The 72089-nt window shown below is 37.1% G+C and overlaps 1 pseudogene; it reads right to left on the bottom strand.

Annotated features, from left to right (window-relative positions):
• Positions 1-13060: 13060 nt before the first annotated feature.
• LOC111898479 (uncharacterized) lies at positions 13061-41493 on the bottom strand (annotated as a pseudogene).
• Positions 41494-72089: the final 30596 nt, after the last annotated feature.

The following is a 72089-nucleotide window of genomic DNA, read 5'->3' as shown; positions in this document are numbered from 1 at the left end:
ACTTGGTAAGGTACAAAGTGTAATTTCATGGGTTAGCAATTATTTCAAATTTTCCTATAGTAACTAAGAATGGGAATTTATAAAGGTTTAGTTATTTATAATTTCATTATACTTTTAATGAAGATTTAGGTTCTATCCTACCCGTTCGGCTAACGGCCCTCCACCAGTCAACGAAGCGGTGGGTGAGAGTGGACACCCATTAAATTGCCATTTTATAAGAAGTAATCTTATACCCCCCTTATAGACCGGCTTCGTGAATGAGGTTTACTAACGGTAAAACTGACTTGTTCTTATATATATACATAATAATTAAACTTTTAATATTATAGAATGTCACAACAAGAAATTTTGGTGCCTTGTAACTACAACACTTATAACAACTATGAATCAATAAAATGAAAGCATGCATGATGCTCATTCTATAACAACAAAACTTCGTCAAATACTACATTCTAGCCCTACAAATGGTCAACAAAGAATTGGAAACCTTTGAAATCCCAATTTGAGTGCATTTTGGACTAGGATTTCCTTATTGGGCTTAATGGACTAATAAACTTCCAAATTAACCTTCTTGAATCTAGAACTCTCTAATGGGCCCTAATTGGACTCATATACATGAAACCTAATACTTTTGGGTCTTATGAACCCAAAACACACTAGGTTAACTTTAATGGACCTTAATGGGTCGCAACCAATTTAATTTAGCCCTATTAGGTCATAAAAATTACACCTTGGTTTATTTGTGCCAAGCATCATCTAAATTATGTATAATGTAGGCTTAAGGGCAAAAAGCCCAAAAATCTTCTCTTTCCCTCTCCATTATCAGCCCAAGCCCACAAAGAGGAAGAGTTGACTTTGTGTGTGTACCACCTCATTTTTAGATAAAGGTTTTCCATGCAACTTTCATATTTCCATGCAACCATCCTTTCACTCATCTCTCTTCTTCTCTCTTTCTTCCTCTCGACCGAACCCAAACACACACACACACACACACACACACTTCACTCAAACTCTCTCAAAAGAAACTCTCTCCACTCCTCTCCAAATTTTCGAGATCTAGGAAACTTTCAAGGAGATTTTTCCCACAAACACATCATCTAAGGTAAGTTGATGTTAAATCCATGATCTAGCTACTTCATTTCATACAAAAATCTCTTCTAAATCCATTCAATCTTGTGATCTTGCACCTTAGAAGCATCTAAGTTCGAGATCCTCCAAGAAGACTTGCTAGGATCGAAATTTCTTCATCTTTTCCTTCAAAAACCGAAACTACAACTCAAGGTGAGCTTCATACCCCTCTTTTTTCGGTTTTCATATGTTTTATGGGGGATAATACAAGAAAATGTGTAGATCTATGTGTATGTGTATGCTATGTGTGATTTTAAGCATGAATGTGTGTGGTTTTATGTGTTTTTGTGATAAATATGTAACAAAAAAGGGTGTTAATTCGAGATCTATGACTTGAGAATGGAAACAAACATAATATAAGTTATTTTACACTAACAAAAGTCAAGAAAAATAGCTTATAAGGTTATGAGGATCATATTCTAACATAAAACCCATTTTACAGCTTAAATTGTCAAAAATTACAAAATTTGGGTAAAAACTGTCAAGTCACGGTTTCTTAAGGGTCAACGGAGTCAAAACAGTTTTTATAATCATTTTTATGAGTATTAAAATTTTCGAAGGACTTGAAATGCAAAATTTTAACTTATTGGGCTAAATTTGGGCTTTTCGGCCCCATAAGCCCAAAATTGCGAAAATTGAAGTTTTAAGGGGCTGAATTGTAACATTCTGTAAAACAAGGGATATGAAGTGAAATAAAACTATTTCAAAGGTCAAAAATGATTTTAAATTCGAAAAAGGATCGAAAATGTAAACTTTTTATATTTTGGGCCGAAACTGTAAAAGTTACGAAATTTGGGGTTCTAACCGAGAAACACCATTCTGGAAGGGATAAAACTGCTTAAAAAATATAATTTGGGTTAAAAATGTCTTTTCAACAAGTTTATGATACAAAAGTGTCAAGAAAATGTTTTAAGGACTAAAAATGAAATTATTTTATATAAAGGACTAAAAGTGTTATTTTTATAAAAAAAAAAGGTAGTGAAAAGGTCAAAGTCATACTTTTAAACAAATTAATTCGTTACGACAAAATACAAGATATCTGTCTAGCGACAAAACGGAAAACGAATACAACTTCAATACCAAATATCGTTATAAACGAATGGATTCGGTCTCGAATCAATACAAAACAACAATCGTTAAATCAAAACTCTCTGAATAGTTATGTGACAACTAAAATGAATTAACCTACAAGCTTTGGGGTTATGAGTTTCAAATCATGCTTGTTGGGCCTTGCTAGCCCACCAACATGATCTTTGGGCCAAAAGGGATAACGCTTATATGTTATTGAGCATTCAATGACCCAATATTTTATAAAAGGACTTTCAATAGCTTTTATGTGCTAGCGGGCCAAAGTGTCTCGTTAGAAAAGTTAGTAAGGTCACAATAATCAAGTGCTAGTTGGACCATTGTGTCTTTCGCATCCGCGACAGCCTAAGGTACTTACGATAGTGGTGGCGCATAATGCCCCCTTCTCTTCGTTCGCTAAGGCTTACGAGAATTCAAAGTAGACAAAAATTAGGACGATATACAATGTGGATTAATCAATATTCATTCGTTCAGACAATACAAAAATCAGTAATCACGAATACATTTCAATATCGGAAAACATCGGGTTTTCCGGGGAATTCAATACTACTTGCTCGAAATTTGATAACTATGATATAAAATACCCTTCATATATATATATATATATATATATATATATATATATATATATATATATATATATATATATATATATATATATATATATATATATATGTGCATCAACTTATGGATCTAACACTTTGATAAACAAAAGTCTTTTCAGAAAATATCGGATTTTCTGGGTTTTTACAAAACTACACAAATCATTTTATCAGAACATTTCTTATGAACTCACCAACATTTCATATGTTAACGGTTTTTTCCAAAATAACTTGTATTCTCAGGTAACACGTAAGCGGAAGAGTATTATGAAGTAATGTTAGATGTTATGTTGTTAAAAACACTCAAACTATTTATGTTATGAATGTGTAATGTTAAAACAATGTACTTGATGTGAACAATTCCAGTTGTAATATATTGATGCATGGTGACATTTATGTTATGATTCATGTATATTCATTGTGATAGTATTCAATTAAAGTCACGCGAGCCATCAGACGTTTCCGCCGTCTGGTTCGAGGGTGTGACATAGAAGTATAAGGGATGAATTTTAAACTTTTAAAATTCCAAGGATCTATTCGGAATTAAAGTATTAATGTGTGAGACTTTACAAATTCCAAGACTTGAGGGCAAGTTTTGAAGCTATTCAAGACTCTTCAATTCATAGCTTATGAGTTTTAATGGTCCATTAAAATGAAGACTATTCATTTTATGTAACCTCTAATTCTTTAATGACACTTTTCAAGAAGTGACTTTTCGTTATCCATAACTTGAGGACAAGTTATGGACTCCATCATTAGCCATTAAGATCAAAAATTATACTACAAGAAAATAAGACATAATTCCTATGATCTTCTAAAAAGAAAAAACTCATAAGAACATAACCATTCATATCAAAATTTCAAGAACCACATTAACACATATAAAACATGGAATTTTTATATTAGCCATTGTAAATGGATTAGCATAAACATTACACCATCTAAAACAAGTTTTAAAACACCAAAACAGTTTAGGGTAATGTTTCTAGTCCATTTCCAGCAGTAAAACTCAAAAATCTGCACTCAGGGGCTCCTACTCGTCGAGTGCAAGAACCTACTTGACTAGTTGGATGAAATATCACATGGACTCGTCGAGTCGCCCATGGACTCGGCGAGTTCAAGCAGCAGATAGCAGAATTTTGAGCTTTTTCATCAAGTTTGCATCAAGTATCAAGTAAACAAGCCTAGGCTCTGATACCACTGTTGGGTTTTGAGCATACTAACAATCCTATGATGTACATGCAACCCTAGAAATTTTCGATCTATGTTTTTTATAAAATACATGCAAATTTGATTTCCAAGGTTTACAACCTAACTAGCATTTTATGGGGTACTTGTAATACAAAAATGCAAGTAGAATAACATACATTTCTTTTGTAGTTAGAAGCTCTTGAGAGAATAAGAACACTATATAAATCGGCTCACACTTATGCTAACACACACTAGTGCCAATTCTAGAACCAAGGACTCCTTTATATAGTGTGGAGGATTAGAGTTAAACCCTAGTACCCATGAATCTTCATTTACCTTGGATCCATGGATTAAAAACTCCATGGACTATCGATGGACTCCATATACTCTTAACCTATCCTAAATAAATCTTAGCCTAATCCATATATATAAACAAGAGTCCATATTTAATTAGCTCCATTTGGAACACTAAATTAATTCCAAATTGATTCTTGATCAATTCTAATTAAATAATTACGATATCATATTAACATATTATAACTAATAATATATTAATATACCATAAACATCTTATTCTCAAAAGTATATCCATACAAGTTGTTAGGTGAAGTGCAACCCAAATGAACCATGCCGGGTCGGGTCAAGTTGATACCAAATATAGTTATGGACTTAGACACCTTATCCAACAAGCTTTCCTATCGAATACCATGGGAGAGACCATGGAACTTGGATGTAAGGCCATGTGGAGAGCCTGTGGCTTTCCTATCAAAGTGTGACAACCCGAAATTATTCCATCATTGTAACCCGTTCCGTTAACAAAACTCATCTTTATCAAATTGTTTCGTTTATATTTTGAATTAAGTCATTAAATATGAGTCATTTATTATGACTTAATGGGTGTCCAAACACGTTAGAAACTCAAGAAAACACTTCAAATTGGTAATTAGAAAAAAAAATAGTTTCGACCAAGTCGGGTTACGACAACTTAATCGGGTGCGACCAAAAGCCTCGTTTAACATCAGTATCGGGTAAAATTCCACCGTGTCTGAAACTCGAACCATATATAAAGTTCAAAGAACTTCATTTCAAGCTTTTTCATCCTCTCTCATTACTCTCTCTCTCTATTTGCAAACTCAATTCTTGGTCCAAAATCATCCAATTCAAGCCTCAAATCGTTAAAGTAACTATCCTAGCTCATAGTATAACCTTTTTAGCTTTCAAATTCGTGATTAAATCATGTATTAGGACCATAAACATGTTTGTACGGCCTTGGAACACCCCTAGGCCGCAAACACACCTAAAAGGGTTTTGGAGCCCAAAAACCCTCCCAAATCACTTTTGGAGCTTGGAAATGACTTAAGGGCTTATTTGAATGGACTAGGAACACCAAAAACTCATCACATAAGGGGTAAACATGAGTTTACGGCCCAAGAACATGCTTGGACCGTAAACCCCTTTTCATAGACCGTAAACACCTTCTAAGGTGTTAAGATGCCCCTTAAACACCTCCTAAGCCTTGGAATAATGTCTAGAAGCAACCACAATTGTGTTAGGGACCTTAATAGTCAAGAAAACTACCCCCTTAGGAGTTCACGGCCGTCAACCCCCCAAGGAAAGGTTCATGGGCTGTAAACTCCTATAACTTGGTCAATTGGTGCATTAACTTCATCCTATGACTTGTAAAATGAGTTAGAATCACATGTGGTTAATCTAGGACCAATAAAGCACATAAGGATTGGGTATGAGAGAGTTTATGACCGTAAACTCGTAGTTTACATCCGTAAACTCCATTAAATGGTCCCTTTGATAGTTAAATCACTTCCTATGCCCTAGAATTGATCCTAGCATCACCCCACAAGTGTTATAAGGCCATTTAACAACCAAGAACCCATCACCCATGGGTTTACGGCCGTAAACTCATGGGGATATGGTCCATGGAACGTAATCTCCTCTAGGAGTTTACTCTTGAAGAGAAAACTCCATATCCAAGTCTTACACACCCTTAGATGCTACCCGGGTCAGTCCTAACACTTGAATTGAAGTGTTTTCGTCCCTCAAAGTGTTATTCATGTCATTTAGTAAATCAAAGTCTAATTAGATACAAATGTGTATCTATTCATATTACATAGGAACCTTGCGTGTAATCAAGCCCCGAACTGACGTTTAGCATCCAAAACGACATGTTTCTTGACTGGTGAGTTCATACCCCTACGCCTTTTTTCGTGTTTTTCAATGTTTTCAGGGGGGAGAATACAAGCAAATTATAAATGATTTCGAAACTTAAAACTGATGTAATTCTATAAATATCTGGAAAACTTTTAGATATCTTTACCCCTTATGTATTATGAGGAGCATAAGGGATGTTTTATCGAATATAACTACATGGATTTCAATTACAATAAAGGAAACAATCAAACTAGTCAAATTATTATGGGAATAATTTGGGATCTTCAATTCTCGTTTTATGAGTTCGGATTTCATGCAATGTCAATAGATAAACTATGTCTGATTCAGTTTATCTCTGTTTAATGTAAAGTATTATGCCAGATAGTTTCCATGTATTCAATTATTTATACTCTATTATGTTTCGAACCGATTATGATATTCGATAAAGACTGACTACACCGTGAATAATTTAATACTTTCTTGTGAGATTAGTCTTCATTATACCCTTCGGGTTATTAGTAAATCCTCACCGAAAGTATAATCAGAGTCTCTTGGAGGGAGAGCGTGGAATTTGTGAATAGATCTATTCGGGAATGACAATCCCACACCTTAACTGTTAGCTACAGATAGGCGGGCACGCCTAGGGTGACCAATTATGGTTATCGTCTGACGCCTGAAGAACGTCAAGGAGGTCTCGGGTCACATTAGCATGGTTATACGACTCACAATACATATTTAAATATAAGTTTATTCATGGATTTTATATCTTCCTTTAATCTATAGTTTTATGTATTAAAACTACCTATTGTTATACTGGATGGTATTCCCAGGGGTTTTCAATCTATAGTTTTACGTATTAAACTATCAACTGTTGTATCAAACGACAATTCAGATGTTCTAGCTAAATTGTCTTTATAAGAACATATGGGATTTTCTTGGGTAACAACTTTTCAGAAAACTAAAGGAAAAATGTTCTTCTAACATAAAGAAATAACTTATGAACTCACCAGCTTTATGCTGTTTTTCAAACCGCTTGTATTCTTAGGTCCACATTAGACAGGTACCTGTGATCTTTTGGAGAAGACGGAGCATATAGAAGACTCGTCTTAGCTTTTTCTTATATGACGTATATGTATAACACTTGTAACACTTTACTTTCAAACAAATGTAAATAATTTTATGTAATGTAATGGTTATGTTTACTTCGCTTACTATGTACATTGGTTGTGATACTTAACATGAAGTCACCTCCGCCCCGGAACGTTTCCGCCCTGGGTTTTGGGGTGTGACAGATTGGTATCAGAGCCCTTCTTTATAGTGAACTAAGTATACCAAACCTTACATGGTATAAGACTATAAACATTAAAGGGCCTAAGTGCTCTGAACTAAAAGTATACTTTAAAATATAAGTATTTTCAAAAGTATACAAGTATACCTAACCGCCAGAATCCGTAACTACAAGTAGAACAAAACATAAGTAAATGGGTGTTGTACGTTGCGGTTAAACCTGGGCAGTTATGTAGTCATGTCTAGAATCAATATAGCCTGATCAACCATATTCATTCGAGACACGGCCAACATGTGTTTAGGAGTGACTGTAGTGTTCAGCATGCCTAAAACTTTCCCAGTACCCAAACAACGAGCCATTGTCGCAACGAATCATAAAATACTATGGGAGTATTTCTAGAGCCAACTTCGTTATAGAAATCCTCATTCCAGCGTTGATCCTTAATCATCCTTTTAGCAATAGTTTATCTGCTTTGATAACTCATTCCTGCTTTATCGCTTAATAGAATTCCATATCTGTCATATCTCTTAATTCAATTCAGAGGACTTACCATCCTCTCTTTCCTGATCTTTATAGATCATGATACCTCCAAGAAAGGGACCCAGCTCAAAGAACAACAACCCTCCACCACCACCTCCTCCTCAATTTGATCCTGTGATGTTCTAGGCAGCTGTTACTGCCACAGTAGCAGCCGCCATGTCTCAAATGGACCGCGGTGGCCCCGGTGGTCTAGGAGGTGGTACCCAATCTCAAAACCAGGAAAGTAGCCAGGGACACCGGAAGGAGTGTTCCTACAAAGATTTCATGAACGTGAAACCGACGTCCTTCGATGGCACTGGAGGTGTTGTTACCCTCACCCGATGGTTCGATAAAATCTAATCTTTTTTCGAAATTTGTGCCTGCTCTGAATCCGATAAGGTGAAGTTCGCCACCTACACTTTCACCGATAATGCACTGACTTGGTGCAACGGCCGAGTCAAATCCTTAACCATACCTTTAGCCAACGCTATGGGTTGGGCCATAAAGGATCTTCTACTTGCTGAATACTACCCGCGGGGCGAGATGCAGAAATTAGAGCATGAACTATGGAATCTAAAGATGAAGGGTTCCGACATCGTCGCTTACACCTCTAGATTCGAAGACTTGTCGCTTCTCTGTCCGGAGATGGTTACCCCGGAGAGTAAAAAGATTGAATGATTTATCTGGGGGCTGACCCAGCCAACCAAAGGGAATGTTTTGGCTGCAAAGCCAGATAGTTTCAACAGCGCTAAATGTCTGGCGCAAACCCTGATTGATCACGGAGACAACCCCGATGAGCAGGCTACCACTCCCGAGCCGGTTAAAGGTAGTGGTAGAAGTAAAAAGAAATTCTGGAACAAATGGAAGACCCAAGGATCACAAGGATCCTCTAAGAAACAGCAAACGGTAGCATTCCACGCTGCTACTGCCCCTGTTGTTGTTTCTGCCGTCAGATCCACAACTTAGACTCCTACCAGCAGATATACCGGTACCCTTCCTTGGTGCAGCAAGTGCAGCTACCATCACCGTACTCCCGGGCCGTGTCATGAAATACTCTACAATAACTGTGGCAAGAAGGGCCACCTTGCTTGAAACTGCAGAAAACTAGCCCAATCAACCAATCAATCTTCCGGAGCAGGTGTCGGTCAGGCCTGCTACGGTTGTGGCGATGTAGGGCATTTCAAGAGAAATTGCCCCAAGGCGGCATCAGCTGGTAACACTAGGAGAGTCCTAGATATGGGACGAGAGGAGGCTGTCGCCGACGCCACTGTTGTCTCGGGTACGTTCCTTCTCGAAAACTCTTATGCTAGTATCCTTTCCGATTCTGGTTCTGAATGTAGTTTTGTTAGCCATTCATTCAAACGCCTTCTTAAACATAATTCCCAACCATTAACCGAAACATTTACCATCGAGATGGCTAACGGTAAGAAAGAAAACGCTAGCGATATATTCATAGGCTGTACCCTTACCCTGAACGACCATTCTTTTCCCATCGATCTTATGCTAGTCTCCATAAAAAGCTTTGATGTTATCATTGGCATGGATTGGTTGAGTCCCAATCATGCTGATATCATTTGTTACGAAAAATCCATCCGTCTCAATCTCCCCTCTGGCCAGACTCTCATGATCTATGGCGATAAGCTTAGCTCCAACCTTCGTTTCATTACCTATATCAAAGCTCAAAAGTTTCTGCGAAAGCAGTGCCATGCATTCCTAGCCCATGTAATCAATGAGAAACAGGAAGTTAAAGACCTCAAGAGCATCCCCGAAGTCTGTAATTTTCCCAATGTCTTTCCCTAGGAGCTCCCTGGAATTCCTCCCGAACGTCAAGTTAAGTTTCGTATCGACCTAATCCCTGGAGCTACCCCTATAGCTAAGTCTCCATATCGCTTAGCTCCAGCAAAAATGCAGGAGTTATCCAGCCAACTCAACGAGCTACTCAGCAAAGGGTTCATCGGACCGATTTCCTCACCCTGGGGAGCTCCGGTATTGTTTGTGAAAAAGAAAGATGGATCCTTCCAGATGTGTATCGACTACCGTGAGCTGAAGAAGTTGACCGTCAAAAACCGATATCCTCTTCCTCGAATAGATTACCTATTCGATCAACTTCAAGGAGCCAGCTACTTCTTAAAGATAGACCTTAGGTCAGGGTACCATCAGCTACGAGTTCATGAGAGTGATGTTTCCAAAACAGCTTTCAGGACTCGGTATGGACACTACGAGTTTGTAGTGATGCCCATCGGTCTAACCAATGCACCAATAGTGTTCATGGACCTGATAAACCAGGTGTGTCATCCTTTTCTGGACAAGTTCATCTTTGTGTTCATTTATGACATACTTGTCTACTCCAGAAGCGAAGAAAATCACAAACAACACTTGAGGTCAGTGTTGGAAACCCTTAGATCCGAAAAGTTGTATGTGAAATTCTCCATGTGTGAATTCTGGATTCGGAAGGTAACTTTCCTTGGTCACATGGTTAGCGAGGAAGGAATACATGTGGACCCTTCCAAGATCAAAGCAATAGAGAATTGGTCGGCACTGAAAACACCCACAGAAATTCATCAATTCTTGGGTCTCGCCGGCTATTATCGGAGATTCATCCAAAAATTTTCCAGAATCGCCACCATTCTTTTCCCATCGATCTTATGCTAGTCTCCATAAAGAGCTTTGATGTTATCATTGGCATGGATTGGTTGAGTCCCAATCATGCTGATATCCTTTGTTACAAAAAAGCCATCCGTCTTAATCTCCCCTCTGGCCAGACACTCATGATCTATGGCGATAAGCTTAGCTCCAATCTTCGTATCATTTCCTATATCAACCTCAAAAGCTTCTGCGAAAGCAGTGCCATGCATTCCTAGCCCATGTAATCAACAAGAAACAGGAAGTTAAAGACCTCAAGAGCATCCTCGAAGTCTGTAATTTTCCCGATGTCTTTCCCGAAGAGCTCCCTGGAATTCCTCCCGAACGTCAAGTTGACACTACTAGAAAAACAGCCTTTTACGACGCTCATTGCGCGTCGTAAAAGGCTCAGACGACGCGCAAATGCGTGTCAAGGAAGGCCCTGTCATAAAGAGAGACGACGCGCTTTTGCGCGTCGTCTATAGACGACGCTCATTTACGACGCGCAATTACGACGCGCGTTTACGACACGCAATGCGTATCAAGGAAGGCCCTGTCATAAAGGAAGATGACACGCATTCGCGTGTCGTAACCTTACGACGCGCGTGTTAATGACACGCAATGCGTATCAAGAAAGCCCCTGTCAAGAAAGGCCATGTCATAAATGAAGATGACACACATTTTTGCGTATCGTAAATTTAAATGTTTAAAAAAAATAAATTTATATATTTATTAATTTTCAAATTAAATTTGCATTTAATTTCTCATAATAGAAATAAAATAGCATATACAAAAAATACAATCCATTGCATAATATAAAATAAAATTTCATACTCAAATCATAAAAGGTAAGATGAAAAACAAAATCAAAGATATAGTTACACCAAATTCAGAAAACAATTACCCTAGCTACATTTGTTCTATTTTCTATCCCACTCCAATCCACTTCCCTAGCTGCATGTGCTATCAAACTCCATCTAATTGTCCTTGCACAACCGAACAAACAAACATGACTATCAAAGATATAGTTATGTGAATTTCAGAAAAAAATACCCACCTGAACATTTGTAGAGTCTATATCTATTCGTAGTCGTCTGGTACTTCAGCAAACATGTATTACCTTTGAGGATGAAAAACATTAAGGTTGGATCCATGGAAACTAGAAATCAAATTTTCAACTTATGAGAGAAATTAAAAGGTAGAAATTGAAGCTTACCTACCTGTTGTAGCATCCACATAATACTCCCACATCCATTTCATATAACATTTTTTACACAACTTCATTTGACCACCATATGTACATATATTAAATTCTCAAAGCTCTGTTTTAATTTGCTTTTTAAATTGCATGAAACATTGAAACCCATGTTAAGCCTTTATATCATATAAAAATTAAATAACAGATTGTAGTTGAAACCCATGAAAAATGCTAATTCTTGAAAATTCATTACTCCAAACCTGTTTAGACTGATCATTACAACCACCTAGAATGCTCCACACAGCTCCAAAAGGTGGCAGCAAGCTCCACACAGCTCCAAAAGCATGGGAAAAAATTTGAGACCAACAAACACAACAACTAAGCAAAACACAGAGCAGGGGTAAAATGGTCAAAAAGGCAGAAAACACTTCAAAGTTCAAATAGCAACCGTAGCAGGTTAATGATGTAGCTATAAAATTAGCAATTAGATACCTAAGAAAGAAATCACAAGTTTCCCCAAGTTTCCCCTGTTCCAACAATTAATAAAATCAATAATTCACAAATTAGGTTAATGATGTAGCTAATTTTTTATACTCACAAGAGAATAAGGGAATAAGTGATGCAATCGATTTCTACATGACAGAGTCAGAAAGAAGACCGGGTGTGTTGTTGTTCTTATAACATGCCTTGCTTCAGAACCCACACCATGTACTATCTCTGGTTCACTTTCCTGCAATATAAATCCAACATGAACAGATTATCAATAACAACTGATGATATATAAGAATTTTATGAATGATATATAAGAAAAGTTATGATAAGGGAAAAGGAACTTGCACTCACTCTTTCATCATCATGTTCTACCTTGTCGCATCTCAAGCATCTCTCTCCCGAGCCAGTCAACTGAACTAGATAAATAATTCAAGCTGGTAACAACTCTGGAACTGCCAACTCCGCCATGTCCAAGGTTGGTAGAAGCCATTTAACACCTGATGAATAGCACAAAGGTGGCAACGACTGTTTCTTTAGTAACTTCCAGGAAGTTTTTTTATAAATGTCAACCAAGGGTATAATGGACCAAACTTGAAATAAATTTATATTTATCCCTGACATGACGTTGAAGTTTTCAACCTCGAGTGTCAATACCAAGCATATCCCTGGAACTTTGTGCTGTTGGATCGATGTATATCAGGAGCTGTAAAATCAAAAATAAAAAACATTAAATATGAGTAAATGCAAATTGTAACTTACCAATAGACATTAAATATGAGTAAATAAAAAATCAAGAACATCATCAACCAATAGTTTGATACCAATAAATTCATCACGATTAGCAAGGCTTCTAGCAAGGCTAATTGCTCATTCACTATAATCTATTCCAGTGAGATCAGAGAACCTATTTATACTAACATCAAAAGTAATAAAGAATGATTTATCAATTATCATCGTACCAAAAGTAGGAATAAGTGTTATTATGTATAATACTATACCCCTGTTTAGCAAGCTCTTGAAGAAGTAGCCCATTGCCTGTTCCAACATCAAGAACACTCCATCTTGCTAAATCTTTATCCTCTTGACTAACAGACTCAGAGTCATCAATTTTATGTTGAATTTGTAAATGTCTTTGTGAAATGTCAGCACATAGTCCTTTTTTCCATGAAGCAACCATTTCCATGACATCTGCCCCAAACCTTTAGAAAGAATTTAAAAAGTCATACAAAAAAGCATCTTGTCAAAGAAGGTATATGTCATAGTCAATTAGATATGCATACCAAACTTCACCAGCATCCCCATGTTCACGAAAATTTGTCAATTCATGTGCATATGTTGCATCCCAGTAACTTTGATACCCCAGATGATTACCTTGGTTAAAGCTTTAATTTACTAAACCTTCAATTGGAACTGAAGAAGCATAGGGCACTACCCTTGCTGTTGTAATTGATGATTGGGACCCATTTTGCCTAGCAATAACAGATCACAGATGTGACCATTATTGCAACTAAATGAGCTTCAATTCCATTCCATATCTTCAATTCCAACTCTCAAACGCTAAATGGTAATTTTCTCCAGCACTAGCAACTTCAGGGTAAGATTGACAAGTTGATTTAGTTAATGAAGAATCATGATCTTGAAACTGAATTTCAACTAAACAACACATGGGTGTCTTCAAAGTCAAGATCAAGAACTAAAGACGATGGAATTTTCTAAAAAAGAAAAACATTAAGAACAAGAACAAAGGCAAAAGGATTGGATGTTTAAGAATCATAACCCTAATTTGTTTACTAATCACAGATAAAAATGCCCAGATTGGGAAGGAAAATAAACATGCAGGTTCCAAAAATCAAGAAACCCGAACAATTTATGAAGATCTTATAAAATCAAAGAGCTAAATCCAGATAAATTCTAACACTGAAAGAAGAACAAGAAAGGGGTTTGAAAGATTAAAGATGAAAAAACATGAAAGCAGAAATTATACTCTATGGAGGAGAGACTTACCTAAAGTCGCAGGAGAAGAAGTGTTTATGCAATCAGAGTAGTTTTAGGGTTTCCTTCGGTTACTCCCTTCATGTCTCCGACAATCTCCATCTATGGAGGTGAGAGATGAGAGAAAACAAAGTGGAGGGGGAGAGACGAGAAGGTGGATGCAAGCGCTTTCCAGAACCAGAATCCAATGTTGGAGAAGATGCAGCAGATGCAAGCGCTGTTGTGGTGCGATGTTGGAATGGTGGAGTCCGAGAGAAAAAACAAATTATGATGGGTAGCTATCATTGTTGGTGATGTTCGATTCATCAGAAGCCCTAGTTCTTCGCTCAATCGTCTATTTTGTGAAAGAAGACATTACCATTGCAAATGCGTTATGTTTGATTAGGGTTTACACAGAGAAGGAAGTGAAAGTCGATCGCAGAGGAAGGGGTTGCAGAGAGAAGGAAGCGAGAGAATGAAATCGATTTGGCGGGTGTAGAGAGTACACAGGGAGGATGGCGGGTGTTCAAAATTTTGGGGGATTTCATTTTCCCTCGGACACGCGCGTTTCTTAAAAAAATATAAAACGACATTCACAGATGACGCACAAGTGCCTTCCGTGTTTTTAATATTTTTACATCAGACACTAATTTAAAGGCACTCAGAAATGCGCGACATAAATCCTTAAAATTTTTGAAGAGATGACACTTTTTTAATGTCACTCTCTAATGCGTAACATAAATCAAAGAGCGTCGTGTTTTGCGCGTCGTAAAAGGCTGTTTTTCTAGTAGTGTGAGTTTCGTATCGACCTAATCCCTGGACCTACCCCCGTAGCCAAGTCTCCATATCGCTTAGCTCCAGCAGAAATGCAGGAGTTATCAAGCCAACTTAACGAGCTACTCAGCAAAGGGTTCATCAGACTGAGTTCCTCACCCTGGGGAGCTCCAGTATTGTTTGTGAAGAAGAAAGATGGATCCTTCCGCATGTGTATCGACTACCGTGAGCTGATGAAGTTGACCGTAAAAAACCGATATCCTCTTCCTCGAATAGATGATATATTCGATCAACTTCAGGGAGCCAGCTACTTCTTAAAGATAGACCTTAGGTCAGGGTACCATCAGCTACGAGTTCATGAGAGTGATGTTTCCAAAACAGCTTTCAGGACTCGGTATGGACACTACGAGTTTGTAGTGATGCCCATCGGTCTAACTAATGCATCGGCAGTGTTCGTGGACCTGATGAACCAGGTGTGTCGTCCTTTTCTGGACAAGTTCATCTTTGTGTTCATTGATGACATACTTGTCTACTCCAGAAGCGAAGAAGATCACAAACAACACTTGAGGTTAGTGTTGGAAACCCTTAGATCCAAAAAGTTGTACACGAAATTCTCCATGTGTGAATTCTGGATTCAGAAGGTAAATTTCCTTGGTCACGTGGTTAGCGAGGAAGGAACACACGTGGACCCTACCAAGATCAAAGCAATAGAGAATTGGTCGGCACCGAAAACACCCACAAAAATTCGTCAATTCTTGGGTCTCCCCGGCTATTATCGGAGATTCATCCAAAAAATTTCCAGAATCGCCACCATTCTTTTCCCATCGATCTTATGCTAGTCTCCATAAAGAGCTTTGATGTTATCATTGGCATGGATTGGTTGAGTCCCAATCATGCTGATATCCTTTGTTACGAAAAAACCATCCGTCTCAATCTCCCCTCTGGCCAGACTCTCACGATCTATGGCGATAAGCTTAGCTCCAATCTTCGTATCATTTCCTATATCAAACCTCAAAAGCTTCTGCGAAAGCAGTGCTATGCATTCCTAGCCCATGTAATCAACGAGAAACAGGAAGTTAAAGACCTCAAGAGCATCCCCGAAGTCTGTAATTTTGCCGATGTCTTTCTCGAAGAGCTCCCTGGAATTCCTCCCGAACATCAAATTGAGTTTCGTATCGACCTAATCCCTAGACCTACCCCCGTAGCCAAGTCTCCACATCTCTTAGCTCCAGCAGAAATGAAGGAGTTATCCAGCCAACTCAACGAGCTACTCAGCAAAGGGTTCATCAGACCGAGTTCCTCACCCTGGGGAGCTCCGATATTGTTTGTGAAGAAGAAAGATGGATCCTTCCGGATGTGTATCGACTACCGTGAGCTGAAGAAGTTGACCGTCAAAAACCATTGTCCTCTTCCTCGAATAGATGACCTATTCGATCAACTTCAGGGAGCCAGCTACTTCTTAAAGATAGACCTTAGGTCAGGGTAACATCAGCTATGAGTTCATGAGAGTGATGTTTCCAAAACATCTTTCAAGACTCGGTATGGACACTACGAGTTTGTAATGATGCCCTTCGGTCTAACCAATGCACCGGCAGTGTTCATGGACCTGATGAACTGGGTGTGTCTTCCTTTTCTGGACAAGTTCATCTTTGTGTTCATTGATGACATACTTGTCTACTCCAGAAGCGAAGAAGATCATAAACAATAGTTGAGGTCAGTGTTGGAAACCCTTAGATCCGAAAAGTTGTACGCGAAATTCTCCATGTGTGAATTCTAGATTCGGAAGTTAACTTTCCTTGGTCATGTGGTTAGCGAGGAAGGAATACACATGGACCCTTCCAAGATCAATGCAATAGAGAATTGGTCGGCACCGAAAACACCCACAAAAATTCGTCAATTCTTGGGTCTTGCCGGCTATTATCGGAGATTCGTCCAAAAAATTTCCAGAATCGCCAAACCCTTAACGACTCTGACACAGAAAGGACCCTTTTGTTGGAGTGAAAAGCAAGAAACTGCGTTCCAATCGTTAAAGCAAGCCTTGTGCAGCGCACCTATCTTGTCCCTGCCCAAAGGGACGAAGGACTTCTGTGACAACCCGAATCTTCTAACCCATGTAATTGATCTAGCACTACAACTTGAGTTCATTGTCTTTTATTAAATCTTGTGGTTTCATTGAGTGCTCTAGACTTAGTATAATCTAAGATATGAGTCTTAGGAAGGGTTGGAGAGTGTTTAGAATCACAATATCGGGCCAAGCTCACTAAATAAGGTGTGTGCGGCCACACACCTGTGTGTACGGCCACACACCCAACCGCAAACACCCTCAACCTCACAGCCAATTCAATTTATGGATGGATACCCCCTTCATTCATTCATTTAGATGTTTCTCTTCTCTCTCTACTTTCTCTCTCTAAATCATCAACCAAGAACACTTGGAAGGCTTCATAATCGTGATCTACTCCATCTTCAAGCTAAGTATAGTGGTAAACACTTGGATCCCAAGCTTAAAACTCATTATGTTCATCATATTCATCATCCCATGAAGGTGTACGGCCGCACACCTTCATATGGGGCAACACACATTCAAAACTCCCAAGTATGAAGAGGATACACTTCGAAAATAAACATATGGACTCAAATGAGGAGTGTACGGCCGCACACTCCTGTCTACGGCCGCACACACCCTTTGTACGGTCGCACACTCTTGTGTGTTGCCTCACACACACTCCTGGCCGCACTCCCCAGCCGCACACTCATTTTCAAGCCCATACACCCACTCTAACACCCATATTTGGCCCTAAACTTACATAAATAATTAAGTTTGGATATCATTTCAAATTACATAGGAACCTTGCATGTAATCAAGCCCCGAACCAACGTTTAGTGTCCGAAACAGTCACATTTCCTCATCTGGTGAGTTCATACCCCTACCCTTTTTCACTGTTTTCAGGGGGGATATACAAGCATAGTACAAGGGATTACTTGTACTCAAAACTTGTTTTCATGTGTCTGTTTTACATTTTATATGCTTTTAACACTGATTGTTACAACTGATAAGTATTTGAACATACAGATCACGTAAACATATATTAGTGAAATGGAATTTAAACTGTTATGTTTTATATATATTTCACAAATGGTTTTCCACATTTTATCAGTTAAAAGCATGACATTAGAACCTTTGAACATAAAATTTTGTACACTATTTTATCCTCGGTAACACTCCATAGAGATACACGAGTGGAGGACTATCGTATTATTACTAGTAAATTTGTTAGTCCTATATGATTGGAGACATGTCCTCGGTGAACACTCCACAGAGATACGCGAGTGGAGGACTGCACCCGTAACCAGAATCTCTTGGATAGGGAGCGTGACTTGAGTGTATAGATCTATACGGGGTTGACTACCCCACACCTGGCTGCTAGCTATAGCCGAACCGAAATGGTTCAAGGGTGACGAAAGTCATAAGGTGATGTGGACTACTTATTGCCATAGCTAGTCTATTGTATGGTTATGGAACTCACAATTAGGATAACAGAGATTTACTTAATAGTAATAATGAATAACGTAATACATTTCACAAGATAACCAAGTTTCCGTAAACATCTTTCACATTGGTAACCAACAATTCAGGAAAGTATGGGACTTTCCTGGGAATACATTTGGACATAACCAGAACAGTATAACAAACCAGATAACCTAACTGTACATTTCACAAGAGTAAACGTGTTCTCAGTGTACAACCTTATTTTACCTTACATGTTGAGAAACAATAACCAACCTTTTTAAGAAAATATGGGATTTTCTTGGTGTGTGTAACATTTTCAGAAACGGAAAGGAAACTTGTACATTTTCACAAAACAAAACCGCTTATGAACTCACCAGCGTTATGCTGATTTTCAAACCGCTTGTATACTCAGGTCAGCGTTAGAACAGGTACCCGAAGATCCTTTTGTCCGAAGACGGAATGCGCAGAAGACTCGTCTCATTTTGTTCATATATACTATGTATCACAACTGAATAACTTTACTTTTGAAACAAATGTAAACCTTTCTATATGTAATGTAATGGTTCTTTACTTTACTTACTATGTGCATTGGATTTGATACTCAACATGGAGTCAACCCCGGAAATGTTTCCGCCTTCGGTTTTCGGGGTTTGACAACTTTGTTGTCTATTATGATGCGTCCAACCAGGGTTTAGGCTGTGTGCTTATGCAGAGAGGAAAATTTATCGCTTATGCCTCGAGACAGCTGAAGGCACACGAAGTTAACTACACGACCCATGACTTGGAGTTAGGAGCAGTGGTTTTCGCATTGAAGATTTGGAGACATTATCTGTACGAAACTAAGTGCACGATCTTCACTCACCATAAGAGTCTGTAGCACATCTTCAATCAGAAAGAATTAAACATGAGGCAACGGCAATGGGTAGAGCTGCTCGGCGAATATGAGTGTGAAATCTGCTACCATCCCGGCAAGGCCAATGTGGTGACAGATGCCCTTAGCTGAAAGGAAAGTTCAAGCCGTAAGGTGAAGGCATTGACGGTGACTATCCACTCTAACTTATCCATGCAAATCCGAGAAGCCCAGTTAGAAGCCCTCAAACCAGAAAACATGTCGAAGGAGTCCTTGAGGGGAATGGATAAGAAACTTGAGATTAGAGGTGACGGAGTTTACTATTTCATGGACCAATTTTGGACTCCAAAGTTCGGAGGATTCAGGGAAGTTGTCATGGAGGAAGCACACAAGACTAGATGCTCTGTTCACCCGGGTTCAGATAAGATGTACCTGGATCTCAAGAAACAATATTGGTGGCCAAACATGAAAGTCGAGATCGCTACTTTCGTGGGCAAGTGCCTGACTTGCGCCAAGGTAAAGGTTGAATACCAGAAACCTTCGGGTCTACTCCAGCAGACCGAGATACCTGAATGGAAATGGGAGATGATTACCATGGATTTCATCACCAAGTTACCCAAATCTCCGAGTGGGTACGATACCATTTGGGTAATTGTCGATCGTTTGACAAAATCCGCTCACTTCATTCCGATCGAAGAATCATTCAAGATGGAAAGACTCACACGAATCTACATCCAAAAGGTAGTTCGACTGCATGGTGTGCCTGTTTCCATTATCTCCGACAGAGATAGCAGGTTTACCTCAAGGTTTTAGCAGTCCCTTCAGAAGGCTCTTGGGATTAAGCTATATATGAGTACAGCTTATCACCCTTAGACAGATGGACAAAGTGAGAGAACTATCCAAACCCAGGAAGACTTGCTTAGAGCATGCGTCATCGATTTCAGAAAGTCGTGGGACACACATTTGCCTTTGATCGAGTTCTCGTATAACAACAGTTACCACACCAGCATCGAGGCTGCCCCGTTTGAAGCCCTGTACGGTCGTAAGTGCAGATCACCTCTGTGCTAGGCCGGGGTAGGGGACACGCAGCTAGCTAAGAGTCAAGTCCCCGATAGTGCTCTCACTGGTCCTGAAATCATCCGTGAAACCACAGAGAAGATCATCCAGATCCGAGAACGACTGAAAGCTTCACGAGATCGACAAAAGAGTTACGCCGATATACGATGGAAACCTCTGGAGTTCCAGATTGGAGATCGTGTCCTGTTGAAGGTCTCACCCTGGAAAGGCATGGTACGCTTTGGAAAGCATGGGAAACTTAACCCGAGATACATAGGACCCTTCGAGATCCTCGCCAGGATCGGGCCCATAGCCTATAAACTCTAATTACCTCAAGAACTTAGTAACATCCACCTCGTCTTCGATGTCTCGAATCTTAAGAAGTGCTTATCCAATGAAACCCTAGTAATCCCTCTTGAAGAGATCGAAATCAACGAAAACCTAAACTTCATGGAGGAACCAATCGAAATCATGGATCAAGAGATCAGACATACAAAGCAAAGCCGCATCTCGATAGTGAAGGTTCGCTGGAACGCCAAGCGGGGACCCGAATTCACTTGGGAGCGCGAAGAATCGATGAAGCAGAGGTATCCACATCTCTTTCCAAATCCATGATTTGTATCTTAATGTTGAATTTCGGGACGAAATTCCCTCTAACGGGGGGATAATGTGATAACCCGAAGTTATTCCATCATTGTAACCCGTTCCGTCAATAAAACTCGTCTTTATCAAATTGTTTCGTTTATATTTTGAATTAAGTCATTAAATTTGAGTCATTTATTATGACTTAATGGGTGTCCAATCACGTTAGAAACTCAAGAAAACACTTCAAATTGGTAATTAGAAAAAAAAAATTAGTTTCGACCAAGTCGGGTTATGACAACTTAATCGGGTGCGACCAAAAGCCTTGTTTAACATCAGTATCGGGTAAAATTCCACCGTGTCTCAAACTCGACCCATATATAAAATTTAAAGAAATTCATTTGAGGCTTTTTCATCCTCTCTCACTACTCTGTCTCTCTACAAACTCAATTCTTGGTCCAAAATCATCCAATTCAAGCCTCAAACCGTTAAGGTAACTGTCCTAGCTCATTGTATAACATCTTTGGCTTTCAAATTCGTGATTAAATCATGTATCGGGACCATAAACATGTGTTTACGGCCCTGGAACACCCCTAGGCCACAAACACACATAAAAAGGGTTTTGGAGCCAAAAAAATTCTCCCAAATCACTTTTGGAGCTTGGAAATGACTTAAGGGCTTATTTGAATGGACAAGGAACACCAAAAACTCATCATATACGGGGTAAACATGAGTTTACGGCCCAATAACATGCTTGGACCGTAAACCCCTTTTCATAGACCGTAAACACCTTCTAAGGTGTTAAGATGCCCCTTAAACACCTCCTAAGCCTTGGAATAATGTCTAGAAGCAACCACAAGTGTGTTAGGGACCTTAATCATCAAGAAAACTACGCCCTTAGGAGTTCACGGCTGTAAACCTCCAAGGAAAGGTTCTTGGACCGTAAACTCCTATAAGTTGGTCAATTGGTGCCTTAACTTCATCCTATGATTTGTAAAATTAGTTAGAATCACATGTGATTAATCTAGGACCACTAAAGCACATAAGGATTGGGTATGAGAGAGTTTATAGCTGTAAACTCCATTAAATGGTCCCTTTGAAAGTTAAATCACTTTCTATGCCCAAGAATTGATCCTAGCATCACCCCACAAGTGTTATAAGGCCATTTAACAACCAAGAACCCATCACCCATGAGTTTACGGCCGTAAAATCATGGGGATATGGTCTATGGACCATAATCTCCTCTAGTAGTTTACTCTTGAAGAGAAAACTCCATATCCAACCCTTACACACCCTTAGACGCTACCCGGGTCACTCCTAACACTTGAATTGAGGTGTTTTCGCCCCTCGAAGTGTTAATTCATGTCATTTAGTAAATCAAAGTCTAATTAGATACAAATGTGTATCTCTTCATATTACATAGGAACCTCGCGTATAATCAAGCCCCAAACTGACGTTTACCATCCAAAACGACACGTTTCTTGACTGGTGAGTTCATACCCCTACGCCTTTTTCCGTGTTTTTCAATGTTTTCAGAGGGGGGGGGGAATACAAGCAAATTATAAATGTTTTCGAAACTTAAAACTGATGTAATTCTATAAATATCTGGCAAACTTTTAGATATCTTTACCCCTTATGTATTATGCGGAGCATAAGGGATGTTTTATTGAATATAACTACATGGATTTCAATTACAGTAAAGGAAACAATCAAACTAATCAAATTATTATGGGATTAATTTGGGATCTTCAATTCTCATTATATGAGTTCGGATTTCATGCAATGTCAATTGATAAACTATGTATGATTCAGTTTATCTCTGTTTAATGTAAAGTATTATGCCAGATAGTTTCCTTGTATTCAATTATTTATACTTTATTATGTTTCGAAACAATTATGATATTCGATAACGACTGAGTACACCGTGAATAATTTAATACTAGCTTGTGACATTAGTCTTCATTATACCCTTCGGGTTATTAGTAAATCCTCCCCGGAAGTATAAACAGAGTCTCCTGGAGGGAGAGTGTGGAATTTGTGAATAGATCTATTCGGGACTGACAATCCCACACCTTAACTGTTAGCTACAGTTAGGCGGGCACGCCTGGGGTGACAAATTATCGTCCGACGCCTGAAGAACGTCAAGGAGGTCTCGGGTCACATTAGCATGGTTATACATCTCACAATACGTATTAAAATATAAGTTTATTCACAGATTTTATATCTTCCTTTAATCTATAGTTTTATGTATTAAAACTACCTACTATTATACTGGATGGTATTCCCAGGGGTTTTCAATCTATAGTTTTACGCATTAAACTATCGAATGTTGTATCAAACGGCAATTCAGATGTTCTAACTAAACTGTCTTTATAAGAAAATATGGGATTTTCTTGGATAACAACTTTTCAGAAAACTAAAGGAAAAATGTTCTTTTAACACAAACAAACAACTTATGAACTCACCAGCTTTATGCTGATTTTCAAACCGCTTGTATTCTCAGGTCCACATTAGACAAGTACCTGTGATCTTTTGGAGAAGACGGAGCATATAGAAAACTCGTTTTAGCTTTTGTTTATATGACGTATATATATAACACTTGTAACACTTTACTTTCAAACAAATGTAAATACTTTTATGTAATGTAATGGTTATGTTTACTTCGCTTACTATGTACATTAGTTGTGATACTTAACATGAAGTCACCTCCGCCCCGAAACGTTTCCATCCTGGGTTTCGGGGTGTGACACAAAGACCATGGGAGTGCCCATGGCACTTAGGTTTAACACCATGTGGGGAGCCCATGGCATCCTGGAATAAGACCTTGGGGACGAGCCCACCGCATCCTTATCTGTTGTGTGCATGGCTTATGTGATCTGTATATCTATTTAGCTAGTATGATATGTTATATGTGGTTGTGTCTAGGTATGCTCCGGGGAACTCACTAAGCTTTCAACTTACCATTTCTGGATTTGTTTTTAGGTAAATACGAACCTAGGGCACGGGAAAGGCGTGATGGCGCGACATGCACTCTTTGTCTCACTTGTATGTTATGGGACACTCTAATGTTTTTAAATAAGTTATAATGAATGTGGATTTGAAAACAATTTTTTTGGGAATTCCATGATTATTGCAAATTTATTTGACTACATAAAAAAATCTTTTAAAATTTAGGTCGTTACTAAAAGTCAAGCTTGAAAGTCAAAAACTAAAAGTCAAAACTTAGGCTGAAAACGAAAATTTTAAGATCAAAATGAAAGTATCTGACGGAATACGTGGCTTTTTGACTAAATACAAAGCTTTATTATCATAAACGAGGTTATTTAATCGAAAACTAGGTTTTAAAATCGAATATTTTGATTTTCAGACCGAAATCGTGATGCTTCTCAAGCCGACCAAGAAGTCTTGCACCGAGAAGGACTGCTTACCGAAAACGCGAAGACCGAAAATGAGAACCAAACACGTACACCGAAAATGTCCGAATCCGCAAACCCTCGCACACTCCACCGCAAACCTCGCAGACCGCAATCTCGCATTCAGCCATAAACTCCTTGGAAAGCCTAGCTCCTGACCGAAAATCGTCGTTGAGGTCTCGCTGTTAACGACCAAAAACACATTTTTGTTCAACTTTTTAGTGCAAAACTCAATCAAAAAGTCAATTTTATGAAGAACATGAAGAACAAACACCCAATATTTCTTCTAAAACAAATCAAAAATGCGAAAACCTTAAAAAAAATCCAAAAACTTTCAAAGTCTTGCCAAATTAATTGATACGATCCATGCTCTGATACCAGCTATAAGTCCCCAAATCGCTTTGACGTCTCAATCCAATCCACTTGATGGTGCGAAATCCCAATCAAGTAGATGATGCAAGATGAAATAGAGAACAAGAAGAAGAAGAACAACAACAAGATTAATCTTCAATGCTACAATAATATTAAATGATGATCCATGTACACAAGATTCACACACACTTGTTCTCTCTACTTTCTCTCTATAGAACACAATAATATGACAATGGCAGCCCCTAGAACGTTTTCTCCTCTCTAGACACTTTTTCTAAACCCCAAACACTCCAATTAACCAAATATTTATACATAAGGACAACACCCAAGCCCAAAACCCAATAGCTAGACTGAAATCACATGTGATTTCGGTCCAAGCTACAACGAAACCCAAGCATATTATCAGCCCTAGACCGGAAACTATAAATTCCTAGAAATGGAAAGTATAAACTACAAATTTAGATTCAACAAAGGATCTATGGAGATAGATCAAATTGATTCATTAGATTAAGCCAAAGTACATTGACTCTTGAGAAAACTCAACATGCAGAACTTGGAAAGGTTTGTGCTTAATAAAATATGGCATGACATTGAGCGATGCTAATATGCTTGTTATACTACTAAGCTAAAGGAAATGAGTCATGTCCCTAATGCTTCTATTATGAGATCCATGATATATGTCATGACATGTACCTGTCTTGAGACTTGTATGCCTTGAGCATGACAAGTTGGATAAGATCAATTTGGCAAAAGTCAAGAAATCAATATCAAGAATATTCTGAAGTGTCCTAGGAGGATAAAGGAAAAGATCTTGATAGTATGTAAGAGATCACTGTAAAAGCTACATTGATTCTAACTTCCACATCAATAAACATGATTACGTGTGTAGACGAAATTAATTATTTTACTGAATGATGATGTATTCGCAAGGAATAGTACCAAGTAATACACCATACTGGATTCAACAAATTTAGAGTATATTGTTGTTGGTTAAATTGCAAAGAATACAATGTGACTATAAGAGATTCATTAGTGACATCCTTGTTGAAAACTAAATTTTTTGATAGTCCTTTTGGAGGCTCTTGTGAATTTAAGGGTGATCTTACCTCGAGTATGGATCCCAAGTCACACAAGCTCACAGACACACACTCAGTAAGTACCAACACATTTGATAGTGATTCAAATGTAAAGACATCATAGTCAATAGGTAATATCGAAAGATAATATTTTTGATCCATTTCATAAGCCAATGCCGCTAACAAGTCTGAAAGACAAACAAAGTTGAGAGGCATTAGATTTGCCAATTAATTTGCTTAAGCACTCTTAGCTTGGTTTGTTTTAAACTTGAGAACTTAAGTAGTATAAGTGTTAATTTGATATGGTGATAATTAAGCGAAGATCTTAATGTATGATGGAAATTTGTCATTTCAATTAATGTACCATTGGGTTCTCCTTTTGCATGTTTGGGACCCACTTCTCGCGTATTAATTTACTCAAATATCCACAGTCGGTCATACTCTTGGAAGTAAGTAGTGATTCAAGATTGTCATGATTATTAGTGGATTTCCCATAGTGATTGGACATAGCATAGAGATTGCACTAACACTCATGAGTAGTTAATAGAGATTTAAATATTGGACCAACCAGCACTTAGAGATTACTTCATAGATACAATCACGAGTAATTCTAAGACGATAATATCTTCTATTATTCAAACGTAGATACATGTGGGGTTTTGCTCTATGATTCTATTTAGCATTGTTCTACCCCAACGCTATCTGTAACTGGTTGTTGTAAAAGGTATGTCCATGTGTGACATGATGAAGTAGAAAAAACTATGTTGTCGAATATTATTTGTTCCTTCTTCCTTAATAAGAGAAGCGGTATCTACTTCCTCAAAACATGCTACATGCATAATTATAAAATAATACTTTATATTGATCAAGTGATTACAAAAGATTGGATACAAACCGACTAAGTTTTATTACATTACATATCTACCCAGGAATCTGTTATTCATATACATACATGAACATTAAATACAGAGAAATAGTATTAACTATTCTAAATCTTCCAGCAGTATAAAACTATACTGGATACTCATCACCTGTAAATTTGTTAAACATTGAAAGGGTAAGCGGTGATGCTTAGTGAGTTAAATAATAGATACAATATAGCGTTATGCCATATATATACTTCAATATGCTAGAAGCGAAGAGAAACAAGGAACAACAAGGGCATATGTGAATCAAGTGACAAACTTTTCATATCAATCGAGGATTTGATTCAAAGATATACAATCAATAAGACATAAGGATTTCAATACTTGATATGCATCAATAAAGCTTCGGCCCAAATGGCACAGAAGATATATGATTTCTGATTAACATCTTGGTAGATTTCAGGCTTATAGCCCTGTCTAACCATTTGCCAATACCATAGAATAGAGGTCATTCTCTTACGTAGTCTTGCTCTACATGGTCAACGACTACATACAAGTCCTATCTAACCTTCTTCCAATGCCATAGAATAGAAGTCGTTCTCTTACGAGACATGTTCTACATGGCCAGAGGCTACATACCGGTACCACCGTGAATCTAAGTCCTTTCACAGATCACAGGGTCAAAGGTATAATTTTGCTATTAAAAATGGCACGGGAAAATAACCCGAAAGTATAACTCTAAAAAGCACATAGCACATATAACACATAGCATACAATTGTTCCTATATATTGAACTCACCTTAAACTAACCGGGGGTTAAAATAGTAATTTGGACAGCACTTGGCTTTAAATATGACTTTCTATGTTGAAAACCGGGAGTTTAATTGAAAACCAGGCTCTGCGAAGGTAGAGCTTCAAAACCGAAAAGATAAATTTTTCGGGCATCACTGGCACTTTGGGGCGTGTTTCGGATGTTAGAAATGACATCGGGGCTTCAAGGGATGTCAAAATAGTGAAATTATGGATTTAGGGGTGAAAAATGTCAAAATTCCAAAACTACCCGGAAAATCTTGCATGCCTTCTATTTATAGGGGCAAAGATGCGAGGGTCGGATCCGAGGCTTGAGGAGTCAGCAGCTGCGAAGTCCACGCGGCAGCCGGAGCGAGGTTCGGTGGCCAGATGTCGCACATGCAAGGCGGCCAGGTGCGAGGCTTGGAGCAAAGTGTAGAAGGCGCGTCAGCAGCTTGTAGGCGAGATGTGGCTCACCTCGGACACGCCACGTACGCGACACTCAAAAGGCTTCGGTTGGACCTCCCTTTGGTCCTATCACAATCCGACACGCGTCAAGCATGCGAGGCTCGTACGTGGTCAAATCCGAGCCATGCATGCGAAATTTCTCGGATTTTGTGCCCAAACTTGTAAAATCTATAACTTTCGCATACGAGCTCCTTTTGGACATTCTTTATATGTACGCGTAGGCGGGTATGTATTCTACAACTTTTGTTTAGACTTTATCGGCTAATTTTGATTTATTTTTAATATTATTATTTTTAACAGACCGGGACTAGTAAATTCGTTAAAAATTCATAACTTCTTCATACGGCATTCGTTTTCGTCGGACATTTTACCGTTCTACTACAAATGACGAGATCTTCAATTCTTGTTTAGGTTGTATCGGCTAAAAATCACTCGATCTAAAATTCGAGTTTTTAGTTGTCTATTGTTATTCCGAAACTTAGAAAAATCATAACTTCCTCATACGAAGTCAAATTTTGGCGTTCTTTTTATCGAACTTCTCAGTTTAACGAATACTACGACTTTTCATTTAGATCACTAAGACTAAAAAGTAGTTTATCGAAAACTCGCTTTTTACGTCAATCGGCGTCGTGCCGGTTTTGTCGCGCATCTTCGATTGGTCATAACTTCTTTCTTATAACTCAGATTTCGACGAGGTTTTCGCCTACAAGTTTCTAACGAGATTATCTACAATTTTCAAAAATAAAATTTTACTTATCCCAAAATTTATATTTTTGCTAAATTTCACTATTTGACTTTTAATTGGAATCTCATAAGACTTCCAATATTTTCTTAGTGATTCTAAACATAGTTTTACTTTATTTATAGTAAAAACTATCAGTTAGAACTCAACACTCAATTTCACATAATATTATTCTCTTTTATAATTTACAATACACGATTTCAAAATGTGTATGTTACAAATACCTCCTCCTTTTGAGGATTTCGTCCCCGAAATCATAATGATTAAAATAAATGAGGATACTTTGCTCTTATCTCATTCTTATTCTCCAAAGTATAGTTTGGGCCTTAATAGTGTTTCCACTTGACAAGCACCAACTTCACTTCTTTATTACATAAATTAGTCGTTCATTTGTTTATGATCTTTTCATGTTTTTCTACATATCTTAACTTATTATCCAATTTCTCTTAAGATAACGGAATCGTTTCATCATATACGCTCAAGCATTTTCATAGATAGCTTGCATGAAATACATCATGAATACCTGCCAAATCTTCACGGAATTCCAAGCAGTATGCTTGCTTACCAATCGATCTTTCTTCCAAAGTCACACACCGCCTTTCCATGAAATACCTTCAGTATTGCTAAATCATCCACCCAGAATTCTACGGGTCGTCTCCTCTTTTCTGCATAGGACATTTGTCGATCCTGGGCCGCTTTCATTCTTTCTCGGAAAATTTGTATCTTGTCAGTGATGTCTTGAATCATTTCAGAGCCTCCAAAGATCTTCTGTCCTACGTCATTCCAACATATTTAAGTATGACATTTACGCTCATACAATACTTTATATACCTTTAGTATATTTTCTACTGTTTGGATTGCTCTCTTCTTCTGACCATTTGTCTAAGGATGATAAGCTCTACTAAGTGCAACTCGAGATCCTAATTCATGCTTCATTCTTGTCCAAAAGTGAGAAGTGAAACGAGTATCCCAATCGGAAATAATCTTTAGTGGCGCACCATGTCTCGCCACAATTCCGTCCAAGTATACTTGCGCGTATTTCTCTATTGGAGTATCTTTTCATAGCACAAGAGTTATGTGTGGTTCTTTGATAACCAATATATGCCGGGAATAATATCAAAGTTTGGCAAGGAGATAGGAATTAGGTTAGCAAAAAGATTATAACCTTCAATTCCTATGGTACTATCTCTATAGACTTTATCAGCAAGTAATGATAGACTTCCCATGTCATCTATATGAAATGATTGGACAATTGTGTAACAAGCGATTTGAAAAGAATGTGTGAATTTATAAGGCGCGAAAGAATCTAAGGCATCATAATCAAATAAGATGTGAGCAGATCTAGAGTTTACGATAAAATTCCTAGTCACAACATTCGAGTCCTAACTTACTTCTTCCGTGGTAATCTAAAATGTACGATTTTTAACTTTTGGTTTGCCAAATGATTGTCAAACCTTTCAAACTTCTTAGTTACTAGCGGTGCTCAAATCTGCATCCGCTCATCATTCTCTATTGATCCTTTGATCCAAATCTTTGAGTTAAAACTCAATTCTCATTGCAGATCCCTGCTCCTTCTTGGTTTATAGACTAAACCCAAGATAAGTTCTTTACTTTTGCTATAACTTAAATTATCATATTCCAATGACTTTCAATTGCATAACGCAAGAGACACATAACGAACCAAACTCTCGGCTTTAATTGTCAAATACTATTATGTAAGTAACCTTCCTTCATGTTCTAATGTAATATAATCATATTCTAGCATGTAGCACTTCTTGCTACAAAATTCTTTACTATAACGATGATCGCGATACTTCTATTGATCGCTTCGATTATCTTTCATTTCAATCTTCTGGATTAAGTCGGATGTTACATCGATCTTGGTTCTCTGAACCATGTAACATACTTGTCTATTTCAGACTCGGTTTGATATGACCACTAAGGTTGGAAAAACAATCATCTTCTGAGTCATTACCGAAACGATGGTAACGATATACTCGAACAAAAACATAATTGATTTCTAGCTTCTTGGTAACCTTGTGACTTTCCTTGATCCAAGTGTGAGTCCTGTGCTTCTGGTAGTATATGCCTCTACTACCATTCACACCTACTCATACTCGTCCCAAGTATTGTCTCGCAGTTTCCAAGTTACTATTCAAAAGTTTTCACAAAGCAACTTATCACACATGAAAGTATTCAAACAAGGATTTTTCTATATTCGCCTTCTAGGATTCTTCTCTTGCATATGCTTGATCTAGCATATTTTAATACTTTTCTTAGGTTAATAGGAATTTCACTTCCAAATTCTTCGTATAAATTCTTTCTCGGGTAGTGTCTACTTTGCAAGACATGTAATACCAAAATTTACTCTTGTAGCGTGAAGACAAATGGTTTCCAAATATCTGCATCATCTCTTAACTCATATAATTCACCATGCACATTTTTTCATTTCATTATTCTTCCTTGACATCATCATTCCTGTATATGAGTAATTCTTCTTCTCTTAGGTGTATTCCTTTAAATCTACTCCATAGGAGTCTATCCTAGGAAGTACGCAATACGGTTGCATCTCAGCAAGCTCTACTAGCTTCAAGTTGGTTCTCTGTTATTACTGACTACAACATCTCTTCTCATACAATATTATGCGTGTATTGCTTCTTCAACTAAGCATTCTACCTTACTTAAACAAGTAAGTTGCTTAGCCTTTTACCACTAAATGACTCAATTCACCATCCCAATCTTGTATGTTAAAGTCGGCTTAACACACAATGGAACTTCTATAAGGATGGGATAGAAGTCAATCATCACTTAGTATTATTAAATACTAAGTTTGAACATCTTTTATAGGGTTACTACTCAAACTACATACTACATCACAAAGGCTTGGCCTATTGAGTCTGAAAACTTCATTAGCCTTTCTTTTGATGTTCATTTAACTCTTCTAAATTTTGTACAACATTAATTGCGATAATGCCAAAGTACTGATCACCATCTTCGGTTCTTTTGACTCATTTAAACAATCACTTCTTCAATCTGTACAGCGGTGGAACAACTTCGTGGATTTGCACCAACACATTTGTCTCGCCCAAACGTGTTTCAAACGCACATCTTTCTTCCAAAGATGTTTTTATATATCTAACATACTTTAAATGTATATTACCACTCTATTGGTATTAACACACTTATTACGATAACAATTCATATTTATTATTTTACGATATCTCACAGTCGTTTATTTATAAACTTATCGATTTCAACTATCATAAGTCTATTTATCACTTCGAAAAATTCTATTACGAAAATTCTTAGAATTCTGAACATAAAATTTTCTAAACCAAGGTCGGCAACAGACCTTAAACTTTCTCAAATAATAGCAATTATAGATAAGCACCCTAAGGCATGCTATATTCATTTATTATTTAGCACATATTAGAATATAAGGCATATCTCCTCTTAATATTCTACTGCTTGACTCCATTAGGTATTCAACCTAAAATATGCTAGATACATATCGTATCATCTTTACTAAATAATTCTTGTTTAAGCTTAGAAATTCTCAAAATTCGTAGTTCACTTAAACTAATTTTCTGAAAATTGTGAAGTAACTTAATATCTTAGAATAGTAGGGTTTATCATCACCCAATCCCCCACATAAGTATTTCCTATGGTTTGTATCCATATATTTATTATGAATCCATTCATATATTGAACTTCCAATAGTTTAAGTCTAAATACCAATCTGTGCTATTTAGTTCACGTAAACCATTGGTCTGATACTATGATTGAAAGACCCCAACTTTCGTATTTCTAAAAGACCTAAACTTTCATACTTCACAACATTATTCTTAAGTTACTTCCTCAAAACATGCTACATGCATAATTATAAAATAATACTTTATATTGATAAAGTGATTACAAAAGATTGGATACAAACCGACTAAGTTTTATTACATTACATATCTACCCAGGAATCTGTTATTCATATACATACATGAACATTAAATACAGAGAAATAGTATTAACTATTCTAAATCTTCCAGCAGTATAAAACTATACTGGATACTCATCACCTGCAAATTTGTTAAACATTAAGAGGGTAAGCGGTGATGCTTAGTGAGTTCAATAATAGATACAATATAGCGTTATGCCATATATATATATACTTCAATATGCTAGAAGCGAAGAGAAACAAGGAACAACAAGGGCATATGTGAATCAAGTGACAAACTTTTCATATCAATCGAGGATTTGATTCAAATATATACAATCAATAAGACATAAGGATTTCAATACTTGATATGCATCAATAAAGCTTCAGCCCAAATGGCACAGAAGATATATGATTTATGATTAACATCTTGGTAGATTTCAGGCTTATAGCCCTGTCTAACCATTTTCCAATACCATAGAATAGAGGTCATTCTCTTACGGAGTCATACTCTACATGGTCAGAGGCTACATACCAGTCCTATCTAACCTTCTACCAATGGCATAGAGTAGAAGTCATTCTCTTACGAGACATGTTCTACATGGCCAGAGGCTACATACCAGTACCACCGTGAATCTAAGTCCTTTCAGTGATCATAGGGTCAAAGGTATAATTTTGCTATTAAAAATAGCGAATAAAAATAGCACGGGAATATAACCCGGAATAATACCTCTGAAAAGCACATAGCACATATAACATATAACATACAATTATTCCTATATATTGAACTCACCTTAAATTAACCGGGGGTTAAAATAGTAATTTGGACAGCACTTTGGCTTTAAATATGACTTTCTATGTTGAAAACCGGGAGTTTAATTGAAAACCGGGCTCTGCGAAGGTAGAGCTTCAAAACCGAAAAGATAAATTTTTCAGGATTCATGGGCACTTCGGGGCGTCTTTCGGATGTTAGAAATGACACCAGGGCTTCGGGGGATGTCAAAATAGTGAAAATATGGATTTAGGGGTGAAAAATGGCAAAATTCCAAAACTACCCGGAAAATCTCGCATGCCTTCTATTTATAGGGGCGAAGATGTGAGGGTCAGATCCGAGGCTGGAGGAGTCAGCAGCTGCGAAGACCACGCGGCAGCCAGAGCGAGGTTCGGTGGCCAGACGTCGTACATGCGTGGCGGCCAGGTGCGAGGCTCGGAGGGGTGACATGGAGCGAAGTGTAGAAGGCGCGTCAACAGATCGTAGGTGAGACGTGGCTCACCTCGGACATGCCACATATGCGACACTCAGAAGGCTTCGGTTGGACCTTCCTTCGGTCCTATCACAATCCGACACACATCAAGCATGTGAGGCTCGTACGTGGTCAAATCCGAGCCATGCATGCGAAATTTCTCAGATTTTGTGCCCAAATATCTAAAATCCATAACATTCGCATACGAGCTCCGTTTTTGACGTTCTTTATATGCACGCGAAGGCGGGAATATATTCTACAACATTCGTTTAGACATCGTCAGGTAATTTTGAATTTATTTTTAATATTATTATTTTTAACAGACTGGGACTGGTAAATCCGTTAAAAATTCATAACTTCTTCATACGATATCCGTTTTCGTCAGACTTTTTACCGTTGTACTACAAATGACGAGATCTTCAATTCTCATTTAGGTTGTATCGGCTAAATATCACTCGATCTAAAATTCGAATTTTTAATTGTCTACTGCAATTCCGAAACTTAGATAAATCATAACTTCCTCATACGAAGTCAGATTTTGGCGTTCTTTTTATCGAACTTCTCGGTTTAACAAGTACTACGACTTTAATTTAGATCACTAAGGCTAAAATATATTTTATCAAAAACTCACTTTTTACGTCAGTCGGCGTCATGCCGGTTTTGTCGCGGATCTTCGATTGGTCATAACTTCTTTGTTATAACTGAGATTTCGACGAGGTTTTCGCCTACAAGTTTCTAACGAGATTATCTACAAATTTTCAATACTAAAATTTTACTTATCCCAAAATTTATATTTTCGCAAAATTTCACTATTTGACTTTTTATTGGAATCTCATAAGAATTCCAATATTTTCTGAGTGATTCTAAACATAGTTTTACTTTATTTCTAGTAAAAACTATCAGTTAGAACTCAACACTCAATTTCACATTATATTATTCTCTTTTATAATTTACAATACATGATTTCAAAATGTGTATGTTACAGGTATGCTTTCTTCTTTGTATTTTTGTTTTCTAGGTTTGATGTAATTATCATGAAACCATACATACTAAGGTGCATGTACACTTCGGTATATCATAGCTTTGATTTTTCCGCTACCTAGTTTACAGTGTATTTGATGCATAGAAACCCAACAGCTATGACTGTTAGTAGTTATGAGGATTTAGGGGTAAGTCGGGTATGTTAGGCGTACAGGGCATATGTTGGGCGTATTGGCATGAATAATCATGGATGACCAACCCAGAATGTTACGCATACCTGGAGTACGTTGGGCGTATGCAGATCAGATGCAAACCCTAATTTTGGGTTGTGGGCCCTATTTAAATACTTTAACTCATTTCCAACCTTCCTTATCTTCAGCCTCCATCCCCTTTAGCACTAAATTCAAAACGCTAGCCCCATTTGGAAGGATATTGAGCCTTTGAGTAATTTTTTGGTCGCTTTTGGTGCATTTGGAAGAAGAAGAATTCCTTGGAGAGGTGTTGGTTTTCTTGGAGCTTGTAGATCTAAATCTTGTTCACCTTGATCTTTCTACTGGAGGTAAAAAAAACCTCGAATCTTCATGATGTATTTGATAGATCTAGCTAGTCTTTGGTGTTATGAGCTTTTGGTCACTTTAGTGCATAATGTTTAGATCTTGAAAGTTTGTGATCTTTTTGAGGATAAAGTTGGAAACATTATCAATATAAACATCATATTGATTTTGATCTATAGGTTGGAGGCATGGAATTAATGGATTAAGTTTAAAAAGATGCACTTTTGCATCCTTTGAGACTTAAAGACTAGATCTTGGTTGTTTGACCATTCTAATGGATAAATTTTAAAACTTTATCCACTATGTAGTTATTAGGAACCTTAAAAATGTGATCTTGGTCCTTCTTTTCCTTGCATGCATGAGTTGGTGGTCAATGGTTGAAGTTAGAGATTTAGGGCTTTGGTTTCGGCACCATTAAGCCATGCAAAGTTATAAAGTCAATAACTTTATCAGTTATGACGTCCCATAACAATCACATATGGAATATATGCTTGTTTTCTTAAGGCATTAAGAGGTTTGGAGATAAATTAAGGGTTCAGCATTGTATGCTAGTTGTACCCGGTTGGTACGTTGGGCGTACGTACCTGAATAGCTTTTGGGAAATTTTTGTACCTTGATTCATTTTGGGTTTGGGCCTTGCTTTGTTCAGCAAAGTATTAGATGGGTGAAATAGTCTTTTACCCATTGTTACGAGTAGACATGAATTGGACCTAGATTTATGGGAAATTGTCCTAATTATTGGTTAAGGGTTATTTGGATGTGCTCAGTGTGAGCAACCGAGTAGCAACAGTGCATGGGTGTTTCAGATATCTATGATTGAGGGCAGTCTCCACACTTTATTAGTAGAACTCACTAGCCTTTGTGCTTATAGTTTATGTTGATGGTTTCAAGTACTTCCGGTTTGAATGGGAAGTGCCTGATGTGACTGCACAACATCCCTTAGAGTTTATTCTGCATTGATAATTTTTACTTTGATGTTTAACGCTATTTTTATCTTGAATGGTTTTGAGATCAATTTTATATATAATTTATTATTTTAAAAATGAATATTTTACCTTGGATTTTTCGCATCGTTACAAGTGTTTGCCTAATTCGAGTTCCACAGTCTAGATTGTGGGAAATTTGGACCATGGAAATCATAATCCAACCATGGCAACCTGGTTTCTAACTTAAGAGATTGTTATAAGTGTTTTGGAAGCTCCAATTACAATGAGTGCTAAGTTCGTGTTGATCCTTCATTCGTATTCTAATTCAACACTAACTGTAAATTCGCCTATAATTAACAAGAGATTAAGGATAAATTGTTCATTTGTGGGTTGGCTACTAGGTCTGTCAAAGATATATTCCGAAATGGGAAGGGTAGCACAAATGAAAGAGAAGCAGTTGAAGGTAAGTTCCTAAAAATACGTTCTAAGGTTTGTCAACGAAGTTTTGGTACATCTCAAATGTGAAGACTATATAAGTATCATCTACAAAGTATATAATGAAATGATCGTGGATCTTCGAGGCTATAGTTACTATTACGGGTACTCTAAATACAATAAAACCGCATTTGAAGAACATACTTAAAGAGTCATTATTTCTAAATGTACATGATGAAAGTTATGATAAATTAAATCGCATTATCTGGGTAGTATTAGGAGTGTTTAGAAATGATAAGTAATCTCACTGTTATCAAAATGTGTAATATTTCCAAGAGAATGAAGATATATGTGTGGCGATCAAACGAAGTAGTAAAATAATAAAGAAATTTATTAAGGTTAAAGATTTAAGTCATCAATGAGAAAACTTGTATAGAAATATTTATATTGCAATTTTTGAAAAATTATCCGATCGTTTAAGTCAAGTCTAAAACAAATCAACAAGTAGTTGGAATATATATGATAACAAATTAAAGAGTTAGGAACATAATGGAAATGGCAAAGTAGAATCCTATTTTAAGAAAGGCGTAAACATATAAATCATTACAAATGGTGCATTCTTAATTTAGCGATAATAAGACAACATTCTTTCAGAGGATAGGTAATCGTAACATTCAAATAGTCTATGTTTATAAAGAAAAGAAAATATATGAGAAGAATATAACTCTTCACAACTATTTTCACGATTTAGAAAGATGATAAACACAAGGGTATTCATATTTTGTATTAATTGTAAGGGATATACAATGAAAATTGCATTTTTAATCAAATTGCTACATTTTGTACAAAGGATCAATTGAAATACGGTAGATTTCATAATAAAAACCAAATGTATATGATAGGAGGTGTTGTTGAATATATCAAGTTGACCAAGTCAAAATTACACCTCACAAGTATATACATATTAATTGCTCTAAATGAAATGGTAGACTTCTACTCTTTATGCGTACGAATATGGTACCAAGGGGAGCAAAACAAAACAAACAAACAAACAAACAAAGTTAAACCATATATTATGTTATTATTATGGGTGTGTGATATCTCGAATCAGATAGATAGCAATGAATCAAGTGCGGGGGAAAGAAAAAGGAAGGCAGCAGTAGCAACAATTATTATTGTTAAAATTTTAAAGACAATATTTGTAGGTAGATTTTAAAACTATGTTAAGATATATTTCCAACTTCCATCCTTGATGTATGTTAATGATTAAATAGACATGTGGACGTTTTAACGTGTTTGATAAGGTTTGCTTAAAATTTATTAGTTATCTATTAAGTTAAACTCCGTTTGTGAAAAAGAAGGAACGCTAAAACTGGTAATTGAAAATCTGACTGTTTTGACTCTTTAGATTGGAATCCAACAATGGCTAAAATGGATAAGGTAAAGACTCAATACGTTTAAAGAATTATGATACATTGTTAAAAGTTTGTTACTAGATATTTAAAAGTGAAAACTAAGTTTTATAATGCTGTAAATTTTAGAAACTTTATAGATTATAAAGCTAATTTGAAACAAACTAAACAAGTGAGTTATGTTTTGAAATGTTGGCATTAATGATGTCTTATAAACATGTTCGGAGTATGTAGTAGTAAGGATATTATGTTGGATTTTATGAAAACATGATTAAATGAAGTAAAATGACTATATGATAAAGTGGTCAAAAAGAGCCAAACCAAAAGTTATTCAAAAGGCCCAATGAATCTTTTACACTTAAACCGAGCATCGATGCCATATGTGTGGGTTCCACCATATAGAGTCTAAAGACTTCAATAAAATAAAATGTTTTTAAGATTTCTAAAATGTGACTAAATGGTAACCATGTTTAAAATGGTTTATGTGCCCTTAAAAGCATATCTACCTATTGAAATCGATTTGAAAGTAAACTGAAATGGCAAGGTTAGAATCAACTTCGGTTTAATTAAGTTTTTAGAAAAAGGGTAAGTTAGCAAGGTAAAGTAGGTTTTTCTTACGGAGAAATATGACTTACATGGTTAGGAAATGTCTATTAAACTATATGTAATTGTAATAAAATATTTTACTAATGATAAATAGAACCGGTGAATGAAATAGGATTTTAATGGAAGATTAAGATAGGATTTGTGGATTAGCATAGCTAATCACACCTAAATACTATGATGAGTACAAATGAGTTCCTCCAAAATTGTTTGTAAAATCATTTACTGTACATATGCAGTTCCACACCTTTTAGAGAGGTGAAAGGTTAAGTTATAGGTTTGGCATGCGACATATGGCGTTAGGGGATGTAATCCTTGATAACGATATGAATATCAGTAATATCGATAAGGACTCGAAAAAACGAATGAAAACGATAAGGGTCGAAGGAGGATTCAAAATTATAGGAAAGATTAGTACAACGAAGTAGTGCAATGTTTTAACAGGCATGAAAATTTAAGGTTAAAGGTTGGGCATGAGACATGTTAGTAATTTGGAAAGTGTAAGATGATGGTATACTTGATACGATCACTAGTGCATCTAGGGGCCTTGAACTAAGACTTGTAAATTTTTGTCATAAAGGGGATGGTTTATGCTTGAATTCAGATATGCGAAGTAAAGACGGTAGGGTAAGAATACCTAAAGAAAACGTTTTTGTTAAAAGTGATATCCTTGGCTAAGTTTTAATCTCAACGTGGAAACAAGCGGAAGATTAAACCGTAGTATAGAGGGGAACTCTCACATATTGACAACAATGGGTTAAACCTCTTTTCTCATCGTGAGTCATATCAGGAACGATCATTAATGGTATCCAAGTGACTACTTGTGGTGACTCTTCTACCTCCTACAACGATGCTCCTATTGCCACCCTTGTTAGTATCGGAATGCTTTTCCTAATTGTAACTCTAGTATGTAGAAGACATAGAAATATTGCAGTAGAAATGATATTAGTGTCGACTTATGATTGTCACTAGTGGTTCTCTAGTTGCTAACCTTACGTCTAGAGTCAATAGCTACCAAAGAATACTCGTTCTCAACAATAAGTGGATTGTTCCTAGAGCGGCTAGTGATATAACCTAACTAGTTAGCCTAGCATTTGATAAGCGATAACAATATTTCGAATTAAATACATTGTGATAATAGTGCACTTAGTTTCTAAGTGTAACTAGATGAATGCCTATAATTTGCATTGCCTACACATACAACGGAAAATTTTGTTTTTCAAAAGTTTAAATTGAATGTTGTTTTGAACATAATTCTATCATAATAGTTTCTAGTATAAAAGTAATTTTCCTTAATTAAGCATAGGTGGCCAGACTATACCTGATTAAAGTCGAATAATGTACACTCTACTTAGTTATACCAGTAGTATGTTCAGTTTTGTAAAAGTTGTTTTGAAATTTTTTTGCTATATTTTGATTTCTACAAAGGAAAATTGGTGTTATCTATAACCTTCGGCTTTGATACCATTCTCTGTCACACTCCGCTAAAGCGGAAACATGAGGTGTAATAGTACAAAGGGTCTCATAAAAAAAGTTAAAAGACAACATCAATCATAGTATTAAGAAGCATGACAATTTATAATGAGTTTGAACAACGTTTATTACAAATTACAATGTATTTGAACAATAACACATGTGAATGCTCCGACAAGTGATGTGTCCTTACGTGCCATCTTAATAGATGATTTCTAAAAAAGCATGTAAAATGAGCGGTCGACTACCGAAATAGTTGGTGAGTTCACATGTTTATAGCATAACACAGTTTCAAATCATGAAAATCGTAATATTGATAAAAAGTTTCCATAAATGTAAGTTCTTTGCTAACATGAAAAACAAAGTTCATTGCTATCATGAGAAATAAATTATGTTACCATCATGAGAAACAAAGTCTATTACTATCATGAGAAATAATTTTTGTTACCATCATGAGAAACAAAGTTCGATGCTAACATGAGATACAAAGTACATATGTGTATAATGATCAAACCATGAGTTCACAACCTAAGCCTAATGATCAAGTGATGCCCTATACAGATCCACATTTATCACTTACATAGATACAATGCTAAAATGCACTCCAATAACTGTACGAGTGAGTAGTTATGTACCTCCTAATTGGAGATGCACAAACAGCGAATCCGATCCGATCCGGATCCAGATCCGATCCGGTTTGATAACGTCAATCAGAATCCGGTTTCACCAAAAATCTGATCCGATTTCAAACTGGTTTTGACCGGTTCTCCCTTTAGCAAATCCGAATCGGTTTAATCCAATCTGGTTTGGATCTGATAAGAAATGTACAATTTTTTTAAAAAGAACATTTTTAGGACCTCATATATAACACAAAATGCAACATAGGTTCATTAAAATAGTTAAAACATGCACTAAACGTCGAAATAGAAAGAGTTTAGAAACTAGCTAACTAATAATGATAATAACAAAGTGGCATTATAACATTTTAACAAATAGAAAGAGTTTTTGTGGTCTTCCACTTCATGTCACCTTCACTAAAGTTTTATTCAACCGCCACGCAAATGGTTAGGAGTCTCATCAATGCCATATTCTTCATCTTCATCTTTGTCTTCATCATCATCGTCTTTGTTTACTATCGGAGGTGTTGATAAACCTTGATGATATTCTTCTTCCATTATCTCCGGTTCATCTTTTTATGCTAGTGGGCCTTCTAGTGATGCCAAGTGTTGCACACGTTCCACCGAATCCAAGTAATCCTTCAAGAAAATGCAAACCTCTACCACAATCGGGGTAAGATTCTTCCACAAATTTGATAAAACTCTACCATTAAAAGAAAAAAGTGGATTCTGAAGCTACCATGGAAGCTTGGACGATTAGTAAATCACGGTCCATGACGGAGAGAATAGGAAATTATGCTTCATTTTCTCTCCACCAAGCCAAAAGATCCAAAATTTTAAATTGTGGTGCACTCATCAATTTTAAAATGTTTGACCCCATATAAATTCTATGTTCGCTACTACGGGTTAATGAGCATGATCGTTTGTTTTGTTCCTCCAAAAGGTAGTTATGGAGTTTAATATGAAAACCCGTTCGAGCCCCACTACTACCCAATGCATTACCAGTAGAGTCAGTAACACTTACAAAAGTGTTTGATATATTGCCATATTTTGTAGTGTAAATGTCAAATAAATTAGCAAAACTGTTATTAAAATGGTGTATTTGGATACGAAACTAGTTTGAGTCATCTTTGTGAAACTTTAAAGAGATGGAAATTTTGGTAACCAAAGCCTCTACGCCCGTCACATTGATACATGGGCTTAATGTTGTGGCGCAAGTAAAAAGTGGTAGCATTTCTTTGAAATATTTGACTAATTTTTCTCCCATTGGTCTCGTAACCAAAACAAATATTTCACTTCTTTGTTCAAAACGCTCAAATTGTGTAGACATCAACCATAATTTATTTAGTAACAACAGACGTGTAGGATAATAGACATCCGATAAAAAAGTGGTTGATTGTTTAAAAACTTTTAACATTTCCACAAACTCTTCCATCAACTCTCAATCAAAATTCGAAAACGCGTTTTTTCCTTTTGAATTTTGTGTCATAAAACAATTGCAAAGAGATTCTTTAACGTGTCAATCTTTCAAACATCATGCACGTCGAACTCCATCTAGTGTCAACATCCCAATGAGGATTATATGGAGTTATATTAATGGAAATGGTAAACTTTTGATATTTTTCTAATGTAGCTGTATTTTTTCCAAAAACCCTAGTTAACACATTTTTGAATTTTTAAATCATCGAATCTATCATCTTTAAACCATCTTGTACCACTAGATTAATAACATGACAAGCATATCGAGTATGAAAAAACAAGCCATCCAAAATAGATCTATATTTTGCAATTAATATTTTTGCGGCTGCGGTATTGTTACTTGCATTGTCAAACGAAATAGAGAAGATTTCTCGCTTAAATTAAGTCTCTATAACGCTTACTAAAATTGCAAATAACCATTCCCCCGTGTGAGGATACGCAAAAAGTTCAAAAACAATAACTTTTTTGTTCATTACCCAAGTAGAGGGGTCTATCCAATTTATCATGACGACAAGATTGCTTATAGAAACACTTCTGGTGGAGGACCCAACATCACAAGTTAAAGAAACACCAGTTTTTAAATTTAAAAATCTCAATTGTATATATTTTTTTGCTATACCCCAATACTTTATATCATCACGTCTAAGAGTAGTGCGACTTACTTACTGGTATTGAGGTTGCATCTTTTCCCATAAAATCCATGTCAATCTTGGGTTGTCGAAGTGGTTGAAAGACAATCCCTCTTGAATCATGAACTTGCAAAAACTTTCACAAACATCTTCATCCTTGTAAAAAAAAGTCAAATTAAATACAACGAACAATAAATCGTTTTTGGACATGTTTTTCCACCCCAAAATGTAAAAACGGAAAAATATCGGCTGTAAATACTAACAATGCATTGAGATGATGCTAACGATGCCTTGAATAAGTTCCACATGGCCTACTACCAATGTTCTACAATGATGTTACATGATAATGAGTCTCTAGTCAAAATAATATAATAGTATACTTATCTTATACAATAGGTTTATGCCAATCATGTATCAAAAGTTTGAGTTTGAATAAGTCACAAACATTTTTCTATGAAAATTAGATTACCATGAATCAATTTCTTACATAATAATTTATGTGAAAATATTCCATCTTTGAAATGTTAAAAATTTGACATTTTTGAAGATGTTCAAAAGACAAAATTTTCAAAACTAAATCAAATTAGTTCTAAAATTTCTAAAACTTTCTATTTCAGTCTTAGCTGAAGTCAAAGACCTTAAGACAAATTTTAATGAATTTTAGACAAGTTTAACTATTTTTCCACCATTTAATTCCGTTAAATCATCATAAAATTGTGAAAAATACCAATAACTTGGTGTTATAAAACATATTGTTGTGTGTGATTCGGTGAGTGAGTACAAGCGATCATTGAATCACAGTTTATCCATTCCTTTTACCTAAAGTGGGATAAAAGCGATATATGCGGGCCCTTGTATGATTTAGTGATGACACCTAAAGTGTTTGGCCAAGTCAGGACTAAGTTGATGTCTTCAATTGTAGTCTGCTGTCAGTCGTCGTAAATCGAAAATCAGGAAAAACACATAGACTAAGAGAATGATTTAAATCCATGTCTCACGTCTATACGATATCTAGAATGGAGCAATATATGATACCTTATCTAAAGGACACACTTCTTATAAGATCAGAGTTGACAGCGACTTTTGAAAGCTACGATTGCAGATCGAGATCTGAAGTCATACGCAGAATAACTATTAGACTTATCCAAGTGGAAGACTGTTGGAGTAGTGTCTAAGTCCATAACTATTTTGGTATGTACTTGACCCGATTGTGCATGGTCTTTTTGGGTTGCCTTCACGAAAGCAACTTGATAGGATGAATTATGGAGAGAGAGGATTAATTATGATTTATTAATATATTATGAGAATAATATATTAAAGGAGAAATCATATTGTTTAATTAATATTGGTCAATAATTAATTAAAATTTAATTTTGTGGCTAAAAGAGATTAATTAAACTTAAAGCATTAGAACTATCAATTGTGTGATAGTTGAATATTGGGCTAATGGACTCCATATTAGAGGAGTGGACGAATTATATGGGGAAACCCATTAGAAATCTTCAAAGGCCTCTAAGGAGGGAGTCCATGGGCTGCTTAGGGCCTAAGTAGTCAAATTAGGGTTTTCTTGTTAGATAACCGTAATAGCCTTACTATATAAGGACCCCTAGGGCACCAAAAACATGGCTAAGAGTTTCTTAGGGTTTCTAGACGTTTTTGAGTGCCTCTCCTCTTCTCCTTCTTTGTCCTCTTGCTCTTGGTGCTTGTGAGCCATTAGAGGTGTGACATTTGTGACACTAAGCTTTCAGAAGCCAATTACAAGGAGGAATTGAGATTGTTATTCCTGCATAACAATCAAGGTAAGATCTAAACCCTAATTCTTATGTTAATATCTATTTTCACAAGCTAGATCTAGGCTTTATTACATTGGATGATTATTGAATGTTCATTAGACAAACTAGATCCAAAGCTTTAGGGTTTGCATGTACACCATAGGAATGATGTAGTGTAATGCCCGCAGATCCGGGGTAGTCAAATTAGAGGCAATAAGGGGTCGAAAAACGACATTTCGACAAAATATTATTTAGAATAAATAATCTTAACCAAGTTGTAGAATATGTCACAAGGTTTCCGTACATATAAAGAACGCTAAAATCCGAGTTATAACGAAGAAGTTATGACCCGTCGAAGTTTTGCGACGGAACCGGCACGGTACCGGGAAGCGTAAATAGTGAATTTACGATAGAGCGAGATTTAGCCTTAGCGATCTAAAAAAAAGTCGTAGAGTATGTTAAACTAAGAACATAAATAAAAAGAACGTCCAAATCTGACTTCGTATGAAGAAGTTATGATTTTTTGAAGTTTCGGATTAGCAGTGTACAGCCCGAAATTCGAATGTTAGATCGAGCGGTTTTTAGCCGACACGACCTAAACAAGAATCGAAGAGTAGCGTAAAGAGAAAAATATGGGCGAAAACGGACGTCGGATAAAGAAGTTATGAGAATTTAACGGACCAATCATATCCCGGCCCGTTAATAATATAAAATTTAAGATCGAATCAAAATTAGCCAACGGAGTCTAAACGAAAGTTGTAGAGTACGTTCCCACCTTCGCGTGGATATAAAGAACATCAAAAACGGAGCTCGTATCCGAAATGTATGATTTTTAGAAGTCGAGAGTGAAATTTGCGAAGTCTATTGCTAAATCGATGACGTGGCACGATCTGGACCGTTGCTTGCTGATCACGCCTCGCATCCGATGATCGGCACGAAGTCTCGCATTACGCCCCGCGTCCGAAGCTGGGTACGCCCAGCGTACTTGATCTTGTCCGGGTCCGAGAATGGGTGCGAGCCAACTGGTGCGAAGCTGGCATTGTTATCTGAGGACTACGCCCCGCGTAGTCTCCCTACGCCCAGCGTAATGACCGAAGTCTGGCACTATAAATAGAGGTGCAAAGTGCTCCGAATTTCTCACCCATTTCACATATCTCTCTCTCTCTAGACTTTCTCTATCTAGCTCATCTAAACACCCCCTAAGCACTAGTTAAACCCCTTAGCTCCCGAGGGAAGCCCCGAGGCTCCCAGAGTCGCCAGAAAAAGAGCCTTTCGGTTTCGAAACGCTGCTCCAATTAAGTTTTGGTTTTTGATAAAATTCGCTGTAAGTGAGCTACGCTTACGCAATTTTTAATATAGCTTTCAAATAATTATAGGAATGTTATTAGGTCCTTAAAATAATTATTTTGGCTATTATTATGAGTTATATCGAGCGTTATTAACGCTTATATAATAATAATAATAGTCAGACTATTAATTTGACGCGGTTGTCGTTAGACTAAACCCTAGTGGTATCGATACTAGGTTTTATTGAAGGAAAATTGTTTTAAGAGAATCGAAGCGCTGTCCGAATGCTGAGTCACCACCTACACAGGTGAGTGCATAGTTACTTTCAGCTTACACATATATATGAAGTATTTTATATAAATTATGTGTTATGTGTGTATACTGTCTGAATACTTGTTGTATGTGCTCGGTGAAAGATTTTTATACATGTTTAAACTATATATGTATTTTATATCTACAAAATGTGTTGGGTAAAACATGGGTAGATGAAATAGTTGATGCGAAATAAAATGATAAGAGATAGGTGATGATAGGGAGGTGATGATAATTAGGTGAGGATAGATAGGTGATAATGAACCGGTGATGTAGGATGAAAGATACTATAACCTTGTCCAACAATTTGGAGATGTAGTCATCTATCAGAGTATAGATGGCGACCACAGACTAATATAGACAACCCCGTGGAAACACCAGCAGGCTCATAACCTGTAGGTGATAAAATACGAGTTCAGGCGATGTTGTAACTACGTATTCATGCGATGGTACTCTAACCCCTTGTTGGGCACGTATTGAGCGATTAATCCATGAATCAATATTGTCTATGCGATGTAGGCGATGATCCTTAGGGAGAGTCCTTAGGAACAAACATATAAGGAAATGCGATGTAAGGAGATGAGAGGTAAATATGATGTAGGAGAGGACCCTTAGGATAAATCCTTAGGGAAGGTACTTAGGAATAAAGAAGATAATGGGGATGGCTAATTGGGTTAATTGTTTGATGATTGAACATAATAATTATATTATTGTGCGTTGAAAACCCTATGTACTCACCAGGTTTCCCAACCTGACCCACTCCAGCTTATTTATATCATAGGTGTCGATATGAAGTGACATTACACTGAGAGATTAAAGAGATGTAGATCACTAGTGTAAATAAATGTAAGTTCTGTTTATGCTTATGTTCTTGTATTGACAATGACATCCCAAATGTTTTAAAATGAATAAAATACGTTTCTTCGAAAATGTTTTGATAACGTATTTATCAAATTTTTCTGGGAACAAATTCCGCAACGTTTTTATGAAAAGAAGTACACTGATTTTTACAAAGCATAACCAAAATCGGTCTTTTCTGGCCGTGAAATTGGGGATGCACAGTTGGTATCAGAGCATTAGTTTAAGCGAACTAGGAATACGAATTTATTTCTAGACTTAAACTTAGAATGCTAAGCGATGATTGTGAGGTGTGAGCACTAGATTATTTTAGGAATTGTGCCTAAAAAGCTTTTATGTGCTAAATGCTTGTGCCTGATATGCTGTTATTTGTTCGGATCTATGGTCTGTTGTCGACCGGATCTGGAAACCTTATGTGTTTAGGATTCTAAGCGTTTAACTACGATATTAGAAGTAGCATATAAACGTTTCGGATTGATAAGGATGATTTAAACGTCAATCCTAAGTAAAGGTCTAGATTCACCTTATTCGTTGTATAGATCAAGATGGCAAGAACCCGTAGCAGAAACGTGAATGCAAATGGGAACCGAAACCAACCCCCAGTGATTAAGAAAATACCGGTTGTGGTAGCCGCTGCTGAGCCAATAACAATGGCCGGAGTGCAAGCAATGATCCAGGCGATGTTGGGTCGTCAAATAGAGGAAACCAGTCGTTTGCTCCAGCAAAATCGAATGGAAGCAACCATTCAGATCGAACACCCCGAGTTGAACGAAGGGCAGACTGAGGAAGGAAACTACAGTGGGACTGTTGGTCAAGCCAACCCACCGATAGTTAGGCAGACCCACCAGAATGGAGGAAATGATGGATGTGGATGCAAATACAAGGATTTCATGGCGTCCAAACCACCGAGTCTATCAGGAAGCCCGACGCCGGTGGAAGTCATGAACTGGATCTCTGAGATTGAGACGATGTTTGAGAGTTGCGAGTGTAGCAACAGGCAGAAGACCTCTCTCGTGGTTCCTTTGTTGAAATCTGGAGTACTAAGCTGGTGGAAGCTTCTAGCCAATTCGATGCCCAAAGGAGAAGCGAGCAAGATGTCATGGGAGGATTTTCTGGTGCAGTTAAAAGTGCAGTACTGCTCTGAGCAGGATCTTCTGGAGATCAACAACAAATTCCAGAATCTGAAGAAGGGAAGAATGAGCGTCACCGAGTACGCTGCAAGTTTCACGGAGAAGATGAAGCTTGTTCCTTATCTAGTTCCAACAGAACTTTCCAAGGTCAACAGGTCTGCCAATGGATTACCAGCGGCCTTTGGTCCAATGGTCAAACAAGCAACCACTTTGAAAGCCGCCATCTGGGCAACCAAAAATGTTGAGACCCAAATAAGAGAAAAGGGTCTGGAGAAACTTCAAGTTGGCAAGAAGAGGAAGTTGGAAGGATCCTCAAGACCTGATAATAAGGGAACGTTCTCGAAGTCTAACCTGGATGACCGAAGGAATGGAGCCAAGTGGTGTGAGAAGGGCAAGAAGAAGCACTTCGGAAGATGCGATGATGAAGTGACGTGCTATAAGTGTGGTAGGACCAGTCATTATTCCACAGATTGTACATTCGACAACAAGAAGTGCTACTAATGTGGTAATGATGGGCATATTTCAAAGAACTCTCCAAAGAAAAACGAAGCTGCAAGACCAAATGCACCGCCGAAACCAAGGGCATTCCACATGATCCTCGATGAAGCAGACAACAACGCAAGGAATCAAGAATGAGGACTTCTTACCTGAAGATCGGATTATGCAGTAGCCATAGTTTCGTATGATGTAGCCTAGTAAAGGCATAGTCTAGGGTGCACTTGAACACCTATCTAATCATTTCAAGAAATAATATCAAACCTTTGTTTTGTTCTCTGATGTGTTAAGTTGTCGTGTGATTTTCTTGTATGGTGACTTGGAAAAACTGCGAGGCAATACTTGGGACGAGTATGAGTAGGTGTGAATGGTAGTAGAGGCCTATACTACCGGAAGCACAAGACTCACACTTGGATCAGGGAAAGTCACAAGGTTACCAAGAAGCTAGTAATTGATTTCGTTTTATTCAATTATGTCCTTACCATTGTTTCGGTAATGACTAAGAAGATTGTTGTTATCCCGACCATAGTGGTCATATCACATTCAGTCTGACTACGATGAGGAGGTTACGTGGTTCAGAGAACCAAGTTTGATGTAGCGTCCGACTTAAACCAAACAATTGAAATCAAAGCGATCAATAGAAGTATCGCGTTCGTTGTTAAAGAAGTTGGTAGCTAGAAACGCTGCATGTTAGAGTATGATTATATCACATTAGAACATGAAGGAAGGCATAGTCTGTTTTAGAATTTAACTCTAATATACCTGAGACTAAACGTGCATCACATGATGATAGGTCATAATTAGGAGTAAGTCTAACATGAGGTAGAGAGCAGGTGCACGATCAAATACTGCTTACAGTCAACGAGTCTAACAGATAGACTTAAAGAAATATAGAAGTTATAATTAATACCTAGGATGAAGAGATGACGTATGGAGTCATTATACAAGCCCTGTTTCGTTGATGATTCTGGGACGTAATCATCCTAAGGGGGAGATAATTGTAACGCCCGCAGATCCGGGCTAGTCAAATTAGAGGCAATAAGGGGTCGAAAAACGACTTTTTTGACAAAAAATTATTTAGAATAAATAATATTAACCAAGTTGTAGACTATGTCACAAGGTTTCCGTACATATAAAGAACATTGAAATCTGAGTTATAACGAAGAAGTTATGACCCGTCGAAGTTTCGTGACGGAACCGGCACGGCACCGGGAAGCGTAAATAGTGAATTTACGATAGAGCGAGATTTAGCCTTAGTGACCTAAACAAAATTCGTAGAGCATGTTAAGCTAAGAACATCGATAAAAAGAACGCCCAAATCTGACTTCGTATGAAGAAGTTACGATTTTTCGAAGTTTTAGATCAGTAGTGTACAACCCGAAATTCGAATGTTAGATCGAGCGGTTTTTAGCCGACACGACCTAAACGAGAATCGAAGATCTCGTTAAGAGTAGCATAATGAGAAAAAGATGGGAGAAAACAGACTTCGGATAAAGAAGTTATGAGAATTTAACGAACCAATCCTGTCCCGGCCCGTTAATAATATAAATTTAAGATCAAGTCAAAATTAGCCAACGGAGTCTACACGAAAGTTGTAGAGTACGTTCCCACGTTCGCGTGGATATAAAGAATGTCGAAAACGGAGCTTGTATGCGAAAGTTATGATTTTTAGAAGTCGAGTGTGAAATTTGCGAAGTCTGTTGCTAAATCGATGATGTGGCACAATCTGGACTGTTGCTTGCTGATCACGCCTCGCATCCGATGATTGCCACGAAGTCTCGCATTATGCCCCGCGTCCGAAGCTGGGTACGCCCAGCATACTTCATCTTGTCCGGGTCCGAGAATGGGTGCGAGCCAACTAGTTCGAAGCTTGCATTCTTATCCGAGGACTACGCCCCGCGTAGCCTTCCTACGCCCAGCGTAATGACCGAAGTTTGGCACTATAAATAGAGCTGCGAAGTGCTCCGAATTTCTCACACATTTCTCATATATCTCTCTCTAAACTTTCTCTCTCTAGCTCATCTAAACCCCCTAAGCCCTAGTTAAACCCCTTAGCTCCCGAGGGCAGCCCCGAGGCTCCCGGAGTCCCTAGAAAAAGAGCCTTTCGGTTTCAAAACGCTGCTCCAATTAATTTCCCGTTTTCGATAAAATTTGTTGTAAGTGAGCTACGCTTACGCAATTTTTAATATAGCTTTCAAATAATTATAGGAATGTTATTAGGTCCTTAAAATAATTATTTTGGCTATTATTATGAGTTATATCGAGCGTTATTAATGCTTATATAATAATAGTAATAATAATAATAGTCAGACTATTAATTTGTCGCGGTTGTCGTTAGACTAAACCCTAGTGGTATCGATACTAGGTTTTGTCGAAGGAAAGTTGTTTTAAGAGAATCGAAGCTTTGTACGAATGCTGAGTCACCACCTACTCAGGTGAGTGCATAGTTACTTTAAGCTTACACATAGATATGAAGTATTTTATATAAATTATGTGCTATGTGTGTATACTGTCTGAATACTTGTTGTCTGTGCTCGGTGAAAGATTTTTATACATGTTTAAACTGTATACGTATTTTATATCTACAAAATGTGTTGGGTAAAACATGGGTAGATGAATTAGTTGATGCGAAATAAAATGATAAGAGATAGGTGATGATAGAGAGGTGATGATAATTAGGTGAGGATAGATAGGTGATGATGAACCGGTGATGTAGGATGAAAGATACTATAACCTTGTCCGACAATTTGGAGATGTAGTCATCTATCAGAGTATAGGTAGAAACCACGGACTAATATAGACAACCCCGTGGAAACACCAGCAGGCTCATAACCTGTAGGTGATGAATTACGAGTTCAGGCGATGTTGTAACTACGTATTCATGCGATGATACTCTAACCCCATACTATAAATTACGATTTCAGACGATGTTGTAACTACGTATTCGTGCGATGATACCCTAACCCTTGTTGGGTACGTATTGAGGGATTAATCCCTGAATCAATACTGTCTATGCGATGTAGGCGATGATCCTTAGGGAGAGTCCTTAGGAACAAACATATAAGGAAATGCGATGTAAGGAGATGAGAGGTAAATATGATGTAGGAGACGACCCTTAGGATAAATCCTTAGGGAAGGTACTTAGGAATAAAGAAGAGAATGGGGATGGGTAATTGGGTTAATTGTTTGATGATTGAACATAATAATTATATTATTGTGGGTTGAAAACCCTATGTACTCACCAAGTTTCCCAACCTGACCCACTCCAGCTTATTTACATCACGGGTGTCGATATGAAGTGACATTACACTGAGAGATTAAAGAGATGTAGATCACTAGTGTAAATAAATGTAAGTTCCGTTTATGCTTATGTTCTTGTATTGACAATGACATCCCAAATGTTTTAAAATGAATAAAATACGTTTCTTCGAAAATGTTTTGATAACGTATTTATCAAATTTTTCTGGGAACAAATTCCGCAACGTTTTTATGAAAAGAAGTACTCTGATTTTTACAAAGCATAAACAAAATCGGTCTTTTCTGGCCGTGAAAATGGGGATGTCACATGTAGTGCTCAAAACCGATCACTTTTTGCATACTGTTGTGCATATTATCCATGTGCAACTTCACTTCACTAAGTTCAGCTTGAATCTTAGATAACAATACATCGTGATCATTTAAGTGTTGGGCGGTGGAACGAGTTGTCGTCATGGAGGTTTTCCAGCAGATCAGCAGCAGCATCGGACCAATGATAGGGTATAACTATTGGGTTTTATATACTATAACATTCATATGGTGCACATACAACCATAAATGCTTTGGATCTAAGTTTTCTCTAGTTATACATGCAAGAAAAATTATCCAAAGCATGATGCATACAACTAGCATACAATTTGACATATAAATCATAAAAACTAGTTAGAAGATTACCTCTTTGTTTTAGATTGTAGAACTTGGCCTTTCAAGAGTTTAGCATCCCAAGTGTTGTACCTCAAACAAGTTAGAAACACCGTGAACAAGTGGTGGATAGTAGCTCCAAAACAACTAGGTTTTCACCTTGGAGTACTAGTAACCGATTTTGCAAGCTTAGGGGTTCAGTTGCTAGTTTGGAATCCTTAGAGTTTAAACTTGTAAAACTAATTTAGTTGGGCTTTTAATCCAATAACTCATTAGCCTTATGGTCTAACTCATCATGTACTCTCACAAAGATTTAGTCACATCCTAATCAACATGGATCTTTAGCCCAAACTATAAATATCACGGATTTACATAATCAGTCCCTTAATGTAATTAGTCTCTTTTGATCACTAAATTAATTCCAAATTAATTCTTGATCAATACTAATTAAATAATATGATTTCAAAATTAATATATTATACTTATAATATATTAATAAATCACAAATAACCTCTTTCTCGAATATCATCCTATCATATTGTCCTGGTGAAGGCAACCTGAAATGGACCATGCTACTCTCGGGTCAAGTACATACCAGTTATAGTTATGGGCTTAGACACCTATTCCAACAGTCTACCATTTGGATAAGTCTAATAAATATAACTACAAATACAACTTGAAGAACCGACCAGCAATCGTAGCTCTCAAAAAGCCGTTGTCGAACTCTGAACAAATCAAATGACGCATCCATTAGATAAGGGATCATATATTCCTCCATTCTATATATCGTATGAAATGAGACATGGATTATAATCATTCAATCTGTTCATGTGTTGTTTCCCAATTTCCGATTTATGAAGACAGACTAATTGAACATATCAAATCAGTCTAGGCTTGGCCAAGAGCTTAGGGTTGTCATCACTAAATCATCGAGGGGCCCACATATATCGCTTCTATCCCTCTAAGGGTAAAAGGAATGGATAAACTTCGACTCATATGCTTGCTCAATTTACTCATCAAATCACAGACAACAATATTTTTTATAACACCAACTTACTAGTGTGTTTACACTCATCAATGTGCAACCGATTTGTAAACTGAAACTCATATTTCTCTGTTTCAAGAATATAAGATATTATCATCTCATAATCACTCGTGATAAAATCCATGAATTGATTCAAATGAGCGTGGGTGTATTCCAATTCTCCAATCTTATTACAGGAGTACTCATGAACACTACAGCAAAATCGCGCCATGTCTAAACACCTTAGACAATATACAATCGGATTCATGACAGCCTTGCTTCAATATCTCCTTGTAAAGTATGATCGGTTGTGGAGGTTTGAATAATCTTATTATTCGGGAATTCAAAACATGCAAAGTGAAACACAAGAACAATTGAATCCAATATGGTCTCAAAATTTTTGAATATAAATAAAACACTTATTATTTAATCATGATATTGATTACATATTATTCATGATATATTGTTTCGATTAATCAACTTAATACTTAAAGTAAAACAATAGTTATCCCATGCTACAAGCATACACACTATGTTTACATGTGGTCCTTTTTCTTTGTGAAATAGATTAATTGAAAATTTTCCAATGATGCTCATTTCACAATTCCAAATCCTTATTTTAAGTGTAAGAATTCCATATTCTTGTCACTGCTAGAATATGTTAGATTCTAATCTACCATGCAATGTTTCTTTTGTATTGTCAAGGTACAAAAGTCACAGACACTTTGCCAACGATATTACCAACTATTCCTTTGGAGATTGGTACAAGAACAATTCCATGGAAGCGAAGTCTCAGATTCAAGGTACATTCCTTTAAATATCCTTCTTGCATTAACTTTTCTAATCTTACATAAATTTTATTACTAACTTCCACTTATGTAAACATCTACATATTTCCATTTTGACAATCACTTCTGAATAAGAGTTGCCTCTTTTCAGAACATGTCAATATGTTCATTTCCAAAATTATACTGATGTATCTATGCAAAAGTACTCCTATAAGTATAGCAATGTAAACATTATAGTAGTACGGTAAGGTTCTACGTGCTGCTAGCTGTAATGTGTGTTCTCTCTATCTAGCAAGTATAGTAATCTAACCGTTCTAGTATACATGTATATGTTCTCGTCCTAGTATAGTTTGTACATGTAATGTATAGTAATGTTTTAGAAAGTATTGACTCATGAATGAACTGACTCATTGTATGATATCGCATTCTAGTAATGGTTCTAGTATCTTCCTGAACTACCCATATGGTAGCTTACTAGTAATCTAAGTGGTATGTATGGACGTGGATGTATACCCTTGTAACCGAAGGGCATAAGATGAACTGGAAGGACCTTTTATGACTTTATATGTACACATGATATATAACTAATATTTAAACGACCTTCGGACGAGTAACCGATATCCCACCAGACCACATCTCAAGGCGCGAAAAGGAAATAGGGTGGATAGCCTTCCTAAGTCTTTTAAACATTTCTTATATAACTATACATATAGAGGCATGCATTTTATAATATAAAAGCGTAAATAAGTTTGGTAAAACATTTGAAACATAAATATTAGTTTAAGGAAAGATCGACTTGATGTCAATCTATAAAACAATTTGAAGGCATAAGTTTGATAAAACAATATAAGTATAAGGAACATTTGTTTGAAACACAGTTGTAAATGAGTTTGAAATATGATAAACAGAGTAAGAGGTACAGTGTAATAAGGAGTTTAAAACATATAAAATGTTTCTAAAAATCATTTGAAGGAAACTGTTTGGTAAAACAGCTAATGAGTAGCCAAATCTTTTGAATGTTGTATATTAATCACGTGTGATTGATGTAATACTAGCATGATTCTACTTGTATCCCCCCCCCATAAAGCATTTAAAAGTAGTTTAAAACATTATTTAAGGGGTATGAACTCACATGAAAGCTTGAAGATAGCGAGATGTAAAACCGGGCAGACTTTCGCCTCGGGAAACGGATTTTTCTCGGGATTCTCGGGAATCTCGGGAGTAAAATCGACCCTCGGGACTTGAGCAAAAAGGCCAGAGCTTCGGGTTTGAACGGGCACGGAAAACGAGGCAAGACGCAAGAGAAAAGAGGAGAATTGAGCAAATAATTCGGAAAGCCTCGCATCCTATTTATAGGAAGGCTGAACCGCCTCGGTACGCGGGGCGTACGCTCGTACGCAGCGCGTACGCGTACGTCATGCATGACCGAAGCCTCGACTGCCTCGGCTTCGGATGGGACGGGTTGCTGGGTACGCGGGTCGGATGGGACGGCGGGTCGGACGGGACAGTGGGTCGGACACCTCGGATAGGGCGACGTGGATGATCCGAGGCCCTTGATCTCAGTACACGGGGCGTACGAAGGTACGCAGGGCGTACTTCGGTCCTATCCGATGACTCCCCTTCGGATAATACCGGGAGTTTATAATTAAATTTATATTTATTTTAATTAAACTTCTAAAATTCATATCTCTCTCATACGAACTCCGTTTTTGACGTTCTTTATATCCACGCGAAGGTGAGACCAAGATCTACAACTTTCGTTTAGAATCCGTTGGCAAATTCCAAAATTATTTTTATTATTTATTTAATAAAATGACGCGATTAAGGAATTTCTTCAAAAATTCATAACTTTCACATCCGAAGTCAGATTTGGACAATCTTTTTATGTACGATCATAGATTGAGGTTGTCTATAACTTTCATTTAGATACTTCAGGCTAAAAACTATTGCATCAAAATTTCGCGTTTTTCGTTTAATCGTTGATGCCGGTTTTTGCCGAGAATCCTCGGTTGGTCATAACTTCTTCGTTATAACTCGGATTTTAGGGTTCTTTATATGCTTGGAAACCTTGATACGATTCCTACTACTTTATTTAACCCAAATAAGATTTTAGAAAAGTTACATTTTGACCTAAATTTGATTGGTTTTACATTACATTGTCTCGAAATATCGGGTTGTCACATCATCCCCCCGTTAGAAGGAATTTCGTCCCGAAATTAGAATTTAAGAAAGGAAGTATGCACGAATGATCGAGTCGTGAGGAGGAAACTTCCTAATCGATTGGTTCTAGTGCATCTAATTGATAACGGGTTCTCGGTTGGCATTACAACGAACCTTCACTAACTGGCGATGGCGTTTCTTCGTCCGCTTGACCTCTCGGTCGAGGGTCACTACGGTTCTAATACGAAGTTGAGGATCTCGAAGAGTGGGCTTGCAAGAGTACTAACGGAAAGGTATGGTTTCACGATCGAGATGCGAAGAGTAGAAAGTACGTTACTGAGTTCGCGGAGTAAGTCTAGTTTGTGTGAGGCACAGGACCGATTCTGATAAGAATCTCGGAGGTCCTTTCTAACTTGGATTTAGCTTTCCACGCTTTACGAAGCATATTAAGCCATTCCCAGAGTGAGTTATCCTAAAGAACTTGGTTACTCACTTGGAATTTCAAAGGTTCCTTTTCTTGCGTAACTTCTCAGGTAAAGGCCACCCCTTGCTGGGTCAAAGTCGTACAAGCATCTGTAGCTTGCGAGGAGTTCTGAATGAACTAAGGCGGTAGGTCGGTAAGACCTAGAATCTGGCGAAAAACTGTCGGCGTCTCTGGTTTTGATAAATGCTCAACGGTTTTGACAAATTGAGAGAGTACTCAAAATTTCTCACATTACCATCAGTGTGTCCTAGAAATTTAACTCTTCAATTTCAGAACTCGTGCCTAGAGAACTTTGCTAAAGTTCCTCTGTAGGAATCTTACCATGGGCTTTCTTCTTACTACGAGGGTAGATAAGTAAGTCATTTCATGGGGAAATGACGAATTGATCCAAGTAAGAAAGACGTAAACCTAATCATTAACTCATGAAAACCATGGGCGTATTGGTCCTATCCGAACGGTATCACTACGAACTCAAAGTGTCCGTATCGGGTTCGGAAGATAGTCTTCCAGACATCCTTCCCTAACACATCGAACTGGTGATATTTGGATCTCAGGTCCATTTCTGAAAGTAGATTCTTTCCTTACGTCTGCTCAACCATTTAGTCTATGTGAGGCAGAGATAACGATTTCTATGAAAATCTTGACAGATTCCTTGATAACCGAGGCACATACGATGCGATCCATCGATCTCTGTGTGGTTCGCCAAGTTGCTCGTGCTATTCTTGTATCTCTGTGGGTGTTTAAACTATAGGGTGATCTGTTTTCGGGAGTTGTGTTGGGTTCTAAGTCTATTCACATGACGATGTGATTACTCGTATACTTAGGCAGTTTCTCCGTCCTGAAGTCCATTTTAGAATTCATACAGGGCTTCACGATCACAATTTCGTGTATACGAGTCGTATATAATTAAGATTGAAAAGGTAGTCGAATAACTGATTCTTCCTTACCCTCACATCCTAAGGAGGAAAAGAGTTAAGGCGGAATCATCAATTCTAAACCTGTAGAACCTTGATTATATAACACTCTTATGTATAAATTCCTCAGTGACAGATCATCTGCATGAATCCCTGGATTGAACTTGACGTACTGCACGAGTGGTACTTCGGGGATTTCTTTGGGAAGAAAATAACTAAGAGGTACTCCTGGAATGAGTACTTAGGTGTTCTGATATGACGGCTTCACTGGATAAACGATCCAAAAGAAAGAGATGTACGTATGAAGTTGTTTTAGCGTCGATCAAATTGAATATGATTGTATGATAATGTCTAAATCATACAGAAACTTTAAAGACATTAGAATTAAACATAGACGATTACAGACAAAACACAACTGTGCAACCATGAACAGAGTTACAGTACTTTAGATTTACCACAAGACTATTGCTGCGAATAGGATATACTACAAAAGACAAGTATACGCAGCACGAGCATTCCTATACTGACAGGATCTCGCAAAAGGTAAGACTCTAGTTGCACTAATTCTAGATAGTTTATAATTCTGTTACAACGAATGCCCAAATTACATTTAACGTGGTTCCGGAGTAGGCTCTCCTGCAGCTGTGATCCTGAGAATCTTCCCATCTGCGCCAGAATTCTGCGTTATCGGGCAATCCTTCTGGAGGTGTCCAATTTCACCGCATTGGTGACATATATGGACAGCACCCACATTGGTGGTGGTAGTGAAACGTCGAGTAGGAGTTATGCGGACGCGGGTTCTTTCCTTTTTCGGGCATTCTCTTTTATAGTGACCAAACTCACCACAGTGATGACAAGTCTGGTTTCCCTCTGCGTTGGGTGAGTTATTGGTCGGTCCTGATAAGCTCTTGCGGTATCGTTTGGTGTGCCTCTTTTTGTTGCAGTTTGAGCACTGCTTCCCCCGACACGGTCCAAGGTGTTGATAATTACATTTGATGCAATTAGGGAGATTTCCAGCATATTCTCGGGCTGGGTTTGGGACAACTGGTGTTTTCGAAGGGATGGTAGTAGGAGGTATAGATGTCGTAGTTGTGAAGGTCGTTACCCGTGGTTGTTTCTTGTTCGTCCCTTTACGCGATTTGTCCTTCTTTCTATCCCAAAACTTCCTTTTGTTACTCTTCGTCTTGGAACTCGGGGTGTCGTGGTAGTTTGCTGCTCGTTGCGGTATTTGATTGTTACTTGGATTGGAATTGTTGCTAACAATCCCGCTAACATTCGCATTGTTAGCGTTAAGGTGCGTCAGAAAAGCTGACACGGCAGCCGAGACTGCAGCTTGAACGGTAGCTGCATCAATCTGGAGGGTTGGTGCTTGGTTGATGGGTTTCTCGTCCTTCTTTGGCGACATGATTCTGTTTTACGGAAAGAAAATGAATTTGTGAGAGAGCATGGTTGAACCTAGACTTAATTTGACTGTTTAAGAAAAGAATAGAAGTATGTTCTCGAGAGTTTGACCTACATCCCTATGATGCAGTCCTAGAACAGATTGGAGGCATGATTACGAAGGTTTGACCTACATCCCTATGATGCAGTCCTAGTAATGAGTAAAAGTAAGTTCGTAGAATGGTCTCAAGACGTTTGATGTTCGAGCTGAGGTATCGGGGTTAGTGAATAACAAGATCCAACCACTGAATGAGACTTGGAAATGTCTCCGGAGATAAATCATCATAGTCCAATGACTTGACTAAAGCATGATTCCGATATACTCTAATGAAAGTAAGATGAAAGTACTTGAATGAAGAATGACACAGAAGTTAGCCGGCTGTCAATATCTTTGATATTCACGATGTAAGGATTCTAGAAAATGACCTTGTAAAGGTCTCACATCATATCCACAAAAGATAGTTCTTGACAGCATAAAGACCTAACTAAAGTACTTAAGGTAAAAGATAATTTCATAGAAAATGCCACATCAGGCATAGACAGAAAAATATGATTCCTCTTTATAAGGAAATAAAGTAAAGCGTTTACTACTGGCGACGGTCATCCCTCTGGTGAACGCTTAGTTCAGCCAATTGACGTTCCATGTCACGTAGGTGTCTTTCGCACTCCATCTGGCGTACTTGGAGCCCTATGACTTCGGCTCGTGATTCAGTCAGTGCTTTCAGTAGGGTTTCATGGTTTCTCTCTGATCTCTCGTGAGCATCCTCTAGATGAATGGTGTGGAGGGTATGCATTCTAGCATAGGCGCCTACTTTTGCAATCTGATGTAGGGTTGTCCTGCCTTGAATCTCATTTCGGGCCTTTCTGCGGACCAAGATTGGCAAGACTCTATCTTCTGAGCCCCCATTGCTCAGGTCGTAAAAGCTTCGGTCGCCATCAAATAGCATAAACTGATCTTGTCCTTGGCTCCCTGTTTCCAAGCATTCCACTCACTCAGGGTCTGGCCATGAAAAGCCGGAAGAGGGTTAGGAATTGGAAAGGAGCTGCTTGGGGTAGGTTCTCAACCTCTGGTTCGGAGTTAGCATCATACGAAAAGTCTTCATCATGGTGATCATCCAAGGGGATAGGATGATCATTCTCTGGTTCTTCTCCAAACCAACCAGCTATGCCTTCATTCGGAAGATACTGGTTGTCAAGGGGATGGAGTCCAACTATGATTTCTATGCGAGAATTTAGGGTAAGTGGATAATTATTAGACGAACTATCTAGATAATTATTTAGAAAACCTTCATTAGTTACATCGCTATTTGTGAAGTGCATACCAGCTATGTGTAATCTAAACAGGATAGACCTTCGAATGAGTGACCTTAGTTCCAAATTCACACAGAATAGGGGTAAGGCAAAATTTTCACAAATTCTAAGTCTATAACATCCTAATTACATATAGCCTCAGTGTATCCACTTAGCAACTATCAACTTAATAATGAAGATCCCGTTTTAATTCTCAAGTATAAAGTACTTATAGTAACACCAAATACTCCTATAGTATTTTAAATTTTAATGTTATGTTCTATTGTTCTCATTGTGGTAGGGTTGGTAAGATGTTAGCATTGTTGCAACCACACACTTAAACTTAGGCACATGCTAGTCAACCCTCGGATAATATAGGCGATCAGGCTATATCTTCCCAGTTTTGACCATATGTCTCTAAGCCCACTTGTGTTGCCCAACAATCGTAATTCTTTTGTACTGTCCTAGTGACACTGATTTTAGTATGAACGCAACATGTATACTTACTTAAATATTTTACTATTTAAAGTATAAACTCTTGGTCAGAGTATTTTTAATCCCTTATGTATTTATAGTTAGTATATCTTTTATGGGTTGATATACTTAATTCACTATAAACAACACTCTGATACCAATCTGTCACACCCCAAAACCGAGAACGGCGGAAACGTTCTGGGGCGGAGGACGTCATGTATAATATCAACAACAATGTAAAGTAGTAAACAAGAAACAACATCATCCATTGCATTAATAAAATAATTATTATACAATTGTATTCTGTCAAATTTTGATAAACACTAAAGCATAAATCAAAATGAAAGATAAGTCTTGAATAAGCTCCATCTTCCTTTCTTCTTGCATCGGTACCTATTTAAGATGACCTGAGGATACAAGTAATTTTGAAAGCGAGTATCAACTATAAAGTTGGTGAGATCATAAGTATTAATGTGTCTTAATTTGTAAAAAACTTATAATTTTTAAGACATGACATTGTTTTGAAAGAAAGCTCATAAAAGTGTGAAAATGTTTGTAGATCAGCTGTAAATGTTTGAAAACCCTAGAATCCCTATGATTCCTATTAGTAACAAAAGGAGTCTTCTACCAAGACTTAACTGTGCTCTTTGTAGTCTTCTACCAAGACCTAATTGTGTTACTATTATTATCATTATAAGAAATTTTATCCTTTGGTACAAGGATACCTAAATATAATTTTACCTCATTGGTTATGTGAATGAGTCACAATTATGGGTAATAATATAACTAACCTGAATCATACCCTTTGGTACTGTAAACGTTAACTTTAAGCCATCCATAGACATACTCTTTACCTCTTTTGCTAACAGCTGGGTATAGGAATAGTTAATCCCTTAATCGTGCACCTGAAAAGGTACCAACCGTTTGACATCCGTAGATGTACTTTTACCTCTATAGCTAACGGAGATTCTAGGAATGGTCAATCCCCCAACTCGCATCCTCTGGTACTAGGATAATAATCTATTCTATCTCGTCGATTATGTGATCTTATCACATGGAAAAGGTAAGAACACGGATTTAATAACGAAGTCGATACATATAAAATGTAATAGGACTCCTACTGATGTATTTATGCACAAGTACTCCTATAAGTATAGTAATGTAAACATTATAGTAGTACGGTAAGGTTCTATGTGCTGCTAGCTTTAATGTGTGTTCTCTCTATCTAGCAAGTATAGTAATATAACCGTTCTAGTATAGATGTATATGTTCTCGTCCTAGTATAGTTTGTACATGTAATGTATAGTAATGTTTTAGAAAGTATTGACTCATGAATGAACTGACTCATTGTATGATATCGCATTCTAGTAATGGTTCTAGTATCTTCCTGAACTACCCATATGATAGCTTACTAGCAATCTAAGTGGTATGTATGGACGTGGATGTATACCCTTGTTACCCAAGGGCATAAGATGAACTGGAAGGACCTTTTATGACTTTATATGTACACATGATATATAACTAATATTTAAACGACCTTCGGACGAGTAACCGATATCCCACCAGACCACATCTCAAGGCGCGAAAAGGAAATAGGGTGGATAGCCTTCCTAAGTCTTTTAAACATTTCTTATATAACTATACATATAGAGGCATGCATTTTATAATATAAAAGCGTAAATAAGTTTGGTAAAACATTTGAAACATAAATATTAGTTTAAGGAAAGATCGACTTGATGTCAATCTATAAAACAATTTGAAGGCATAAGTTTGATAAAACAATATAAGTATAAGGAACATTTGTTTGAAACACAGTTGTAAATGAGTTTGAAATATGATAAACAGAGTAAGAGGTACAGTGTAATAAGGAGTTTAAAACATATAAAATGTTTATAAAAGTCATTTGAAGGAAACTGTTTGGTAAATCGCCTAATGAGTAGCCAAATCTTTTGAATGTTGTATATTAATCACGTGTGATTGATGTAATACTAGCATGATTCTACTTGTATCCCCCCCCCCCCCATAAAGCATTTAAAAGTAGTTTAAAACATTATTTAAGGGGTATGAACTCACATGAAAGCTTGAAGATAGCGAGATGTAAAACCGGGCAGAGTTTCGCCTCGGGAAACGGATTTTTCTCGGGATTCTCGGGAATCTCGGGAGTAAAGTCGACCCTCTGGACTTGAGCAAAAAGGCCAGAGCTTCGGGTTTGAACGGGCACGGAAAACAAGGCAAGACGCAAGAGAAAAGAGCAGAATTGAGCAAATAATTCGGAAAGCCTCGCATCCTATTTATAGGAAGGCTGAACCGCCTCGGTACGCGGGGCGTACGCTCGTACGCAGCGCGTACGCGTACGTCATGCATGACCGAAGCCTCGACTGCCTCGGCTTCGGACGGGACGGGTTGCTGGGTACGCGGGTCGGATGGGACGGCGGGTCGGACGGGACAGCGGGTCGGACGGGTCGGATACTTCGGACGGGTCGGACACCTCGGATAGGGCAGCGTGGACGATCCGAGGCCCTTGATCTCAGTACGCGGGGCGTACGAAGGTACGCAGGGCGTACTTCGGTCCTATCCGATGACTCCCCTTCGGATAATACAGGGAGTTTATAATTAAATTTATATTTATTTTAATTAAACTTCTAAAATTCATATCTCTCTCATACGAACTCCGTTTTTGACGTTCTTTATATCCACGCGAAGGTGAGACCAAGATCTACCACTTTCGTTTAGAATCTGTTGGCAAATTCCAAAATTATTTTTATTATTTATTTAATAAAATGACGCGATTAAGGAATTTCTTCAAAAATTCATAACTTTCACATCCGAAGTCAGATTTGGACGATCTTTTTATGTACGATCATAGATTGAGGTTGTCTATAACTTTCATTTAGATACTTCAGGCTAAAAACTATTGCATCAAAATTTCGCGTTTTTCGTTTAATCGCTGATGCCGGTTTTTGCCGAGAATCCTCGGTTGGTCATAACTTCTTCGTTATAACTCGGATTTTAGGGTTCTTTATATGCTTGGAAACCTTGATACGATTCCTACTACTTTATTTAACCCAAATAAGATTTTAGAAAAGTTACATTTTGACCTAAATTTGATTGGTTTTACATTACATTGTCTCGAAATATCGGGTTGTCACACCTAGGCATTTGGAAAATTAGAACAAATTAATATTATATCATATGTAATCAATCCTATATACTAAGTATATGGAATTTCATAGATAATGTCTCACATAAAGACATAATACTCTATGAGTCTCTTGCTATAATATTTTCATATATAGAATTTCCTTATGTTGAATCATTTCAACATAACATTCATATATGTCCTTGAATAAATTTGGTCAAAATCTCAATCTAGACTTTTAGATTTGAAATGATGTATGAGTTCCTCTCTCTTAATTATAGGAAAACAACTTTTCAAACTCTGCAACTTTGCGAATCGAAACTTTTGTTTTGTATAACTAACATTACTAACTCGCAACACTTCGTATAATAATCATGCTCCCACTATCATGATAATTATATTCTTACTAGCATAACACTCATGCTCCCACTAGCTTTGATATATACCCATAAATCAGCTAGACTTCTAGAAATCAATACTTATTGAATTTCTTTCCAAAGTTCAGATTTTTGATACGAGATGCTTCGATAGGCCTTTATCTAAGCTCATCCACCTTTTATAAGAAAGCTCATATGTGCGTCTGAACTATTTTAGAACTTAAGGCAATAAGTACCGAATATTCAAACTATTTGCCTATTCTCTCAATTCGAACCATGAAGAGGGATGCCGTAATCATAATCAAATTTGAGAACGCAATTAACACAACTACTATCTTCTTAATATCTACTTAGTGAAAGCATTTCCTCACAATCATTTTCATTAAATGGAGAGAAACCTTATGACAGTTAGATTTTATGGTGTATGTGTTCTTATCCATGTAAATTTGTTATTTCCTAACCATTATCATAGGATAAGGTCTATGAAAAATTCAAACTCATATAGACTGAACATGTTCAGTCTTAATTTCTTTCCATTTAGCAGCACGAGGGCCTACCATGTCTTCCAAGTTGTTGAGTAAATCACCCTTGCTGATCAATGAACTTTCACTGATCAAGGTGCATAGCCTTATGCAAACAATTGAGAACTCATAGAGCTCACATGCATATTCAACTTTAACTGAAATGGGCACAAACACAAGAATATGTTAAACATGATAGGTTACAAACCTCAAGTCGTTTGATGGTGATAAACAATAGGTTTTATTCTTGATTAGTTCTTGAAACTTTTCAAGATATTTAAGACTCCCACCGACCTCTTGACATATAAGATTCTTTTTTCAAGAACCATTCCTTGTCAAAAAAAAAATATGAAAGAGTTAGTGAGGATTCTTACCAAGAATGACACTTCATATAACTGGTCTTAATTGGTCTTTGTTTTAGCCAAAACATCACAACTACCAATTTTTAAATATGCAAGAGTTAGAAAACATTTCTATTCCATATTTCATGATGTGTTATATTCTACTTAAGATAAGTCACTCAAGGAAAAAATTTGGAGTAGGACTCTAAGACTTGATTTTGGAACAAAGTATGATTCACGTTTTTTATTTAACCATTTCAACCATTTCAACAATTTTCCATTCTTCTTCTTAGTCATACAGGTGCACTAAGGTGTCCTTATAGGATCAATTGTGATATGGTTTTAGATAATCAATAAGATGATCATAAAACACGATACTAAAGTACTCTCCTTTCCTTTCAGATTGGAGAAACTTTTATCTTTCTGCCTAATTTGATTATTCTTATTCGTCCTGCTATACATTGAAACCTTTTCAATGATTCAGAATTACACTTAAATCTTTTAAGCATAATCATATTCTCTAAACTCTTAGTAAATCATGACGAATAGTCTTATCGTTCCTTGTGGTGGACCTGGACCAGTGCACAACCATGTGAACTTGATCCCCTAGTCCTTCACTTAACTCACATATATATGTGAACAAGGGATAAGTCTTAATTTCCCAAAGACGAAAATTATCATTCATCATACGATACAAGTTGCATGATTCCAAATTTTTGTCCAACTGAAACTTGGGTGATGAAAATCTTTCCTTATTTGGTAAATTTTGACACTACCAGAAACGAAAGAATTAAATCCATTTTAAACTTTGCTAACAATAGAAACACAAAAACATCAATTTTCAAAAATGTCATTGCAAGGAAATATAAAATAAGATAAAATCAAGATTTTTCTATTTTTATAAAATGCGGAAAACCTTTTCCTTACAACGCAAGTACAAATGAAAAATATTTTACTACATATTTCTAACCAATCTATGATAACTCCTAAGTAGCAGCTCAAAAATCAAATCTTCGAACCAGGCGATCAAAATCCATCTCTTCGCGATCAGATTCAGCTTACTCTTCCTTTAAGCTTCCTTTCTTTTCTTCGATCCTACAAAACATCAAAATGTAATTTCATTACATCATGTATCAAGAATCTCAAAATAGAAAGTTAATAGAGTTAGATAGTGGACCTACGTGAAGCAGAGTCAAACTTTCTAACTTTACCGTCCTTATGGTCCTTCGGGTAGATACAACAACTTCACATCCAATGCCCCTTCTCTTGATAGTAGAAACAAACAGACTCTTTTGGAATGGCACATGGGACAATCTCTGTAACAACCCGTTATTTCCGGGCATTATAAATCGAGTCTTGTAACCTCTTTGGAATGTAATAGGAATATCATCGATAAATGAATTATTCAAAAGCTCTGATTGGAGTACACTATGTAGTAGATATCGTCTTAAGGTTTCCAAATATATAAAGAACACTAAAATCCGAGTTATGACGAAGAAGTTATGACCATTCTAAGATTTCCGACAAAACCGACAACACCGATTAAACGAAAAACACAAAGTTTCAATATGATAGCATTTAGCCTTAGGTATCTAAATGAAAGTTATAGATAACATTAAACCGTGAGCGTACACAAAAAGAACGTCCAAATCTGACTTCGTATAACGAAGTTATGATTTTTCCAAGACCCGAATATAGCAGTAGACAGCTAAAAACTCGAATCGGAGATCGAGCGACTTTTGGCCGGAATGACCTAAACGAGAATCGAAGGTCTCGACAATGGTATTTCAGCGGTAAAAAGTCTGGCAAAAACCGACATCAGATAAAGAAGTTATGAATTTTCAAAGAAATTCCTTAAACACGATGAGTTTAATATAAATAATAAATAAATAATTTCGGAATTTGCCAACCGAGTCTAAACGAAAGTTGTAGAGTGTAGTCTCACCTATGCGTGGATATAAAGACCATCGAAAACGGAGTTCGTATGAAGAAGATATGAATTTTTGAAGTTTATTAAATAAATTATATATTTATTTAAATCAAAATTTCGGACCTTATCCGAAGAGGAGTCAGCGTCCTCATCCGCGTACGCGCTGCGTACCCTGTACGCCCCGCGTACCCGAGAGACTTGGCCTCTGATCGTCCACGTCGCCCTATCCGAGCTATCCGACCCGACCGACCCGTCCGAAGTACCCGACCCATCCGACCCGCTGTCCCGTCCGACCCGCCGTCCCATCCGACCCGCGTACCCAGCAACCCGTCCCATCCGAAGCCGAGGCAGTCGAGGCTTCGGTCATGCATGACGTACGCGTACGCGCTGCGTACGAGTGTACGCCCCGCGTACCGAGGCGGTTCAGCCTTCCTATAAATAGGATGCGAGGGCTTCCGAGAAAAATGCTCATTTCTCTCCTCTCTCTCACAATCTTGCCTCGTTTTCCGTGCTCGTTCCAACCCGAAGCTCTGGTCTTTTTGCTCAAGTCCCAAGGGTCGATTTTACTCCCGAGATTCCCGAGAATCCCGAGGAAAATCCGTTTCCCGAGACGAAACTCTGTCCGGTTTTCCATCCCGCTATCTTCAAACTATCAGGTGAGTTCATACCCCTGCAAGCACACTTTAAATGCGTTTTTAAATGCTTTTTATACTCTTTTAAGGGGGGAATACAAGTAAACACAAGACTAAAATCATGTGAAACATCGATCTTTTTATATACTTTTCATACTGTTGTTTTAACTGTCTTATGAAGTCATTATCATGCAAAACGCCTCACAACACAACTTTACCCTCTTGGGATACAATATGTTTATAAATAAAAATATGTTTTATTTATAAGTTTGCATACAAATACATCATATCAAGGGTAACATTCTTTACTAAATCATTTTATGCATTCAAAGAACTTATGATTTATGCTTTGTCAAACATTGTGAAAAAGGATAAACTTTACATACAAACTACTACTTTAATACAGACTTAGTTGAGAATCCATGACACGTGTACATCTTCAAACACTGCCTTTTTTATAAAAGGTATCGCTACAAGTCCTGTCTATAACCAGAGTCTCCCGTTCGGAGAACGTGTCAAATGTGTATAGATCTATACGGGAAGTCATGATCCCGCGCCCTGACTGTTAGCTACAGTCCGTCTTTTGGGGTGACAGTTGTCATAACGCTACGACGCCTGAAGAACGTCACTACAGGCATATTATGTTTAGTATGGTTATAAAACTCATCGGATATACAATTATTATGGTATTATGCTTTTATGAACGAGTAGCTATTAAAACTATTCTTCATCTAACAAGTGTGAATCTTCGTATAGCTTTACTATGTAAAACTATGACACAACTTACAAGCACGTCGTTTGCTTGCGATTTTCGATCTTAAAGACTGCCCGTTATGTCAGGAAAATAAGGGTTTTTCCTGTATACAAACCAAACAACTAATAGGAAAATAAGGGATTTTCTCGGTACAATTAGTTGCAACTTATATCACGAACATTCATATGCATTTCATACTTTTATAAGAAAATAAGGGTTTTTCTTGGAAAACACAACAAATCATATCTCAACTATTAGGGAAAATATTTGATTTTCTGGATCTAATACATTCATTTTCAACACACGAATCATAACTCATTACAATTGAAATACTACATTTTCTGGAAAACATACAAACACTTTCGAATGGCATACATTTTCTCAAAACACCACTTATGAACTCACCAACTTAAATGTTGACACTTTTTCTTTAAAATAACTTGTATTCTCAGGAAACCGCTAGACCAGGTAGCAACTACTTCTAAAGACTAACGCGCTGGCGTTAGTAACATATTTTGGATCACCATTTTGTATTTGATTTCTTTTGCAAACATGTAACATATACAATCATGTAAACTTTTCAAATATATTTATATTATGGTGGTGTGTACTTTCCTTTCTATGAACTGTTATGATACTGAAAATGACGTCCTCCGCCCCTAAACGTTTTCGCCGTTTTGGTTTGGGGGTGTGACAATCTCAGACTTAGCCTTTCTTTTTACCATTTGGTCAAACTGATTCACCATGGCCGACCCCATTCCATTGGGAAGAGAAGACTTTTCTGGACTTCCAATGTTTCCATTGTCAATGTCCATGGAAGTTTGGGAACTAGATCTTCCAATCAAATTTTCATTACCAGTGCGTGAAATCATTTTTGATTCAGCAACAATTAGCAAATAGGTAAGATCGATAATGTTCATGTCGCGGTCATTCATATATTAATCTCCAATGAACTCACTATATGACATAGGAAGTGATTGAAGAACCAAGTCAACAGCCAACTTCCTTGACACAACGACTCCTAACATTGCCAGCCTGTCAATGTGTGACTTCATCTCCATGACATGTACACACAGACCTTCCATATTCGTGTTTGCTTGCCAATCGGTCTTGAGTAACCTTGAACTTTTCAAGTCGACGAACATGTGGGTTAGGGAGAAATATTGGAGGAGGTGGAGGAATTCAAGTATGATTTCCATTTCCAAGATCCAATCGTGGGACATCATCTTCATGAGGAAAATTATTTCTAAAAGATTCGGGAAGACCATAGTTGTCAGAACTAGACATCTACAAGGGAGAAATTCAAGTTTAGTTTATTTAAGTCCTTAATATAACACCCAAAAAGAAATATTAAGGTTTGGAACCAACACAATATTCTACAATTCGGAAGAGGGATGACGTAATCCAATTGCAGAATATTTCAGGGTATGTAAATGACGATTTACCAATTTCCACCATGAAAAATAAAAATAAATATTAGGTTTTAAATGAATTGAAATTTCTAGATTCTTTGAGATTCATTGAACTTTTCAATAGCATGTTAAATCTCGATTATGCCCTTCAAGTTTGTGACTGCGATACTGAGGATCACAAACAAAGTGTGAATAACCATGCAAATTAGCTTTGTACACTCGAAGATATTTATCACCTAATCAATGTGTCGGTTAACCACACACACTCCATTAATCTATGATAATCTCCAAGCTACCCATTTCCATCCTACATTAGTCCCAGATTAGTGTGTTGGTTAACCACACATGCTCCATTAACGACTAATAAGGTGCGATGTGCAATTTCATGGGTTACCATCAATTCACATTTTTTCCTAGGTAACTAAGATTTTGGAATTTATAAAATATTTAGTTACTTGGTATTTCATTATACTTTTAATGGAAGTTTGTGTCCTATCCTACCCGTTCGGCTAACGACCCTCCACTAGTCAAGAATACAGTGGGTAAGAGTGTATACCCAGTGGCGGTCATTTTATAAGTCGTTTCCTTAAACACCCCTTATAGACTAGCTTTGAGAATGACGCCTACTAACAGTAAGACTGACTTTTTAACTTATATATATATATATATATATATATATATATATATATATATATATATATATATATATAATATTAAGCTTTTAATTTCATATAGTATAAGGGTGTATTTTAAATATTTCAAATACTAGGTGGTTTTATCTATTAATTAAACTAGAATTTTAATTTAATTAAACTCAAACCGTATAATTATGGATTTCTTAATACTCTTTTAATTAATTATCAATGAAGCCACAATTAAACCCTTTAATTCTCAATTTAAGTTATGAAGTCAAAAAGTTTAGTATTTAATATTTCTCAATTAAAACTTTTTTAATCAATTTTTAAATTCCAAAACTTGAGGGCAAGCTTTGAAAATCTGTTTGTTCCATAAAAGAGATTTTCCAAGTTCCATAACTTGAGGGCAAGTTATGAAACTTTTTAATGCCATTTGAAACAAACATTGAAACCTTTCAAGACTCTTAGATTGCATAACTTAAGGAGTTAATTTTTTTCATGAATGAGACTTTTCATATCCATAGATCAATCTTTTAAAACAATAAATAATCATATCATTTTATCTTTTACTGATTTGACCTAATTCAACTCTTGTAGCAAAATGATTCAAAATTTACAAATAATTAGTTATTCACAAAATCAAGTAATTATCTAAAAATTTGGCAATGATCATGTTATTACATGGGGATAATATTTACCATATCAACAAAATAACATTTTATGAACCAAAACAGTTTGTGGTAATGATCCTAATCAAAACAGGCCAAAAAAACTCAAAAATACTACAACCAGACTGCCCAACTCGTTGATTCAAGGCATGGACTCATCGATTTCATGATGAACTCGTCGAGTTCATAAGTGGACTCGGCGAGTTCACCCTGGCAGGGTGTAGAAAAGCAGTTTTTTTAACATTGAACAACAAACATATGAATCTATATGAAAGAAAACACCCATGGCTCTGATACTATTATTGGGTTTTA

The sequence above is a fragment of the Lactuca sativa genome, chromosome 7 (assembly GCF_002870075.4).
Source record: "Lactuca sativa cultivar Salinas chromosome 7, Lsat_Salinas_v11, whole genome shotgun sequence".
NCBI lineage: Eukaryota > Viridiplantae > Streptophyta > Magnoliopsida > Asterales > Asteraceae > Lactuca > Lactuca sativa.
This window is presented reverse-complemented; position numbering and strand designations above follow the sequence as displayed.